At 45.7% G+C, this 72,089-nt stretch overlaps 1 protein-coding gene and 1 pseudogene across 1 annotated transcript; both read left to right on the top strand.

Moving 5' to 3' along the window:
* Positions 1–37,475: 37,475 nt before the first annotated feature.
* On the top strand, positions 37,476–45,330 carry LOC136513766 (uncharacterized; annotated as a pseudogene).
* A 3,536-nt stretch (positions 45,331–48,866) lies between these two features.
* Positions 48,867–50,114, top strand: LOC136512050 (scarecrow-like protein 9). The gene has a single exon (XM_066506055.1). The coding sequence runs from the start codon at positions 48,867–48,869 to the stop codon at positions 50,112–50,114; it is 1,248 nt and encodes a 415-aa protein (XP_066362152.1).
* Positions 50,115–72,089: the final 21,975 nt, after the last annotated feature.

The following is a 72,089-nucleotide window of genomic DNA, read 5'->3' as shown; positions in this document are numbered from 1 at the left end:
CAAGGAGGAGAAGGAAGCCACTGTGGGGAGGACCTCGCCGGAGCCAGGAGCACCACCCCGATCAGCTACAGCGACGTAGCTGCTCGGCACGGCACTGCATCGCCTCATCATGGCCTCGCCTCGCCACCGCACCGCCATCCTACCGCCACGAACCCTGCGGTGAGCCATCTTGCTGAGACCACCTCCCTAGCCAAATGGAACGTGCACCGCCATGATTGAAACCTTGCTGAAGCTTCGAGCTCTGACCTAGCCCAATTGGTTAGCTAGGGAGACCGCCATGGCCATGCTTGCCGAGACCCAGGACGCGCCGTACGCGCTGCCATCAGCCAAAAGGAGGACCCCAGCCATGATGTTGTACATCGGAGCAGGAGCGCACATGCACGGACACGCTCACCATGGCCGAGAGCACAACCATGGCGAGACCACCGCGTCTTCTACGTCGCGGTAAAGGCGACATTGACACCCCGACTAGCTCCGCCATGACGAGAGACACACCGCACTCACCTTAGCCGAGGAAGAAGCCCACCAGAGCCTTGCGTTGCCACACAGCACCTCGTCGAAGCGCCACCGCCTCTGTTTTGCCCCTACCACTGAGGCTGGAGCCACTAGGAGCACCAGGAGCTCCTTCAACATGCCCACCATGGCCGTAGAAGCACCGTGGAGCTCACACGCTCCTCCAACTGGGCTCTCGCTACCACTGCAGCCCTGCCCATGCACACCGATGAACCCACACCGCCAATCACCGTGGCCAGAGCCCTAGGAAGCCCTAGCCATCGTCCCGACCCCACCATCGCAGTCACCATGGCATGGAGAAGCTATTGCCTACCCTAATCGGACGCTAGCGCCACCGTGGGGGCTCGCCGGTGACCTCACCGCCGGTGGGAGCCCCGACAGGGAAGAGAAGGGGTTTTTTCCCTCACCGGCCACACGACCGTGCACTGTGCGTGCTGATCTTTCGGCAAACCTGATGGGAATTCCCTTCATCAACGTCTTCCGCGACGACGCAGCTTCGTTGTGACAACGACTCGCCGTGTACCCATCCAACCAAGGATGAAAGCAAGCCACACCGACCACGTCGACCACGTCCCGAGCAGCTCCGCTGAGCTCCGACCATGACCACGTCGACCATGTCCCGAGCAGCTCTGCCGAGCTCCAACCACGACCACATCAACCACGTCCCGAGCAACTCCACCGAGCTCCGACCACAACCACAACGACCACGTCCCGAGCAGCTCCGCCAAGCTCCGACCACGACCACGTCGTGCATGTGAACCGAACCTTGGGAAGGAGTAAGTGGGCCAAGCCCGGCCCGAATCCGGCCCAATCGGCCTAGCCGAGGCCTGGCCTGTATTGACCATTGGCTGGTCAACGTTGACTTTGATCGAACCACATGTAGTGACCCAAGAGCCCCCGGTCCCACCTGTCGGAACTAATGACGTTGATGATGTCATGCTGATGTTAGCGGGACCCCACCTGTTAGCTCGGAACCGAGATGATAACGCCATGCTGACGTCATGCTGGCGTCAGCATGCCACGTGGACCAGTCACAGTGTGACACGTGTCAGCCCAGGATTAATTCAGCCTTTTCCCATTTTAAGAAATGGTTGAAACTTCGGGAATTCATAACTAATTCATACGAACTCAGAAAAATACAGGACGAGGACCAAAATTCATCTAAAATCGAGCTCTACACAATGAACCCATGTTTGAGTGCATTTGGCTCTTTTGAATTTTCATTGCTTTTTGTGTTATTCTATAGACATCGCTAACGCGACTATAATGCGATCGTTTGCAGACTAGGCTTAGGGTGTACCAGGGCTGAATGGTAGAGTGGCATTATCCTAGGCTAGCAAGCGGACAGAATTAGCCCAGTTGACGATGGTCAGCGAAGAAGGCAGATCTTGTGGTTATGTAAAACCTCTACAGAGTGTATGGTTGATCGATCGATACATATGCCGACTTGTCGGCTATGGACCTTTCCTGGGTCTCGCTTAAACTAGATAGCGAGATGAGTCCTTCTCTTCTCCCCCGTGAGAGAGTGTTGGTCGTAGCCAGGGGCTATGGGCCATGAGATAGTGCCGAGAGGGAGTTGGCCTGTCGACTGAGCAATGGTATGGTAATGATATGGAGATGGTGGTGTATCGATCCTAGGATCGAAACCTGGCTCTGGACGGAAATGGTGTGGAATGTGTGTGGGAATGGTGTTAAAACTTGACTATACTATTATATACTTGATATGCTAATACATAGGAAACCCCAGCCTTATAGGTTCCTTGTGATTATATCCAACTTGCATCCAATTTCCACAAAGCATTGCTCATAGGGTGGGAGTGGCCAGTACAAATCGTACTGATAAACTTTGGCACATAGGTTCTGCTGAGGAGTATAGCTCTGAGGAATTTGACGGTTGAGGGGTTCGTTCCTACGCTCGAGTTTGGCGATCTTATCTTCAAGCTGTTCTGAATGAATGCTACTTTGATTTCCGCCAATGCGGCGATGTAATAATTTATGTAATTCCGCACTATTTATACTCTAATATTACGTTGTTTGGATGTGATATTCGACTGGAATTTGGGTAATATGATCTACAAATAGTCTTATTACACTTCGACTTTGTGGATTTCTCTTTGCGGAAATTAGGTCGTTTATCATTGTGGCGGAGAATGACACACCGGTCCGGCTTTAGATCGAACCCTGCAATCTTAGCACCACAACTCCTCTGGTTATCAACCGAGACATGAATCCGGTTGACCTCGCCAAGAAGGCTAATCCCTACCTATGCAACGAAGAACACAAGCAAGAACAAGAAAGAACGCAACCAAATTGCAGATGAATGATTAATCTCATGAAGTTGGGGTCTCACAAACCGATGAACGGCGAAACTGTTCTTGACAGATTAATCTAAGCAAAATCCCAAACCCTAATGAAGGGGTGACGGCTGTTTATGAAGACTCTAGGGTCATGCAAGACCCCTGGATGTGCCCCTAATGGGCCCAAACACGATACACGGTCCATCAGACCAAAAGACAGTGTCGTAGCGCCCTGGCAGATTCTGGATGCTAACTTATTTTAACGATTCCCATTTATTCTAAAGGGCTTTTGATGTGAGACCACTTGGATTGGCTTCCTTATCAAATTATCTTTCCAACCATATGTGGTTCGTTGAAATCGGAGTCTGGATGCGTCCTGGGTGACCAGTTTAAGGCAGACTGGTCTTGGAGGCCGAGGCAGACTCGAAATCATGTTCGACTGGGTCTCCGGTTTCTGTTGAACGTCCTTGCTGGTCATCAATGCCTCCACCTCTTCCTCTAAGTCCCTCATGACCCTCTCCAATATTCCTAAGCAAGATAATATCATTAGGTAGTATTCTATTCTCAAAAGTATGAAAAGGATCGCTTAAGAACGAGCTCACCTCTAAATTTAGTTGACGCATTCGAGCCCGGGTCATTGGACCTTGCATGACGGTTGGAGGATCAGCGGATACATCCGAAGGAGTGATGTCCTCATCACCCGGTGTGCTGTGGTGGCTTCGGCATCCTTTTGGAGGCTAGGCGGCGGGGCTTGCCAATGGAGCACAGAGGCATTGGTGTTCGTGTCTGTGTCCATTTTGTGCCACGGCAGAGGTGACAGATCTGATCCACAGGTATCCTTTCTCGTCTTTTCCTATTCACTTCACTATTTTGGTTCTTGCTTGAACATGAGGTATACAAGAAACATTCTAGCGTTAGAGACCTAGTTAGGCCAATGATATGATGATGAAAAGAACTAGGAGGTGGCACTGGTTGATTTTCTATTGATGTCTTGGTTTTCTGTATATGTTTAGTTTTGTTACTGTAAATGCCTATGTGCAACTAGGCCTGTTAATTGTCAAGTGCTTGCTTGATTATACCTATCTATCTAGGCAAACAAATAGGCCAAATGCTTCTGCCATCAAAATTGTTGTAATTGTTGTCCTCTTAATCTTTGTTTGTCTCCTAAGCTCTGAGCTCATGTACTGATTGTAAGTGTGATAGACTTGATTTAGCTAGAATTGTAACGGTTACAGCTCCATTAACTTAACTGTTGGACTTTGGTATGAGTTGTGGACTTCACTGTTGGATCTTTATTGGATTATTTTCCTCTTCAGTGATCTCATTACTGAGCAAGCTCTCATCATACTACATGTAGACGAAATGGTGGAGGCCCCCAACAAGAGGAATGCACTGGCCAGCCTCACGGATGATATCGTTGTCGAGATCCTCTACTGCCTCCCCGACCGCTCCTTGTTCTGCTGCAAATGTGTCTGTCACTCCTGGAACCACCTCATCAAGGACTACAACAACCATAAGGTGTTTCCCTGGACTCTGGTAGGCTTCTTCTACGGCATCGACTAGGGCAATCGATGCTACACCAGAGTCACCGGTGAACACCCCTCCTTATCCTTCTTGCCCATCACCTTGGATAATGTAGCTGTCTCAGATATCTACAATAGCCTCATCCTATGCTGGTGTCGAGGGGCTGATAGATCATACTGCTATGTAATCTATAATCCGGCAACCAAGGAGTTCAAGGAACTACTGCCTAGCATCCATTCTGTTGGTGAGGCTCGATTAGGGTTCGATCCGAAGGCCTCCTCGCACTTCCATGTGATTGAATATATACATGAGCAGTTTGATTGGTGCAAGGGTGTGGATATCTACTCATCTAAAACTGCAGCATGGATCCGTAAGAAATCTAAATGGGACAGGAGTGCTTCTGTGACAATTGAGAGATCAGATAGGAGAACATCATAAATTATGTATCTTAACGGTTGTCAACACACATTATGGGGCACTGGTGGGGCTGTCAGTAGATACTTGATGTGGATATGGAGGGAGAGACATGGAAGAAAATTCCTTACCCGCGTGGTTCCGCATTTTCCATCTATCAAGCTCAGGATCACTTGTGTGTATGTATTGTTCGTGTTTGCGATTACCCCAAGCTTAACATCTGGATCCTTGAAGACTATGGTACTACTTGTAAATGAACATTGAAGCAAACTTTCAGCATTCTGGACGTTCTTTTGGAGACTAACATTGATTTTGGTTACTTGGATGTTGATCAGTACTTCACAACAGTTCACCCAGAATAGAATTTGCTTCTCTTTGTTGGGGTTGGGGATGAAAAAGACATCGTCGCATATAACATGGACAACAGACAAGTTCATGTCATCCCTACATGTTATAGTGTGTTTTCCAAATGGGATGTCCTGCCACAAAACATCTGCAGACCTTACTATCTTCCCTATGTTCCTTTGTTCTTGGAGTTGGAGTCATTAGCAAAGGAGCAAACAAAGTTCCATGATGTATCTCTCTGTCATGACATGTTTAAATGGATTAATGTTGTTTGATTGTCTATGCATATGTTTAGTGTTGTAACTGTAAATGCCTGTGTGCAACTAGGCCTATTAATTATGAAGTGTTTGCTCGATTATACCTATCTATCTAGGCAAACAAACAGGTCCATTGCTTCTGCCTTCAAAATTATTGTAATTATCATCCTCTTAATCTTTGTTTGTCTCCTATGGAACAAGCTTTGAGCTCATGTACTGATTGTAAGTGTGATGGATAGACTTGATTTAGCTGGAATTGTAATGGTTACAGCTTCATTAACTGCTACTCTAGATCAAGATAGGATAATAGTAAGGAACAAAGCAAGATTAGTGGCTTAAGCTTACACTCAAGTTGAAGGTCTTGACTTTGGAGAAACATATGCCCCGGTTGCAAGATTGGAAGCAATTAGGATCTTGTTAGCCTATGCTTGTGCCCACAACATCAAGTTGTACCAAATGGATGTGAAGAGTGCATTTCTAAATGGGTACATCAATGAGCTTGTGTATGTTGAGCAACCCCTCGGTTTTGAAGATGAGAAGAAACCCAACCATGTCTACAAGTTGAGAAAGGCTTTGTATGGTTTGAAGCAAGCACCAAGAGCATGGTATGAGAGATTGAGGGATTTTCTACTCTCTAAGGGATTTAAGATGGGAAAGGTTGACGCCACTCTCTTCACCAAGACGCTAGGAAATGACTTGCTTGTGTTGCAAATCTATGTTGATGATATCATATTTGGATCAACCAATCAAGATTTTTATGAGGAGTTTGGAAAAATGATGGCAAGTGAGTTTGATATGTCTATGATTGGAGAGCTTAGTTACTTCCTTGGTCTTTGAATCAAGCAAATAAAGAATGGCACATTTGTGAGTCAAGCAAAGTACATCAAAGACATGCTCAAGAAGTTTGGAATGGATGATGCTAAAGCTATTAGTACACCAATGGGGACAAATTGAAACTTAGATAGTGATACTAGTGGCAACATGGTGGATCAAAAGATGTATCGGTCTATGATTGGAAGCCTACTCTATGTGACCACATCAAGGCCGGATGTGATTTTTAGTGTATGCATGTGTGCTAGATTTCAAGCCTCACCAAGAGAAAGTCATTTGAAGGCAACAAAGAAAATATTGAGGTACTTCAAGCATACACAAAATATTGGATTGTGGTATCCCAAAGGAGCAAGATTTGTGTTGATTGGATATTCGGACTCTGATTATGCAGGATGCAAAGTTGAGAGAAAGAGCACATTGGGCACATGTCAACTATTAGGAAGATCACTTGTGTCTTGGTCATCAAAGAAGAAAAATAGTGTAGCACTTTCAACTGCCAAAGCGGAGTACATTTTGGCCGATAGTTGTGCTCAATTACTTTGGATGAAGGCTACTTTGAGTGACTTTGGAATCAAATTCAAGCAAGTACCATTGCTATATGACAATGAAAGTGCCATGAAGCTCACCAACAATCCAATTCAACATTCAAGAACAAAGCACATAGATGTTCGCCATCATTTCATAAGAGATCACCAACAAAAAAGGGACATTTGCATTGAGAGTGTGGGCACCAATGATCAACTTGCCGATATCTTCACCGAGCCACTTGATGAGAAGAGGTTTCGCAAGCTAAGGAATAAATTGAACATACTTGACTTCTCCAATATGTGTTAATGCACCCCCATTATATGACATGCCTCTCCTTCGAGCAAAGCAAGGTAAAATTGGTTGACATGTCATTCATACATTGCTAAGGACTTGTTTAGTGCATCTAGTCATTCCTATCATGTCTTAGGATCATTCATGGAAATCAGATGAATTTGATGCTTGTATGGTACCACTATTGCTTGTATGCTTAAAATAATCTAGTGGTAGCATATGACATGTTTGTGGGCTTGTGAACCTAGTGTTTAATCTAGAAAATGAGCTATAAGTGTTTAACTCAACATGGTGCATGACAACTCTTATTTGAGGTGTGAAGAAGCTTGCCCTTGGATCAAGCCGAGTTAAATATCTTTTGCTAGTGCTCTAGATTGAACCAAATTGGGAAAATGATCCTCACTTCACATGGTTTCACCCCAACCTATCTAAAAGTTGAGCTCACCTTTTGTGCTAATTGTTGACAAAGGGGGAGAGAATTCACAAAGATAGTAAGATAGGGGGAGCAAACAAATGAAATGACATTGTAAGGGGATCAATTAAAATTTGAAGTACACAAGTAGAGGGAGCAAGCTCATAAACTTGTATGTTGCATTTGTATGTGCATTTACATATGTTTGCTTGCATGGCACAAGTTTTAAATTCCGTATGCTTGCTTGTGTGGTGTATGCTACATTGTAGAAAATGATTGATGAAATGAAAACTAGCATGCATAGGATGATAGTTAGATGTGCCTTGCATGTTTTACAAGTGATACTAGTGCCTTGCTTATAATGTTGATCTCATGAGATATCTAGTGATTGTGTTTTGCAAGTGCTATCTAACTAAACATGGTGCTTAGGATGGTGTTCAAATGGCAACTCGGATTGGTATCACGCTTCAAAGGTCCATTCTTTACACCTTAGCAGTATTTGGTAGCTATTACTCTCCCAAACTTCTAATCCATGCATATGTGCAAGCTTTCAAATCCAAACTCTTAGCACATATGTAGGGGGAGCTAATACTACCAATTTGGGGATGAAACTTGTCCATAACCTTTACACACAGTAATATGCTTGGGCAAGCAACATGAATCCAAAAAATTTTCATTGAATGTCTTTGTAAATAGGTTGTCATCAATTACCAAAAAGGGGGAGATTGAAAGCCCTAGCTTGGTTTTGGATAATTGATGGAACCTAGCACTAACCTTTGTCATGAGCTATGATATGAGCTAGGTTGGTGCAATCGAAGTATGGAGCATGGTGGCACTCAAGAGAAGGTGATGATCACATGAAATGATGAAGATGGCCACATGTGATGATGATCAAGTGCTAAACTTGGAAAAGGAGAAAGAGAAAAACAAAACCCTATGGAGATCAAGGCAAAGGTATAAATAGGGATTTTGTTTTAGTGATCAAGACACTATAGAGAGTGTGATCACATTTAGGATAGATGGCAGTACTATTAAGAGAGGTTCTTAACTAGACAATTCGGTCATCTAGTGCCACTAGGTGTTGGACTTCATGCATTGCATTTAGGCCAAGTGCACTTCAGAGAGCAAGCGAAAATTTTATCAAAAATGATTTGAGAAATGCTAACTTGGCTCTAACATGTTTTGAGAAAACACTTTGAGAGTTAGCATCGCTTGTGGAAAGTTGCTCTAAGTTGTCGTGGAACAAAACACGAAAAAGTTTGCAACTTGGGGAACGGGTTTGGTGCCTAGGTGGCACCGCCACCCCCTGTCCAAAGGCACCGCCACCCCTAGGGCGGTGCCCACCTGGACCTAACAGAGAAGGGCCGCTATGGGGTGGTCACCGGACACGGCAGTGTTCACTGCCATGGGCACGGCGGTGCAACGTCACTTCCTCTCCGGTGCCACCGCCCTATTCCACCTGAGAGCAGCGTCAATTGAGGGCGGCACCACCATGGTCACCACCATGGGTGCGGTGGTGCACCGCCCTATTTATCCAGAGAGGAGGGAAAATGGGGGCTTGGCTGGGGTGGCACCGCCAACCCCTATCTGGTGCCACCATCACCTGTCCGATGACCCAATGGCTAGTCAAAATAGCCATTGAGTCGACCGTTGGAGGGCACCACCACCCCTTATCTGGTGGCACACCGACCTGTCCGGTGCCCTCGCAGAAAGCAGCTTCAAGGGGTAATGGCTTCATTTGCTTGTGTGGCTATAAATAGAGGGTATAGCTGGCCTTGGCCACTCTCTTGGCACCTCTTACACTTGTGCACACCCTTTGGAAGGTGAGCAACACACTCCACTCACTTGTTCACTTGATTTCATCATCTTGAGTGAGACTGTAGAGCCTCTAGTGCATTGCATTGAGTTGCATCATCATGTGGCACTAGTTGGGTGATTTGGGCTGGTTGTGAGCCTGTTACTCTTGGTGTTTGCCGACACCTAGACAGCCCGGTGATTGAAGGATCATTGAGTGGAGTTGGTGATTGTCTCCGGCCTCGATCGCTTGCTTGTGTGGGGTCTTATGCCTTCCCCGGTGGAGCGCCAAAGGAAACTCTAGTACATTGCTCGTGTCATTGAGCTACCTCACTTGTGGGTAGGTTCTTGCAGTGTCCAATCGTGTGGACGAGGTTTGTGCAACACCTCTTAGCTGCTGAACCACCAAGTATTGGTCGACACAATGGGGACTAGCGTGCTAGCAAGCATGTGAACCTCAGGAGAAAAATTGGTTGTCTCTTGCCCTTTGGTATTCTCCCGGTGATTGAATTGGTATTCATTTTGTGATTGGTTCACTCCTCTCCGTGGCAGTATAATCACCCTACTCACTCATTTGCATTCCCACAAACTAGTTGTAGCAAGCTCTTTAGTGTAGCTAGAATTGAGAGCTTGCTTTATAGCTTAAGTTCATCTAGTGGAGCTCTTTAGTGTAGCAAGTGTGAGAGCTCTTAGTGAGTAGTGACTTAGCCAATTGTGTGCCTAGTGATTACAGTAACTAGAATTGTTGGATAGGTGGCTTGCAACCCTTATAGAGCTAAAGCAAGTTTGCATTTCGCTATTTGTCATACTAATCAAATTGCTCTAGTGATCTTGTAGATTTTTAAATAGGCTATTCACCCCCCTCTAGTCATATTAGGACCTTTCACTCCTAGAACTGCCTCATCTAGGACTATAACAACCATAAGGTGCTGCCTCAGACTCTGGCCGGGTTCTTCTATGACATCGACCAAGGCCATCGATGCTACACCAAAGTCACCGGTGAACACTCCTCCTTGTCCTTCTTGCCCTTCACCTTGGCTAATGTAGCTATCTCAGATATCTAGAATGGCCTCCTCATATGCTGGCGCCAAGGGGTTGATGGATCATATTGCTATGTTGTCTGTAATCTAGCAACCAAGAAGTCAAGGAACTACCGCCTAGGATCCATTCTATTGGTGAGGCTCGATTGGGGTTCGATCCGATAGCCTCCTCATACTTCCATGTGATTGAATATATTGAAAAGGAGCAGGATGATGAGTACAAGGGTGTGGACATCTACTTATCTAAAACCGCAGCATGGATCTGTAAGAAATCTAAATGGGGACCAAATACTTGTGTGATAATTGAGAGATCAGAAGAAATAAGATCATCAGAAACTATGTATCTTAACGGTTGTTCGCACATTATGGGGTACTCGGGGGTTTACCCTCAGATACTTGTTGTGGATATCAAGGGAGAGACATGGAGGAAAATTCCTTGCCCACGTGGTTCTTCACCCTCCATCCATCAAGCTCAGGGTCACTTGTGTGTATGTACTATTCATGGTCACAATATGTCCAAACTTTCAATCTGGATCCTTGAAGACTATGATACTAATAAATGGACATTGAAGCATACTGTCAGCATTATGAAGGTATTTGCACAGACTAACATTGAATTTAGTTATTACTCGTACTACGATGTTAATGAGTACTACCCAACGTTTCACCCAGAATGGAATTTGCTTCTCTTTGTTGGGGTTGGGGTGAAAAATGACATCGTCGCATCTAACATGGACAGCAAAAAAGTTCATGTCATCCCTACACGTTACAATCAGTTTTTGAAATGTGGCATCCTGCCACAAATCAACGGTAGACCTTACTATCTTCCCTATGTTCCCTTGTTCTCAGAGTTGGAGTCATTAGCAGAGGAGTAAATAAAGTTCCATGATGTATCTCTCTATCATGACATGTTTAAATAGATCAATGTTGTTTGATTGTCTTAGATGGATGTTGTCATTATTTTGCCACAACTTTAACTATTTGTAATGTAAGATAAGGTCTGTGCAGTGTGTACCATGAATATTATTAATGGTTGTTAAAAGGTATGAGTTGTGGATTTATAAAATATACTCACTGCCAATCTTAGCATAGAGGGGGTAAGCTGACCTTCTTTAGATGCAAGGTAACTCTCCTCATAGAACACAGACAACAAAACACCTTCTCAACAAGTTGCATCTGCTCGTGCAACCTAAGATTCAGCATACCAAACACAATCTCAGCTAAGCTTGCATCCACAGCTGCAGACAACCAAACACCTTTCACAAACCAAGGACATTAGTTCCTATTCTTCATACATCCTCCTAGCTAGTACGAAACAGAGCATTCCAAATCTAACATGTTGATGACCTACTTCAATACAACATAATACGTTATTCCAAATCCAACAACCAACACACAACAAAGAAAAAACATGTTCAACTTCCACTGTAGGTTCTGCATATTGAGTTCCAATGCTTTCCTATCACCTCCACCATTCGAGTGGCCTTCGCTTCCTTCCTCCTCTTTGTCCTCTAAGTCCATTAGCCTGACTTGGATCATGCCTGACTTTTTCAAATCCTCAAGATACTATCGCTGCCATACGTAGTAACCACAGAGTTTTAGATACTGCACAAATTTGTTTAAAAATTTAAACTGAGCATTGTAATAGTTATAGCCGAAGAAGTGACAAATATGAAGCTCACCCCATTCCTCTGGTACTTGAAGTAGACACGGCCAAGGTTTGGGTTTTCTTTCGTAGACCGTCGCTCAATCAATATAGCAAGCTTGCAGTGGGGGCAAATGACCAATGGAAGGCTAGTCTCTTCATCAACAAGATCTGACAACCGATCTGTTGTCTAGGAGCTACTCTGTCCATGCATCCTGTTCGACGTGGTGCTATCGTGAGAGGATTGGATCTAGTGGGGCATGGCACCGATAGAGCTGCACCGAGGGAAGGGGGCAGCGAGAGAGGGAGGGGGCGGCCAGTTTGAAACACAACGGCTACTCCTGCCAATTTATAAAAGAGAGGGGGAGCTGAGATCCTAGACCCAAGTTATAGGAGACAAAACTTTACCTTTTTGAGGAATAATGTACACCGTACACGTGACAACATCCCTCTCCGGGCCTGATTGGTTTGTGGACAAAATTTACCATGACAAGGATTTGGCAATCCAAAATTAGGTAAAAAATTTGCCATGGATTTGGCAAGCCGAATGTGAGAGGTTGGCAAGTTTTGCTAGCAAACCAATCAATAGCCAAAATCATGGCATGCCAATTCTTCGGTTTGGCAAATTTTGGAAGCCAACCATCAGGCCTCCTCACTGCAAGATTCTTGCAAGTTGAACAAAGTTTGACACAGAATCTTTAGATCTCCTATTAGGTTTATTATGAAAATAGTATAATTTAAGATAAATGTAATGATGCTTATTATGCATCATAATCATTAATAATTCTCTATATATATTTGGTCAAAATTTAGAATCTTTTAGGGAAGGGGGACGCTCCTCCCATATAGACCTTGCGCGGTTGCCGAGAGTGAAGTGAATGTGTAGGAAAGCTGGACATAAGAAGTGTTAGAAGAAGAGCTTTTGACCACTATGACATGCTTGAGACTTGAAAGCCTAGTGCGGTTGTGAAGATGACTCACAGCAGTCGAGGGGCAGTCAAGCAGACCAAAGAGTGAAGAGGAGTTGCTTCCCTATTAAGCAATTTCTCTTGATCGGAGGAGCAGAGCCAGTCAGCTAGCTAGAGATGGCTATACAATGGGAGTGAGGCCAGGCTTTGTACACATAGGGACGCTAGGGCTGGAACAGGCTTCTGACGTGACCGCATGACGTTCATCATTACTAGTATTCGAGTACTGAATATTTTAGATGGTTGGACCTTCTATCATCCGGTGGAGTATATAGTGCACTCCAACCCCAGCAGTCGTAGGCTCGCAGCAGTCGAGGGGCAGCAGCAAGCTAGAGATGGCTATTGTACATGGTTTCATAGGTTATGATCGATTGTACTCCTAGGCTGTGGTTGATGTTGCTGCTTCACAAATCCAACTGGGGTACCTTACTACTTCATGCATGAAGACATAGTCGGTGCAAATGCTATTTGTAGCACCGCCGATCAGTCAAGTTCTACTCACATAAAAAATTAATGTTTTTAATGTATGACGTGGGGTCAGGAGTACTTTTGTCAGCTATGAACAAATGCACTCAATTTGCTATGACTCTCAAATGTACAGATGACACTACTGTCCTAGAAGAAGAATGTGCAGCGGGCGGGCTTTCTTAATGCGCAGTAACAAAATTCAATAGCTATGCCTCCTCTGTTCTACATTAGATGGAGGCAAGACTTGTCCAAATAAAATCATCACTGCATAGTTCACTGCATTAGACCGAAGCCACTCATCCTAATGCTACAACTACTGAGACGTGTTCGACGAGATCAAAAGACATCGTACCGAGGCAATAATTCTACTCGTAGCAGTCCGATGAGATCAAATGAACACCATTCGAATTTTCTTGTGTGTGCACTAAAATGTGAAAAGAAAGAAATGTGCAGATCAGAAAGAGAACCAGAAAACTCTACATTTCTCGGTAATCTGAACCGTCTTGTCCACTCGGTCACCCGCCCACTAGGTAATCTGAACCGTGTTGTCATTGCGAGTTCCCACGCCAGTTCACAGAGGGTATTTAAGAACTCCTACTGTAACCCCCGCTCGACTGCCTCCCCCGTCACCTCCGCAATCAACGTAAGTTGATCGCGCTGCTCCACCTCTCCAGCCCTCCGTCTTGCCACCATAGACACACCATAGTTCCATCCATGCACATCTCGTAGCTCCATCCATGCCACCACGCGAGCCCTTGGTTGGCCTCCTCGCGCTCCGCATTGCACGATGTCGACGCTAGCAATCATGGCGGCGAGGTGGCACCCCACATCGTTATTACTGGCGCTCCCTGATGAGCTGGCCATTGAGATCACTGGCCACCTCGCTGCGACCTTGGAGCGGCCCATGGATGACCTCCGTAGCCTACAGGAGACCTACTCATCCATGCACCACATCTGCGGCAACCCCGCCATCGATCGACATGTAGTACTATACTAGTGCAGGCATAGGCTGGGATGGGACAATGTCGGTGACTACTACGCCCTCCTTTCTATCCTGACCCAAATCGGCAACCCGGAGGCTTGCTTCCTCATCGGGATACCATGGTATTCAAGGAAAACCAATGGCCCCGGCCATGCCTCGATGATCTCACCCACGCCACCGGTGGCGGGCACAATTTGGCAGCCTATCTGGTCGCCATATTGCTCTATAGGCACAATGGCTATGCCAGCAACGACGACACTGTGAGGTGGTACATGAGACGGGTCGAGGGCAAGGAAGAATTGCGGGCGGCGGTGGCAGACCAACGAGTAGGTAGCTATGCAACAAGGGGTGTGTGATGTGCTACCGCGATGCGGCCGCCGAGGTGATCTGTGAAACGAGACGGGCCTAGGGCAAGTTGTCATTGCCACCACCAGCACAGGTGTGCGGTGATCTTCCTTGCGCAGGCGGCGCTTGCAGTGATGCAGACAGATGGGAAGTAAGGGCTATGTATTACAACGAGGACTGTAGGCTTCACCGCGAATTTGAGTTGTTCGCATGGGAACTTGGAATAAGAAACTAGTAGTTCACTCTTTACATGCGAGAGTGAATTATTCGCTGAAATTTGGCTTATGCTGATGCTTATACTGATTTGTTGTGAGAGAAAAACACTATGCGTTCGCTGAAAATTACTGTTGAAGTAGTTCAAGCTCCTCAAATATAGTGTATTCTGTAGCTTTTGATTTTCTATTGTTTTGTTTTAATTTTATTTGTTTACATTAGGGATTCAATGAAAGTACTCATACGAAACATGTTTCCCTGTATAGCGTGAGATGTGTCCGGCCCGGTCAGATTTATTATGCTCAGACTTTCTTACGTGTGCAGTAAAATTTGAATAGCTATGTGGCTCCTCCTTTAAGCATTAGATCGACGCGAGACTTGATCGGATGAATTCCATTATGCATGTTTGCCATACTACAGATCAGAAAGAGAACCAAAAAGAAACCTGTAGGCAAAACCAACCAACAGGGGCTAGAAACCGGCTACCAAATGACTAAAGGACCTGATCTACACCATGCTCAACCGAGTTTAACCCACCTAATACAAAGTTGAACAAAAGCAAACACAGACGCGTCCAATATGAGTTGGGAGTTTCTTACGTGTCAGATGCGTCCAAACGAGGAAAAAAATATGGAGGATACTGTCAGACATGAGCAAATGTACAGAGGTTGGACATTCTTATGTGTGCAATAACATTTCAACACCAATGGCTACTTAGCTCTGCATTAGACTGAGGCAAGACATGCTCCTCGCTGCAAGGTTCTTGCATGTTCAACAAAGATTGAAAAAGACTCCGGGTGAGGAAGCAAGCCTTCATGTTGCCGACTTAGGTCTAACTAGTAAGGAGGGCATAGTAGTTGATGGGATCAACCCCCGTCCTCTCGCGTCTAAACCGATCTAGTGCTAGACGCATGGATGAGAAGGTCGCCCGTAGGCTGCAGGGGTCGTCCATGGGCTGATCCGAGGTTGTAGCATGGTGGCCGACGATCTCAATTTGCATGTCGGTAGGGAGCACCATCAGCGACATGATTGTCAGCGTGGATGAAGCTACGGCTTATGGACGGTGGCGAGAAGGAGGGCTGGAGAGGGGGCGTGGCGCGATCGACTTAGGATGATTGAGGAGGAGGTGGGGGAGGCGGATGAACGAGGGTTACAGTAAGAGTTCTTAAATACACTCTGTGAACTATCGTGGGAACTCGTAATGATGACACGGTTCAGATACCAGGTGGATTGAATGTACATTGTTTCCAAACCTAGGAGTTAAAACATGAAATAGGGGATGCCAACCAACCGCGAAGCCTCGAGCGTCGTGTCCTGTGGGAGAGCAACTGCTCGACTCTCCTCTTCAAAATAACTAGTAGGCTATAGAGAGCACCACCAACTAGGGTATTCTCTCATACGTACTCAATTTACCCATCCATCACATCACCTCCTTCGATCCCTACTCATCGGCAGTGACTATAGTGTAGAGTGAGCAATGGGGCACTAGTCATTTGGCAAGTATTCCACTGACTACGAAGACGAGGATGGCGAGGAGGTGAATCAACCGACGCCGAGCCCTGAGCGTGAGGAGTATCCATTGCCGGTGGAGGAGCCCACCGAAGACGACGAGGAGCCCAACGATGATGAGAAGGAGGAGGCGCTGGCGACAGCAGAGGAGGAGGTGCTGGCAGAGGAGGTGGACAACATCACCGAGACCATTTCATCGGGGTTCGCCCCCATGCCACGCTACAAGAAGCGTAGGCTCAACCCTCCATCCCCCAACACGATCATGGAGGACCAGGATGACTCCTTGTCAGAGTAGGATGATGACGAGGAGGGTGGCCACAACGGCGATGCCGGGGGCAGTGGCGTCATTCAGTAGGTGTTAATTAGTACGGTAGCAGTAGGTGTAGTAGGAACTAGTAGTAGTACAATTGCGGGTGCATTGTAGTGCACTTTTGATCTGTTTCAAATGGCCTTATGTACCCAGATAGTAAATATTAGGAATCAATATAATGGTGGTTTTAACTATTTTTAGTGCTTTTTGTGTATTTTGGAATGTGATTTTGATGAAGGCACATAGGTAATGGCTTTCTTTGAACAGTGAACACCGCTGCGATGAAATGATATAACTAATATAAACACTGAACAAACACTGAATAAACAAGCGCACTACCAATTACAGATTGAGATACATCAGCATTATTGACATCTAAATATATACCATAATTAACTAAGTTCAAACCATCGCCTAACTCATCTTGTTGCCCTTCCGCTTCTACACCTTTTTTTGCATGTTCGGTCTATGGCAAAACGAGGGGTGCGGACTATCCTTTGGTTATTTATTTTGCATGTCCAAGATAAAAGAGCTAGCCAGACACCTAATATATGGTATGGCCTCATCTAATACAACATGGCCAGATTGTGCTTTGGTGGCATAAAAGATTATGCACCTATTCCTGGGTCTTGGTTTGTTTTGTAGAGCTAGGCATGGCTTCATGCATAATACTCTACAAGAGGAGAGCAGTGCTACTAGAAAGATAACATAACATCAAACCAGACTTTATATATATGTGCAGTACAACAACGATACGAGTTCAGACTACATAACCATGCCTTCATCGACCATAATAAGAGGAGAAACGTGCCACACTACTCAAAGTCATACAACTACTACATAAACATACTAGTCCTAACTACAAATGTTTACATGACTTGATACTACTAATTAATTTAATGAGTTGTGCCATCCCACAGCTCTAAGCAACAAGGGTACCAATAGGCATGATCAAAATCCAACGCCTGCAAGGTAAACCTGCCTAGGTTGAAATCAGCAAACCTATCTACCACATTGAACCAGAGGATCACTTCACCACTCCCACCGTGGCGCGCCTAGAGCGGATCTGGCGAAGGCGAGCTAGACCATGACGGGGCCACCACTATAGAGCCCTTGGACATGTCCTCGGCGGATGGTGAGCAGGACCACGATGTTGTAGGAGACCCGCTCCTGCCGTGGGGCGCTAAGAGCAGATCCGACGACGGCGAGCTTGACCATGATGGGGCCACCAACGATAGCGAGGTGGACCACACCAGGAGCGGTGGTGGCGAGCGAACCACCAGTGCCGGTGAAATCAACGTCGTTATCGTGGGTGACGGGGAGACCAATGCTAACCTAGGGGACGGCATGCGGGACCATGACGGTGCCTACGATGACAGTGAGGTAGGCTGCACCAGGAGCGGCGGTGGCAAGCGAACCACCGGTGCTGGTGGCATCAACGTCATCGTTGTGGGCAATGGGGAGACCAATGCCAACCTAGGAGACAGCGTGCAGGACTGCGATGGGGCCTGCGACAACGGTGAAGTGGACCGTTGTAACACCCTTGGTGTTACACCCTAAACAAACCACTAAACCATGTCATGAGCATCATGTTTATGTGATAAAGCATGTGATAAAGTGTGTAGATCAATTTCTTGTAATCTAAAATGATTAATAAAAATGTTAAATGAAAGTTGATTCAATATCTCATGTATATCAAGTAGGGTTGGAAACCAATTTTTATTGAGCAAAAATATTATAGAACATGTATGTGACCCTAAATAATGTTTGAAGTATAAACTTTGTAGAGGATAATGCAACTCTTGTCTTAGAAAAATAATATTGCTAGCTAGTATTTCTAATAGCTTAGAAATGGAACTTGAAATCAAATTCATCCTAAGACTTAGCAAATTCTTAAGTCTGAAAACAGTGTGACAATGCAATGTTGGAAAATTAATTCTGGAAAATCTAGCTAAAGGTCAATGCTGTGTTTCTGCTATTTATGGTAGACTGATTTACCCTCTTTAGCATGGTCGAGGTAGTTTAGCTTCAACTGTGTTAGGTTAGTTTGTAGATGTGCTTTAAAATTCATGCACATCATATGCCTGGCCTGTGCGTCCCGTGCACCGTGGTGCCGAGCCCGGTCGGCCTATCTGGCCGTGGGTTCTCTGTGGTCGGCCCCAGTGGGCCGTTGTCATTGCCCTACAACTGTTAGCCATCACGCTGTCGCCCCACCTCACTGCCACGCTACTGCCACCGCTGCCGCCCATCTCGCCTGCACTCGTGTAGGCTTGTCCTGGCAACCACCGCCATCGTGTCTCCATCGCGACCTCACCCTGTAGCTCTACGCCGCTACCTGGACCTATCCGTTGGCGTTGCCACGATCGCGCTCGCGCACATGGAACACTCGCTACCTGGCCTATGGCCGTGCTCGCAGCTATGGTGTTCCCACGTGTGCCCAAGCCGCCGCGACAGCCGTACCCCCCAGCAGCCATCGTCTTTAACTATGTCGCGCCGAGCGCAGGCTGACCTCCCTCCCCTCCTTGTCATTTTTACCCGACGCGATGCTGTTCATTAAATCCATCAGGGAAAGGTCACCATCACTTGATTCATCACGCCCTAGATCTACCATTAACCCCCTTAGCCATCCGACCTGATCCCACCTTGAATCGAGCCAGGCCAAGCTCCAATTTGGCGCTTTTCCCGCCATCATGCCGATAAGGCCGTGTCCGGTCATGGACGAGGGAAGTCCTCCTACCGTCCACCCCGATCCAATTCACCTACACCACTAGCTTTGCCTCACCTCCCTCTCCACCCTGCGCACGTTAGAGGAATCACTACCACCTCCCTATCGCCGCTGACGTGACCATGCCACCGTGGTGCGCCACCGCACGGCTTGGCCGCATGTGGCCACCCCTCCTCCGCCATCCTCCACTCCAACTGTCACCTCGTCCTAGCCCATGGTAGCCTCCTAATGCTCACGCGCTAGCCAGTTAGGTCTACAGCAGCCCTAGCTCACCGCAATGGGTGCGCCACCGCCGTGGATGGTCGCGCATCGCAGCAGCTCGCTCCAACGTGTTCCGCCACCCCGCGTTGCTGCTCGACGTAGGTGGTTGGACCGTAGTCGAAGGTCGGCCCGACTGACGGGCCAGCGTAAGCCCCAGGTGGCTGGCGCAGCCGCGCTGAGCCACCGCCCGCCACGCCACCGTGCGCTGGGTCACCAGGGTGCGAGCGGGGGAAATTCTAGGAGAGCAAGGGTGTTAAGTGAGAGAGACTGTGAGAGGAAGAAATAGTGTTCGGACTCCAATGCGATTCGGGAGGAAGCCGGGAGCTTCGTTGCAAGAGCGCCAACGTGGGGGCGCCTTGCGCATGGGCCACGCCAGTGGGCCGTTGTGCGCGCACGTGATGCATTGCGCTCGCCACGTGTGTGGGCCGACCGAGAGATTTCGTTTTTCTTTTCCTAAGGATTTAGAAATAACTTTTAATTTATTTTTTGGGTTGATATTTGGTAAATCATATAAAATCATGTAGGTTTCCATTTTTTTTAGGTTCCTAAAATTGTGCTCTATCTGTTAGTGTATTTAGTTCATGTTTATATGTGTTGACACTAGGAGCTATTAAATAGTATGAGAATGCCTAATATTTTTAAGTGGATTATTGTAGGAATTTTTGTGGTGAATTGGTGATAGTTTTGATCCTGAAATTTTTACAGCAGTTTCATTGTATTATTATGTATTCACTATAATTTTGTAGCCTTAGAATAGACTAAGCATTAGGGTAGTTAGATGCTCTCTGTTTGAATATACATTAAATCATTAGTAGAAATAAAGATATATCCTTGGTTTGCTAAGCTAAATGTTTGTTAGTTGAACCCAACACCTTGCTTGATGAAAATGATAGTTAGCTTAGTATCTTAGTCATTAGAGCTAGCTTAGTAGCTTAGTATGTGTATTCTTATTTTAAGAGTTGTTGTTGCCTAAATGCTAAGTGTCGCATCATCATCGCATGCATGTAGAGAACGAGTTGGCGGAGATAGTGACCACAGACGATCACGAGTTTGAGGAGATCGTTGAGGAATACAAGGAGGATATTCTCATGAGGGAGGAAGTCTCGGAGCCACCATCGACTGACTCAGCTAACACCGCACCTGCCCAAGGCAAGCCCCAGTGCATAACCCCTTATTTTTTTATAATCATTGTATATATATGTTATGTGCATTTATGTTACAAGAATCTTATGAAAACCACATGCATAAATATATCTGTCCTATGAGTCTTACTAGTGCAGGTTCGAGTAGCTGCTATGCTTAGTTTTTTGGTAGCGTGAGTAACCTGCCGTTATAATTACTCTCATGATAAAAATGATGAAAGGAAAATGGAGACCGAGCAGGGATATGGTATGGGTATTGGTGGGTGTAACGAGTTATGTCCTACGGCCATGGGGCTTAGCTTGGTTACACTGTTTTCCCTATCTATATCGATTGAGGACCGTCCATTACTGTGGATGGTAGTCAGGTCATAGACTTTTTATCCTGAGCACATACATGCTTATGGGAGCAGGAAGGCTCGTTATGCTCTTATCATGGATTCCGACTCTTTCTGAACCGACTGATTGGAGGCGGGGAAAGGTGGAGGTCTAAGCACCATATTAAGACTGGGTCTCAAATGTGCAGGCTTAGAGTCCAAGTTTGTACGGGGACCTGGACCCCATGATATGAGTGAAATAGGTTGATCTTGTTTGTGCTTGGGGTACAAACAGGGCATGTGTTTCGGGGTACCTAGCTGGGATACATTGGTTTGTGAATCGTCGTCTCCATGAGATGGTATGACTTGGCTATGGTCTAGCACCGTAGTAAGAACTGAAATATGAAAGATGGTAAATTGGTTCTAATCGCTCAACCCTTGCTTGAAAGTAGAATAGATGCTTACCTAGAATGGTTAGCTAATGAAGTAATCATGACTGCTAATAAAACATGATCTTAAGAACGTACTATTAGTAATGCTTTTCACAAACAAAGAAAACATCAAACCATATTGCCTATCATACCCTTGGAGTCGGGAAACTATTCCCACTAGTCGGGTAAGTCTTGCAAGTACATTATGTACTCAGGGTTTATTTTACCCTGTTGCAAGTGCAGCTTTAGGAGTAGCTCTTGTGTGGAGGATTCTTTTGGTGGGCACAGATGGATCCTTGTATCGTGTCCGCTAGATGTTTATTTTTATTCCGCTGTTTAATTATTCCACTCTGAACCCTAGTATTGTAATAAATAATTTCCAAGAATTCTTCTTGTATGAAATGGACTAAGTATTGTAAGCCCGTACTCATTATTGGATTCTGGAGGTAAATCATGGATAGATTTGAGTTCTCCCGTGAGGTGTGCTCGACAGAACTGTCTGATGTAGCAAAATTTTGGGGTGCTTAGTATGTAGTGGAAGATGAGCACCTCTAGAAGCGTGTTATTTTGGGTGGTTCTACCACAACCGCACCAGGAGCGGCGGCGGTGAGGGAACCAATGGTCCTAGAGGTATCAACAGTGTCATCATGGGCGATGGGGAGACAAATGGCAACCTAGGATACGACATGCGGGAGCGCGACATGTACTAGCAGTCAAGAAGGGTACGAGTAGGCATCGAAGTGGGGTGTGCCAGTGCATTGGAGGAAGTGTGGACCAGAGCCCAACCATGATTCTCGAGGAGGACCTAGAGCGCTTCATGGGGAAGCCTTCATGGGAACCGATGGAGAGGCGGAGGTGGGGACTTTTTGCGAGGCAGTGCAAGGTGAAGGCTTTTGCGCAATGCAAGGGGGGAGTGAGGTGACCATCACAAAAAACAATAGGAGTGAGGCCAGGCTTTGTACACATAGGGACGCCAGGGCTGGAACAGGCTTCTAATGCGAGCGCACCACATTCAGCATTACTAGTATCCAAGTAGTGAATATTTTAGATGGTCGGACCTTCTGTCATCCGGTGAAGTACAGTGCAGTCCAATCCAAAGAGTCGCATGCTTGCAGTAGCCGATGGGCAGTGGCTAGCTAGGGATGGCTAAATTGTTTCATATGTTCTGATCATCTGCACTCCCTCGGCTGTGTTTGAAGAAGCTGCCGCTGTAGGAATCCAACTATTCCTACCTTACTACTTCATGCATGCGGCCACAAAATGGTGTAGCTCCTGTTTGTAGCATAGCCGATCAAGCAAAAGTTTTACTCATAGCTGAGTACAAGAGTTACATGTCCGGCCCGTTCAAATTTATGCTGCTCGGACTATCAGGCGAGCATACGGTTTACAAGAAACAGGTGCCAAGAGCACGCTTATGGAACCACCTAGAAAAGAATCCGCCACATATCATAATTGGCAGGTATTCCTAGGAAGCCCTTGCATAGCATGATGAAGACCGAGAGGTGGAGGATCCCCTTTGGGGTTAAGTCATGGAGGCGGAGCCCGTAGTAGTAGAGCAACCACCTGAGTAAGGGGTGCGCCGGCAGCTCGAACCCAAGAAGGTGGAAAGGGATGAAAGAGACGACCTCATTTTCCTTCGGCCTCGGCTCCACTTCGCTTCTTGCTGGGACTCTCCACCCGAGCTCCTCGGTGGCCTCCGGGATCACCCCTCTCTCTCGCAACTGGTAGAACTCAGCCCTATCGACAGACGGCCTCGTCCACTCTGCCATGGTCCTGGCAGGAGGCATCGACGGCGTAGTAGGGTGGAAGGCAAAAGCTGTGGGATGGAATTAGGAGCTCTAGAGAGAGAAGGTAGCAGGTATAACCTTCCCCCTCGCCTCTTGTCTCAGCTGCTATAGTTTGGGGGTCGTCGATCACCCCATCACGTCAATGCCACAGGCCTAGAAGCGACGTCCCCTACTGTAATAGGCTACAGACGCCACCCACGTGCGCGCTCCTGCATGGGAATGCAGGAGCACGTCATTCATCAATTACACTATCTGAGTAGTCAAGACTTTAGACGGTCGGACCTTGTATGATCCTATGAAGTATAGATAGTGCGATCTAATCCAAGTAGTCACGATAGTCGAGGGATAGACTGAGAACTTGCTTCAATTTCCCTTGGTTTGTAGAGGCACACATCAGATTATAAAAACCGAATTCTAAATAAAATTATCTTTGATGCATGGTTCTTGCAAGTTCAACAAATATTATCAAATACATAAAAATAAGACAAGTTGGGTTGAACACAGATCAAAGCCACTCATGACAACTACTACTAGTGATACAAATGTTGTGACCGAGTGCACTCCATTGGTAATAGTTTTACTCATAGCTTTGTACTGTATAGTGTCCGACGAGATCAAATGTGTCGCATCTGGACTTTCTTGCAAGTGCAGTAAAATATGAATAGCTATCTGGCTACTCCACTTCGGTGGCTCATTTCTCAACACATATTTCTTGGAAGGCGTGCTCCTCAGAGATCATGGAGATGTGGCCTCGTACCCTCGCCTTACCACCCACTATCGCCCGACATCTACTAGAACTCCATCGGCCGTGCACGTCCCCTGCTATAAAAATAGAGGAAAAATAGGGGAGCCAATGCAGTTGCCTTGTAAAATTGCGAACTCACCTTTCCTGCTCGCCGCCTCCTCCCTAGCACCTTGTTCTTCAAGCTTGAACCATGGCGGTGGAGAAGCATCCAAGGGAGGAGATGATGTTGCGGGACCTGGACATGACTAGGTAGGCTCTCCATGTGGAGAACTAGGAGGCAGAGTGACTATGGTCATGCCTCTCTGCTATGGACACGGCCGTGGCAGAAGCCACAGCGGGTTAAGCGTAGCCGTAGCTTGCTGGTAAGGCATTGTCATTATCGTATCTTCTTATTTTGTGTGGCATTGCATCTTATTAATTGGTAGGGTTTTCTTTATTCTTGCTCTTTCAGCCATCATGGAGTAGCTGAACGCCGTGTCCGTGCTGCTAGCGGAGCCAAACTTCCTTGAGCACGTCCGTGCTCTGCCGGCACGGATCCGGGAGGTAGTGACGCATGGCGTTCACCATGGAGTTGTGTTAGCCCTGGCCATCACCCACCTTTGTTCAGACGCGGACTTGTGTGTAGTGGAGCCATGGTTCCCACCGGAGCTGCCGGTCCAAAGGGCTTCATATGATTTTTTCCTATAGGATTTGGATCATTCCAAATTCCTGTTTCTCCTCCATTCCAAGGTAGTCATAAGTTTTTGAGTTTCTTTTGTCCATTTCTTGGGATTCTATTTTGCAGTGTTGGTGGGCCCCGAATAGATGGGGAGATCTGCCCGCGCGAAAATTTGATTTTCGGTGAAAATTTCGCGCCGCGCCGAGCAGTCCCGCCAACACACACCAAAAATTAGATGTCTCTCTTTTGCCCTCCGCTCGGAAATTAGGTTTACCATGCCATCAATTTTAGACAAGGGCATTTGTGGTACTGTGATGGCCATATAAAAGCGCAAGGAGTCATCGTCTCGGCCTCCATCTCCATCCTCCAGCCACCACCATCTCTCCTCCTGCTCCAAATCCTAGCCACATGGCCTTCCTCTCCACTAAATATAATGAATCATGTGTGACTCAGTTTTGTGGACTCAAATAAATGCCCAAGTTAAATTACTCAGTGCGTAAATATATTTAGGAATGACGAACGACGATTCTAGCGAACGGTTTGTTCTGTTAGATTCAGCATGAAAAGCAACTTGTATAAATAAAATAAAATCCATTAATAAATAGAACGATATATATATACTCACGGGTTTATTGTGATAAACACGTTACAGACGTGAGATAGCGCAGTAGCTTAGCAGTCTTCATTTACTTTTCCTGGCACGGTTTCAGCGTACTCACCTTGCTTTGCAATTATGCACCATCTCGTCTTCCGTCGTGGCTCTGCTCCCTAGCACATCCGTTTGCCTACACCCCTGTCTTCTCTCCCTCACTTGCATCGTGTCCAAAATTTTAATGGGAGCATGTGGATCTGCCATGTACTGCTTTGCTTGAAATTCCCCCAAGAGAGCACGTGGTTCTGCCCCTGCCACGTCGTGTCCTCTCTCTGCCGTGCACCACCGAGTAACCACTACCTCCGTTGTCCCATCGAACTAATAACCTTATTGTGCTACCTCTGCTGCCTACTTCAGCTTGTTGTTATCTATCTCTGTGTCATGCCGTAGCGTGTGGAGCATGTGCAGTCCTTGTTGTGGCTACGCTGCTTCTGCATTAATGAGATTTGGCCGAATCGCGTTGTTTTTCTCCTCTTTGTTCTATTTCTGCTGCCGAACTCCTACCCGCCGTCATCGGCTTTTCCCTCCCCCATCTTGCGCGAGCGCACACAAGCTCTCAACGCCGCCCCTCCTTTCCCCACTACTAACCGCGCTGTCCCGCGCCGCTCCTCCCAACCGCAGCGCCGCCGTGGCCTCGCGCCTGTACCATCGTGCGCCCTCACGCCGCCACCGTGGCCAGTCCCTTTTCCCCTCCTCGCACGCGCGCAAGGCCGTAATGCTACCCTCTCTGCTTCTCCGTAGCTCCACAAAGCGCTCGAGCCGCCATGCCAGCCACCGCGCCCTCGCACTGCAAGCTACCGCTTTCCCCTGCCAGCGCCACAGTCGAGCAGAGCAGCCATCCACCATTGCCGCCCTCATGCTCTTCCTTCCTTCTCCAAATTGGCCACGCTCAACTCATTCCCCTCTAATTGCTTGCACCATGGCTACGCTAGGTCCTTAGCTAGCCTTTGGACGAAGCCTCAGCGAAATACGTCCACTGGTGTAGCCATACGTGGCCTCGCCATCGTCATGGTTGCCATCAGAAATGAAGCTTGGCTCCACCGTGGGCATGTTCTCCTCGTCCATCTCCTCCTTGTTTTTACCTCATCTCGGAGCCACCTTGTTACCTTGCCTCTTCTGCTGCAATAGGCTCTCCGACGGAGCTTCCTACCGCCAGGAACGATGGCACTGCTCCGGTTCACCGCCACCACCATGCCGGTGCACGCAGGCAGCACTCCCCGCAGCGTATCCAACCGAACCAACGCCTCTAGCAGTACCTAGGTGAGACCCTATTGTTTCCCCACCCCTCGGATTAAGCTATACCATGCTCATCTCGTTGGAGCACGTACGCCGCCGCTGGTGAACCGCGCTGACACGGGCAGTCGTGCCCTACCCACCGTCGGGTGTCCTGCCCCCCCTCGGGTCGCTCTCCACGACCACGTTGTCTCCGCATGGGGTCCACGTACCTCCTCACTCGTCCCGCGCCACCGGCAAGCCCTCCTGGCCCAAACCAGTGTCGACAGCCATGACCGGCTGTGCTACTCTGCTATGGTTTTCCAGGAATGTGCGAAAACATGAATTTGACTTGTCTAGGGAGTAAAATGCGAATAGTATGACTCACAGGAATAGTGGCCTCAATGGTTTTGTAATTATGGGATAAAACGATGACTCTTTAGAAAGATTGCCGTGGCCGCTGTGGATCCCTCCTGGGCCGGCCTGCTCACCCGCGCCTGGGCCGGCTTGTTCGGCCGCGCTCGCGCCCGCGCAGCTTGGGCCGAACTCGCCCCGCCTGGGCCATCGCACCTCTACCACACCGCTAGGCCGCACCTAGCCAGTAGGCCACGCACGCCTACGGGCCAAGCCAGGCCACGTAGGCCCTTTCTTGTTATGATGATTTTCGTTTTGTTAATTCAGTGTTCTTCAAAATTTGAGAATAAATCATAGAAAAATCACAAAAATGCCAAACCAATTCTATTAAGTTCCTAAAATCATGATCTATCTAATAGTGTATTTTGTTCACATAGATTCGGTATATTTCTTAGGGTTGCTCTAATTATTTTAACATGCATAATATTGTTAAAAGGTGAACTTGTAGGAAATTTCTATGATAAATTGGTAATAGTGTTGGATCTGAAATTATTACAGTAGGTTTCTAGCAATATTAGCTGCTCACTGTAATTTTTATTGCTCCGGAATAATTAGTTTGCTAGATAGATAATGATGTCCTATTTCAAATAGTGATTAAATCGATAGAATGAAATAAAGAAACAACTTGGGATTGTATAACTAAAATGATTATTGGAAAATAATGTCTTATTCGACAACATGGATATGTAGCCTAAGTACGGTCGTCGTTAGAACTAGCCCGTTAACTTGAGAGGCGTAAATCGTATTTTACGAATCACGGTTGCAGTTGATTAATTACGTCTTTGCATTGCATCGCATTGCATATCATAATAGGGACGTCGATGGATCGCGGAGTCATCGGGAGTTGCTGGAGAAATGGTTCTTTTGGAGATCGAGTCACCATGATGGAATGCTAACTTCTGATTAAATCTTACCCAGGCAAGCCCCGGTGCATAACCTCTATTATTCTGCACTTTAAATTATATTTATGCATTAAGTTTTAAGGAGTTGAATAAAACCCACTTATATATATATATATATATATATATATATATATATATCTTTATCCTATGAGTCTTACTAGTATGACAATATCATGTAGATTGCTATGCTACAGGACTCCGGTAGAAGTCGAGTGATTGTCTGTCACTCGCGAGATATAGGAAATATATTACTATATTATTATCACTTGGAAAATATAAATGGTGGAAAGGAAAAATGGTGACCGGGTAGGGATATAGTTTTGGTATTGGTGGGTGTAAGAGGTTGTGTCGCTGCGGACGCGGGGCATAGCTTGGTTACACTGCTTTCCCTGTCTGTGTCGGTTAAGGACCGACCGTTGCATAAGGCTCTAGGCAAATCACAGACTTATTATCCCGAGCACATACTTGGGTATAGGCGCTTGGAAAACTTGTTGCTCTCTTGTTATGGATCTGGCTCTTTTCCGGACTGACTGTCAGGGTAGTTTTTGGGTTAGGAGGTCCTTGCACCGCACTGAGTCCGAGACTCAGGGGTGGGGGTTTGGAGTCCTAGTTTGGATAGGGACCTAGACACCTAGGACAAGAGGGTGATGGGTTGGTCCTGCTTGTGCATTGGGTACAAGCGGGGCGTGTGTTTTTAGGGTACCCAGCTGGGGGCATTGATTCACGAATCGTCGGGCGATCCAGTACGGCTTGTCTATGGTTTATCATCGTAGTAAGAAAGGAAAGATGAAAGATGGAAAAAGAAAATATGATTGCTTACCACTTGCTTAAAAGTAGCATAGGTGCTTACATAGAATGGTTAGTTAATGAACCAATGTGGCTATTAATAAAAAAATCAAATATAAGGACGCACGCTTAGTAATGCTTCCTGCAAATGCAATAAACCCACAAGCCAGATAGCCTTGCATATCCTTAGAGTCTTTTCTTTCCTCCTGTCGGATAAGTCTTGCTGAGTACAATAGAGTACTCAGGGTTTTATTTCCCCCTATTGCAGGTGACAAGTGGATGCTAGAGCTGACTCTTGTATATGGATTCCTCCTGGTGGGCTCAGAGAGGATTTCCTTTATGTTGCGATCATAGTCTCTATTTATAACTCTTATGAAATGTTTTTATAAATAAAAGTTTTACAATCTATTGCCATAGTTTATATATTAATGCTTCATCATGTCATGAATAGATATTTATTTCCGCTGCAATTCTGATCATCTAATTATATTCCACTGTTAACTTAAATTGTTCATAACTCTGATAATATGATTACTTTCCGCTGTTATAACAATACATATTACTCTTTGATGTTGTATTAAAAGTGATGTAAGAAATGGTTAATAATATTGTAAGCTTTATTATCTCATTTGTGATCCTGATGGAAAAATGTGGATTTTCGGGCTCTCCCTTGGGGTGTGCCCGATGGAACCGAGTAATTTAGTGTTCTCCCTTGGGTACTTAGTGTCTAATGGAAGATGAGTACTCCTGGGAGGTATTTGATTAGGCGGTTCTGCCACACCTTGTAGTTGAGGTGCTTGTTCAACCTTGTATTGAGTTCGGGCAGAAGGGGTTGGGGGTGCAGATAGCAATGCAATACTTTGCTGTCTGGATAGCAATGCAATTTGTACATGCTTCCTGCTTAAATTTATTTCTCCAATTTCAGCGTCTGGCTCGAAGAAACCACAGAGGAGGCTCCGCTAGCAGGACAAAAGGCAGCACTGATATCAGTCCTAGAGGAAGGCAGTCCAAGAGAGTGAAGTCAACACAACCTAGAGAGTTGACTCATGGATCTGAGAAGAACAAGAAAAACAGTGCAAAAGTGAAATGCCACCAGGCTACAGGATCTCGCTCCTATGTTATACAGCTACAATCATTTGTAAGTGATGGTTGTGTTTTATTGTTACTCTAGCCTTTGTATAAACAGAAACTCATGTGCACTGTTAATAGAAGCAATAGTGGCAGAAGCCTAAGGCCCCTTTGGAATTCAGGATCGAAAAAATATAGGAACAAGAAAAATACAGGAATATGATTGGAATACATGTGAAAACATAGGAATAAAAAATAGACGAATTTTGTTAGAAGGGGGTGTTTGATTTTGTACAGGAAAACAAAAGAAACCAATACAATGAGGTTTCACTGGATGTTTTTTTTTGTTTTTCCTATGAAAGTTCAAGGATAGGAAACTTTCCTATGGTTTTCCTTCCCCCATTTCTTCCTATGAACCCAAGGCCTCTACGGTGCTTATTCTATAGGATTTCTGATTCCTACATTTTTTCTTTGGAAATTCTATGAACCAAAGGGGCCCGAAATTTGGCATCATCATTTAATTTTGAAGTTGCAATACCAGTGCATTGTGCTTATGTAATCCATATCTGAAACCTATTGTTTACTGCTTGAATTTCATAATATGTAATCCATATCAGTACATGTGCGTTGTGCTTATGTAGAGGGTATTTGGTTAAGGGCCACCGGCTGCCACGCCACAAATTGTGGCTCGCCACGGGAACCAGAGCAGTTGTTTGGTTGTTGACTTAAATGAGGTTGCCACAGCTTTACTCAGTAGAGAATGAGCCATAAGAGTGTGGCGGATGAAAACCCACCACTGCCACAACTCACCACAGCGTGGCTATGTGTGGCCAAGATCCAACCAACCCCGTAATCCATATCAATATGAAACATGTGTTACTTGTTATGAACTCATCTCTTGGGTTTTCAATTAAAGTCCTCTTCCACTATCTGTAACCTAATGTTTACTGCTTGAATTTCATAGGAAACTATGGAAACTATACGAGCAGAACCTGTTGCTAATGGGCACGAACCAATGACAAGTGATGATGTTGTTCTCATAGTCCTTTGCCTCTCCCATGGCTAGGTCCACTCCTAGGTTAGCGGCAACACCCCTTTTTTGAAGAATGCTGGTATCCTGACAAGCTCCACCAGAACAAAGACAGTGGCGGAGAGAATGCTTCAGGAATAGCTTGTTGCTGAACAAGAAAGTTTCGGTAACCTCGTTGAACAAGTGGATGAACTGAAGAGGAAGACAGAAAATACTAAAAGGGAGTTTGAGGAGTTCAAGATACAACAACAGGAGGAGTACAATAAGCTATGTGAGGATATCATGCGCTTCAGCTCTTCTTCTGGTAACTCTCAGTCGTCAACTCTGTTGGCTTGATGTAGTGAATACTTGTGTGCTGGTTTGATGTGGTGAAACTATCAGCGGGTTCATGCTGATGTGTAAACAATAATTTGTTGTATTTGATTGTCATGGTGAATAATTATGTAGATATCGTTGAATAATTATGTAGTCAATCTGTACAATAGTGATGATCTTGAATTACTTTTATGATGAATTGATTGTTGGGCACGTGGTAGAAGCAGGCCACATGATCAAATAAAAATGCGACATGTGGATGAACCATTGCATGACACGTGAAATAGCCATGGCACGACACGTGGGCTAATAAAGATCTGACACGTGGAAGGAAGCTATCAAGCCATGTGGCCGAATCAAAAAACAAAATGTGGATGAACAGCACCTTGACACGTGGTTGAATACGAGACAGCCATGTGGACCAATAAAAATATGACACATGGTCTAATGAAGAAGTGACACGTGACCCAACCGGAACACGATACGTGTGCAAATAGAAAACTGACATGTGGAACAACAAGGGCCCGACACGTGGTCCATTAAGAACCTGAAACATGCAAGAACCAAAGATGGCCACATTGTCCAATAACAAGGTGACACGTACCCGAACCTTCTCCAATGCAACCGGGTATAGCAGGTACACGTGGAAAGCATCACCAACGGAAGAAACCAACAACATGGATGCCCCCTGCCACGCATGCCAAAGTAGTTCTATGATGATCAGTTTTCATCATAGATCTATCCAATTCTATGACAAATTTCTAGAATCATCGTAGAATTGCAAGAATGATGCGACTTCTATGACGAACCAGTTTTCATCATAAATTCGTCATAGAACTAAAATTATGACGAATTTAGCTCCTTCAGCGATGAAAGCTATTCGTCATAGAAGTGGATATTCCTAGTAGTGGCTCTTCGGCATGAGGGGCTTCAGCAACGACACCAGCATCACCTTCACCAACACCTTTAGCAAAACCAAAATGACTTTACTCTGCCAACTCATTGGCATAAAGGGACTTCGACGACGCCTTTGTCGTCTACACCAAAATTGCCTCCGCCAAACACCTTTGTAGGAGGGCCTTCAGCAGTAGGGGCTTCATCATCATCTTTACCCACTACAATGGCTTCAGAACCTTCGTCAACATCCACGACAACTCACTGTCATCACCGATTTCAAGGGGCTATGTCAATTCCTTTGGCACCAAGGTCTACTACACATTCGTCACCACTTCAACTTGAGGGGCTCATCAACAACTTCGTTATGGACATCTACTTCCACTACTATGACTACACCAAGCGTGACTGAGGATTCAGTCATGAGTACCGGCGAAGAGGGGCTAGGGGAGCATACTAGAGGGCCAGCCACTTCGGAGGGTGAAGATTTTTGTCCGATTCTCATGAGATCAAAGACAAAGGCCTCGGAGATGAAGGCATGTGCGCTGAGAAGATACTAGAGATGAAGACCTAGGAGACAAAGACTTGTGCATCAAGAAGGTCCTAAAGGTCTGCACGCCGAGCAAAATGGACAAACCATGTCATAGAAGCGGTTAGAGGAGCCCAAGCCCAAAGATGAAGACATCAGAAAGATAGGCACTTGGAGCTAGAAGCCTAGGGAATTAGAACATGTATAAGCTAGAGTTCCGTGCATGCTCTTTTCTTCATGCCCTTTTTCTATAGGGTTTTGTGGGATGGAGTTTTTAGTGAGGCGCGCACGTGTAGGTTACAAAGGGCGATCCTCGCAACCAAGGTTCAAGTTGTATCGTGCCTCTTCTTGTATGAGCATCTACTAGGTCATGTAGTACCGGCATAACCTAGTAGCTGAGGAGCTACTGCTGAGGGAGCCCATATGATGTATGGGCCAATTCTCCCCTAGAAGAGGCACAATAGGAGTTATTGTAATAGCTTGTGAATCCTCCCCCACTAAGAGGCCGCATGTAAATTGTCGTGACTATATATGGTGCCAAGAGCATAAGGGCAAGGGGTCTCTCCCTCCTACCCTCATTTGCAAACCCGAAGCCGCCAAGCTCTCTCCCCTCTACTCTCGGTTCCAAATCCAAGTTGCAACATGTACTTCTCCCCAATTTCTGTCTTTTCACTGATTTTTTTTCTTTTTCTGTTTTCCAGCCAATATGAAATTCATGTTTTGCCCCTACCTTATCCTTTTGCCGAGGAGGCATGTTGCTCGGCTCCTTTCTCTTTCTTTGTCGCCAGAACGACCACCACTACTCTCTCTTGTCTCGCCCGGTCCGCCCGCCGTCTTCTGCCGCCGCCCAAGAGCACCTAAAAATAGAGTCCTAAAAAGCTGATTTTGGGACTTTGACAAAAACTATTGGAAGAAAAAATAACCTCTCAATCCATAGTTCTCCAAAAAATAGTTCCAAAATATATTTAAGTGGAGACCAAAGTTTTATTCATCTGAACAGTACCCGGTGAACAGTAACAACAAGAACAGGAGGGTTGAGAACGCGGCAGACTGCCCCAAATCTGGTTCAGTTTGGCTCCGTTTCTGGGATTGTGAAAAGATTAGTAACAACTTTTGGGATCTGTTGGAGGGGAGGTATTTTTAATAATGTCTTAAATCTAGCTTTTGGGAATGGTGCCGTTCCAGCCGGCTGGTTTCCCTCATATTTCACGTTTATCGAACTAGTCAAACAGTGTTTTTCTCTCACACAACCAGCCAGTTTTAACTAAATTTCAGCCAAATTTTAGATCAGCGAACAGGAACGATGTGAGGACCCGTGTCAATCAATGCAAGTATATAGGGCTTGAACCGTGTTGTCAACGGAGCGGTCCGTCCCTCACCGTTGGATCGCCGATTCCAGCCATCCTAGCGTCCGTCACCATGCGGGCCCAAATCAGTCAACAGGCGGCGGTCGCGAAGACCATTTGCTACGCCAGATGACACAAGGGTCCCACTTGTAGCCGGACCACACCTGGCGAGAACTCCTTGTCTGGCTCTGGCAACCGTTTGCCTGCTTTTCTACTCTCTTTTTTAGGGGGTGTTTGGTTCTAAAATTCATGTCACATCGAATATTTAGATATTAATAAAGAGCATCTTCTTGTATGAGCATCTACTAGGTCATGTAGTACCGGCATAACCTAGTAGCTGAGGAGCTACTGCTGGGGGAGCCCATATGATGTATGGGCCAATTCTCCCCTAGAAGAGGCACAATAGGAGTTATTGTAATAGCTTGTGAATCCTCCCCCACTAAGAGGCCGCATGTAAATTGTCGTGACTATATATGGTGCCAAGAGCATAAGGGCAAGGGGTCTCTCCCTCCTACCCTCATTTGCAAACCCGAGCCGCCAAGCTCTCTCCCCTCTACTCTCGGTTCCAAATCCAAGTTGCAACATGTACTTCTCCCCAATTTCTGTCTTTTCACTGATTTTTTTTCTTTTTCTGTTTTCCAGCCAATATGAAATTCATGTTTTGCCCCTACCTTATCCTTTTGCCGAGGAGGCATGTTGCTCGGCTCCTTTCTCTTTCTTTGTCGCCAGAACGACCACCACTACTCTCTCTTGTCTCGCCCGGTCCGCCCGCCGTCTTCTGCCGCCGCCCAAGAGCACCTAAAAATAGAGTCCTAAAAAGCTGATTTTGGGACTTTGACAAAAACTATTGGAAGAAAAAATAACCTCTCAATCCATAGTTCTCCAAAAAATAGTTCCAAAATATATTTAAGTGGAGACCAAAGTTTTATTCATCTGAACAGTACCCGGTGAACAGTAACAACAAGAACAGGAGGGTTGAGAACGCGGCAGACTGCCCCAAATCTGGTTCAGTTTGGCTCCGTTTCTGGGATTGTGAAAAGATTAGTAACAACTTTTGGGATCTGTTGGAGGGGAGGTATTTTTAATAATGTCTTAAATCTAGCTTTTGGGAATGGTGCCGTTCCAGCCGGCTGGTTTCCCTCATATTTCACGTTTATCGAACTAGTCAAACAGTGTTTTTCTCTCACACAACCAGCCAGTTTTAACTAAATTTCAGCCAAATTTTAGATCAGCGAACAGGAACGATGTGAGGACCCGTGTCAATCAATGCAAGTATATAGGGCTTGAACCGTGTTGTCAACGGAGCGGTCCGTCCCTCACCGTTGGATCGCCGATTCCATCCATCCTAGCGTCCGTCACCATGCGGGCCCAAATCAGTCAACAGGCGGCGGTCGCGAAGACCATTTGCTACGCCAGATGACACAAGGGTCCCACTTGTAGCCGGACCACACCTGGCGAGAACTCCTTGTCTGGCTCTGGCAACCGTTTGCCTGCTTTTCTACTCTCTTTTTTAGGGGGTGTTTGGTTCTAAAATTCATGTCACATCGAATATTTAGATATTAATAAAGAGCATCTTCTTGTATGAGCATCTACTAGGTCATGTAGTACCGGCATAACCTAGTAGCTGAGGAGCTACTGCTGGGGGAGCCCATATGATGTATGGGCCAATTCTCCCCTAGAAGAGGCACAATAGGAGTTATTGTAATAGCTTGTGAATCCTCCCCCACTAAGAGGCCGCATGTAAATTGTCGTGACTATATATGGTGCCAAGAGCATAAGGGCAAGGGGTCTCTCCCTCCTACCCTCATTTGCAAACCCGAGCCGCCAAGCTCTCTCCCCTCTACTCTCGGTTCCAAATCCAAGTTGCAACATGTACTTCTCCCCAATTTCTGTCTTTTCACTGATTTTTTTTCTTTTTCTGTTTTCCAGCCAATATGAAATTCATGTTTTGCCCCTACCTTATCCTTTTGCCGAGGAGGCATGTTGCTCGGCTCCTTTCTCTTTCTTTGTCGCCAGAACGACCACCACTACTCTCTCTTGTCTCGCCCGGTCCGCCCGCCGTCTTCTGCCGCCGCCCAAGAGCACCTAAAAATAGAGTCCTAAAAAGCTGATTTTGGGACTTTGACAAAAACTATTGGAAGAAAAAATAACCTCTCAATCCATAGTTCTCCAAAAAATAGTTCCAAAATATATTTAAGTGGAGACCAAAGTTTTATTCATCTGAACAGTACCCGGTGAACAGTAACAACAAGAACAGGAGGGTTGAGAACGCGGCAGACTGCCCCAAATCTGGTTCAGTTTGGCTCCGTTTCTGGGATTGTGAAAAGATTAGTAACAACTTTTGGGATCTGTTGGAGGGGAGGTATTTTTAATAATGTCTTAAATCTAGCTTTTGGGAATGGTGCCGTTCCAGCCGGCTGGTTTCCCTCATATTTCACGTTTATCGAACTAGTCAAACAGTGTTTTTCTCTCACACAACCAGCCAGTTTTAACTAAATTTCAGCCAAATTTTAGATCAGCGAACAGGAACGATGTGAGGACCCGTGTCAATCAATGCAAGTATATAGGGCTTGAACCGTGTTGTCAACGGAGCGGTCCGTCCCTCACCGTTGGATCGCCGATTCCATCCATCCTAGCGTCCGTCACCATGCGGGCCCAAATCAGTCAACAGGCGGCGGTCGCGAAGACCATTTGCTACGCCAGATGACACAAGGGTCCCACTTGTAGCCGGACCACACCTGGCGAGAACTCCTTGTCTGGCTCTGGCAACCGTTTGCCTGCTTTTCTACTCTCTTTTTTAGGGGGTGTTTGGTTCTAAAATTCATGTCACATCGAATATTTAGATATTAATAAAGAGCATTAAATATAGATTAATTATAAAATTAATTACATAGATGAAGGCTAATTTGCGAGACGAATTTTTTAAGCCTAATTAATCCGTCATTAGCACATGTTTACTGTAGCACCACGTTGTCAAATTATGGACTAATTAGGCTAAAAAGATTCGTCTCACAAATTAGTCGCAAGTTGTGCAATTAGTTTCGTAATTAATCTATATTTAATACTCCATACATATATCAAACATTCGATGTGATAGAAATTTTAGGAGGTACTGCAGAAACCAAACAGACTCTTAGACTGTCTGCAATACGTGAAGATCTAAAATCAGCTTCTAATAGAGTTATCTATACAGAATATTTATTTTGGGTTATCTGAGAGCCACAACCTAAATACGAGTATTTTTTTTTTGAAACTCATTTGAAAAAAAAAGATTTTTTTTAAGTTTTATTGTCGAAGAAGACGATATTAAACTATTTCACTATAACGCTACCGTATGAATAGGTCTCGGATTGTAGGCTCGCTGGAGACAGGCTAAACGCGCACCCACCAACTCATACGACGCCGCGCACATTGCAAAACCCTCTTTGCCCTCTCACGCGGCGTATTTACATATTTACTGACATTTTTCACTGACACATGACATGTTTATACCATTCACGTCGCAACGATGGTAAATATGTAAATAATCCCTCTCACGCCGCTTCTCTTCCTCTCCCTCTAGCGATCGAGGGAATCCAATGGCGCAAGCGGCGAGGCCACCGGCGTCGGCGTAGCACCCACCGAACCCTAGCCTAGCCGGCACCTCCCGGCCGGCGCCGGCCGCTCGCCGCCCCGACACGCCGCGGAGGGCCGCGCAGGTGATCGGCTAGCTCTTTCCCCACCCCGCGTGAGGGCACCGCTTTTCACCAAATCTTCCTGGCAACCGCGGTTGCTGTCTATTATGGGTTTTGTTGTGGTGGAGCGAAATGGGGGTTTTCTTGAGATGATTTTGGGGTTTCTGTGCTCCGGCCTCCTTGCGGGTTTTGTGGCGCCTGCTCGTGCGGGTTTAGTATCATGAGGAATTTTTTTTAACAAAAAAGCAGAGCATCATGTTTGATGCGCGCATGCACTTACTGCTCCGGGCGGGTTTTGTGGCGCCTGCTCGTGCGGGTTTAGTATTATGAGGAATTTTTTATATAAAAAAAAAGAAGAAGAAGCAGAGCATCTTGTTGTTCGTCATGGCCCCGGCCAATACTTTGCGCAGTATGCTGTGTACTAATAATAGCTACCAAGTGGGGGTTTGCTGCAAATGGCTCACCAAGTTTCTGTTGGGTCTTGATCTTTCCTATCTGTAGTTTCTGTGGATTGTTTTCGTTGCTGTGAAATTTACTGATGCGAGATAATTTGTTCCATTAGGTAGACAACGTCTCTGGTGTGATTCTGTTCTCACGTTTATGTTATGATTTCGTATATTACTATTGTCTTGATGAGGCCTCCTGCAGAGCGCCTCTGTCTCACCCTCTGTCATGATTTTTAGCATGTACTTAACTGATGAAATTAAATGTTGTGCTACTTTCACCTCGTAAAAATTAGATTTGACTCGCTTACACAAATGTTTGGTGTCAATATTTGTGTTTATCTTCTATCATGCTTTGGAACACATACACCCTATCCTGTATCTGAGATGGTCTTTCATTTGCTTCGCTCTACTACTCAGGACACGCCACCTTGTGCAACATGTGGTGATGGTTCAGGAAATTTTACCCGTTGTCAGTGCAAGCAGTACACAAGGTGTTCGCAGGTCCCTTTCTTTTCTTCTTACTGAATTTCGTGATTGTATTCTGCACAAGCGATTTAATTATTTCATTGGTGCTTGTTTGCGGTTTGGTTGCCAAATTCCTCGAAGATATCCTGTTGATCAGTTGTGATTTGTGTTTATGCTTGTATATAAGTGCAAAGACGACTATTATATGGTTTTCTAAATGTCTGCCATTTTCTTTTGGTGCGAAAGTCTGAAAAGATTTGTGGATGTAGCTCCAAAACTCTGCATGTACCTGATTCCTTCTTATGTTGGAAGATAGAATATTGACATGTGAAATATTAGCTTCCGGCTTTGTGCACATCTTTCTTTTATGTAGGCTCTAGGCAGATCATTCAAATAATTCTGTGGCCTGAATTATGTTAAATTTTCATGCATTTCTTGTACATTGGCAGATCTTGAATTCTGTTATCTTATTTATAGCTGTATCGATATGAGAACGGTGATTTCTTTTTTCTGTTTTGCTTCATTCCAGACAGGAAGAAATTCATCATACTAATGAGTAAACTTCCAGAGCCAAGGGAATTCTAAGACCAGACTCTTCTGATAAGCTGAAGACTCCTAGATATTCTGGTGGTACATATTCAAAACCCGATCCACGAGTGAAGCTGATTCCTGCAGAAGCCATTACTTATGTACAACATCGGAAACCATATGGTAGAACTGTTGGCTCAGCTGGGTCACAAAAAAGACAATGCAGACGAAGTGTAACACCACCGCCAAGTTCACGTAAAGTATCTCTTGTGGGATCGACGCCACTCACTCAAAAGCCTATGCCATCTGGTTCATCCAAGAACTCGTGTTTATTGTCTCCTAAAAGACTTGGGCGAACTGAAAATGGACACCCATCTGCTGGGAAGAAGCCTGCATCACCAGATCACAAATCTTCACAACCTTCAAGTGCTAATTTGAATACTGATGCTACTCCTAGAAATATTGACAGCATGGACAGTACAAAGGCACTTGCCGGGAGTTATGATTCGAGTATTTTTCATTCTCAAGACCAGAGTAGTCGAAAACTGCCTGCTAATTTACCAAAAGAGGCAGTGGTAAATCCTGTGTCTCCTAGTCCCAAGCAAGTGCGTGTTCCACATCCAAGGATCCTCTCGGTACAAAGGCAGGACCTTCTTCTAAGAGTGTAGGCACACCTGATAGTGGAAGCATCAATTTAACTGCAAGTACTGCAGGTCCTGTCTTGCAAGCATCAATTGTGGAGCCTGCTTTGTTAAGCCCAACATCTGTGCTTAGTCAAAAGCCCATGGAGGTGTATCCGGATACAAGAGCTGCAGCTCCAATCAGGCAAGAACCAAGTGTGAAGCCTGTATTGCTGACCCCAATACCTGCTCACAGTGAAACTTCCACCGATGTATATTGTAATAGTAGATCAAGCCCTAATCCCAGCACAAATTTGTTGAACAAAAAAAGCAACCTGGCCACGCTGCAGCGCAAAGACATTTCTCCAATACATAGGCCACAGTCTGTGGCTTCTACAGAGCATACTGCTTTGTCAAAAGAAAGAAACATGGTGGACAAAAACATTTCTCCGACGCACAGCCTGCAGTACATGACTCATGCACAACTTACTTCACTGTCAAAAGAGATTTCAGCGTCCTCAACTAGTTGTGACAGATCTTCAGGTATACTAAAGATCCTAATTTGTTATTGGGCGTAACTCTTGTGAAGATATGCACTCTCACCTATAGTTTTCACTTGCACATTTGAATCTGCTATATTTTTTAGGTTCATTTCATCCTTTTTTTTGTAGAATACGCAGGAGAGCACAAGATGCATTATCAATCAGAGGCCCGTTGGATGTAAGGAATTGGCTTATTGTGCAATTCTTTCTTGCTTTGTGTATGCATATATGTATGGGGAGCCACAATTATTCTATGGATGGTTATACATGTTTGATCTGTCCCTTCACCTGAGAATAGGCAAATTTCGTTTCTCTACTGCACTGTTACTTGTTGCAGTCCCTGAGTATATCTTGCAGCCAGCCAGTCATTCAGTAATAATATTTAACCCACAGACAATTTGATATTCCAATGGCATAAACTCTTATACTTTTTAATAAGAATATTATCACTGAGTGAGTGAGGGTAACACGTGACTGTATATTGTTTGGAGCTGTCTCTTGATTTTACAGTGATTGTTTGGAGCTATCTCATGACTGTAACAGGTGGAGAAGCTAATTCCTAGAACATTAATTGTCTACACCATGCTTCCTTCGGTTCAAAATAGATGTTGTTTAGGCTTTTTTGCTATTTTCAAAATACATATGGCTCTACAACTTCTATGTAACTTTAGTATACTTTCTCCTACTTTGCCCCTCCTTGATTTCATCATTAATTAACTACTTTTCCCATGTATCCCAAGCATGCATCAAAATTAATAGGCACACTTTAGGAAGGATTAAATGAGGGTATAAAGTTGGGCAGCCTTAGGCTACTACCGACAGGCCCTAACTCTAAAATGACATCTATTTTGAACAAGAGGGAGATGTAATTATCTATGACCTGAACATTGAAGCAATGCGATTATGTTTTCTTCTTTAATATGGAAGTGTCAATCTTTTTGCTCTAATAGTGATATGTTATGAAATCTGTAATATTATGCTATTTTACTATCTGCATACTTTTCTTTCAGTCAAATACTAATATTAGGATTCCATGTTTCATTTAGGGGCAAATTTCATGTGACTGGAGAGTTGACACATACTTGTGATGGACTTGAAGCCCATTGCCCAGATGTGATGGACTGCAGAGCTTATGAAGCTTCAAAGCAAATGCCTGAAATTTTAAATTTAGAGGCTGTACCTCTTTCCCAGCTGTGGCCGAAAAAGTTCAAGATGAAACCCCCGGACGATCAGGATATTAGACTATGGTTTATAAGCAGTCACCAAAGGTATATATGCCCTACTAAGTGTAGTTTCTACTTGCAAGGAACGCCAGGAACAGTTCTGGTTAAGTAACTTTCAAGTTGCATATATGCCAGTTACACTTGTGTCGGTGATTAAGTTTCTTAAGGCTTGTGATCACATCTATAATAAATGGTAAAACGTTTACTCTGGTCTTAAAAATCATGCAAGTGTCTGTATTTAAAAAATCAAAACCCTTGGTATTTAGGAGTCTCTCTGGACCTGTGCACATGTCATGCATGTATCTTCTCTCTGATTAGCTTAACAATCATTTATTACAGGCCACATAGGAGTTTTAATCATCTTGTTGACAAACTTTCCTCACATATTGGCCTGTTGACCAGCATTGGTGATGCTGAATTGGCGATATTTTCATCCAAGTTGCTTGCACCAGACTATCAGAGTATGTATGCATGTTCGTTTTTGAAGAGAATGTCTGCATGTTCTTGCAAACCTCTGTTTCCATTACTCATCCTTTTACTGTTCTAACAAGAATGAGTGTTTTTGCAAATCTGTTATTGTCTTTTCCCAAGCTTCTTTCTTTCTTTTTTTGCTAATACTTGGTGGATTTGTTTCTATCACTTGACTTGCACAGTACATGGAGTTTGCATGGACCTGTTTAAAATATTAAAGAGTTTTTATTATATCTTTGGAAAACTAGTGTGCAGGTATAAATTTGTCATCTGACTTCTAAACAATTATTACCATAATAGGGAAGAACGATGAATTGTATTTTTGGGGTGGGAAACATCTGAGGAAGAAGTGGCGTAAACCCAACAATCATATACAAAATGTGAACAGAAATTCCAGTCCACCAAATGAAATTTCTTGTGACAGATCTGATGAGATAGGCATGAAATTGGATGCAATAAAAGGCAAGGAGAGAGAGAATGCCATGTCTGATATTGGTGTGACATTAGATGCACGAGAAGGTGAAGAAATAGACAATACAATGCACGTCGCAAAAGACAGCGCTATAGTGAGGGACAATTATGAGGGGATTGCAGAGGCATTGGATTTAACAGGAGGCAAGGAGACTGATAGGGACAATGACTGTGTGGCAGTGCTCAGAACTCCTGATTCAAACCCTGCATCCAGTTGCACAGCTCCTGGTGCTTCACTTCTTAACAGATGCTGCAGTCATGACTCTGCAAGCAAGAACAATTTTAGTTTAGAAGGTTACACTATTCAACTGATTGCTCTAAGTCTTGTTTTGATCAATCCTCAGTTTCTTATTAAGCTTCTTACTTTCCATTTTTTTTACAGATTCTGCATGTCAACCTGCTGACAGATCTTCGGCTAGCTCAGAGCTTATGCTGGACATTCCCCCTGGGTTTTCTCTAGATGTGCCCCCTGGCTTCACAAAAGCCCATCACCGTCGGCTTCAGATCAAAGATACTCCAGTGTCTTATGCCGATGCTGTTACCAGTCTAGTTTTGGACTGTCCTCCAGGATTTCCGATTGATATTCCTCCTGGCTTTACTGAAGTTCACCGCCAGCTCCCTGCAATTTCTTCTGCTGGGCCAGAAGCTGGTGTTTCTATCCATGGCATTTAAACGAAGCCTCTCATTAGGTTCTCTCTAAATGTTCCAAGGTCTGTTAAAATGGAAGTTCCTCCTGGATTTACTGTGCATGCGGTGAAAAAAGAGCCTTGGTTGCCTGTTGATAAGACCACAGAGAAGCAAACTCCATCTCGTTTGACATCTGGTGCATCTCCACTGGCAAAAGGTGCAACAGCCGATGAAATGAAAATCACGTGTGATGAGGTACAAAGTTGCCCCCATCCCTCTCCCCCACCCCCCCCCTATTTGTTAACTAAAAATGTTGTGTTTTGAGCAGTAATTCAGCATCTCGGGTTGGCAACTGTCCACTTACATCATGTTAAGATTTACGAAAAGCAGGGCACATAGAACTTTATTGACCGTTTGAATGACTAAATTCCATCCATCGGTTTACAACATAGCTGATAGGATTTCTCGAAGGGCATGCGATGTAGGATGTTGATGATGGTACATGAACCTTCTTGTACACGTGGGAAAGCCATGTTGTCTATTTGCATCCTAATCTGCACATCTGTGCATGCGAAATTCATGCATCTGCATGCTTTTTTCAGGCACTCGCACTTTTTATTTGGCATCGGAGGGGTACTTAAAAAGATTCGTCGTTTTGAATGTACAGGTAGAAATGGAATAAGATGAAATTTCAGAGGAGCGAGAGTTTCCAAAGATCAGGTGGCTTTCACACCTGTATCGCGGGCCTTCGGACGACAGCACTGAAGTTTGCGGACCAGTATCGGCACACTTGGCTGACAAGTTTCATGATACAGGCGCACATGAGAAGCAGACGCATCCAAGAAAGAGAGGCCGGCAAGAATCACCAGAGCGTTCTGCTGTAGACGGTGGCGGGTTAAAGGGCCTCTAGTCCAACTGGTTAGAGCGTCCCGGCGGCACTTCTCAGGTCCTGGGTTCGACTCCCCGTGGGAGTGAATTTCAGGCTGGGGTTAAAAAATCTCCTTGTCTGTCCCACGCCAAAGCACGGGTCTAAGGACCGGCCCGTTCTCACAGGGCGACGGTGCCGCTGTGTAAGGGTGGGGCAGAGGTTCGGGGGTTTTCTGGGCCTGCGTGAGAATGTCTTCTTCTTAATGCAATGCCTGGGGGTAGTCATACCCTCGCAGGTCCAGTTTTGTAGACGGTGGCAGAGCATGGGGACCAATTCCAAACTAACTAAACTAAATGGCACAGATTTGTGCATGTTTGTGATCCATGACCGTACTCAAACGGCTGTTGGCTGGTGCAAAATAACGAGTGACAAGAAACAGAGTTGTATGAGCTCTAGCTAGCTACTACTATTCTGTGTTGTGCGCAGTGTGCATGACGTTGTCCTTGAAAAAGCCTGCCAAAAGATGGAAGAATGCAAAAGATTATTATGGTGTGGGTGAGAGAACAGGTAATGCATGTAGCCATGCAGAATTACAGGTGTCCTTGTTAATGCCGCATGCATATACCATTTTAATGCCATGCAGAATTACAGGAAAGCCCAGTTTGGCTGCAGATAGGGAAACGGTAACGAGAGATGATTCTCACCACAGCATAACCGAAAAACCTGTTAAGATAAAATGGATTCTCCACGTTGTACTCCTTGAGCAGGTATGTATACCTGCATACCTGTTGAAGATTGACGAGGAGGAATATGGAGGCCATGGAGCTCTACTTCAGGAGGTGCTTTTCGCTTCTTTCACCCTTTTCCTGGTAACTATTCTATTCTCTCTCTTTTTTGAGCCAGTAACTATTCTTTCTTTTTTTTGCAAATTACACAAGTACAGACGTAGACGCTCAACATGCACGCATACTCATCCCTATGAATACACGTACGCAAACCCTACCCCTATGAGCCAGTATCTATTTTGCTTCAAAAGCAAAGGATCAATCTCGATTTAGTCATTGACATGTTGTTTCCATTTTTGTTGCTTGCAGCTTTCGTGGACGCTAGTATACAGTTTGGCTCACTTTTGAGAAGCTCCTTCGTGCACATACCATGCGACCTTTGTTCACCGTGTCAACTAGAAGAGACTCACCAGGACAGTGTAGATTAAGGAGCATTTTAGAACGAACGTTGTATCAAAAACGGTTCTGAGTTGTAATGTTATTTCCCAAACCCACTGTAATTTTGGCACTATGGCCAATGGGATTAGTTCAGTGCCAAGTAGAACACTGCGTATGGAATCCTCAATCAGAGGGCAAAAATGTTGATCACTGAGTTTGCAGTCAAACAACATTCACTTGCATCAAGCTGTGAATTCGATGTGCAACTTTTAACACATGAGTTGTTCTGGGTTTTGTTACAGGCGATTTTATGCAAAAGCAAACTGTAAGGCAGCTTTATTTTATCAGATTAATCATATCATCCTATATGTATCATTGTGCCTTTTCCATTGGAGTTATCGATACGAGGGCATTTTGCCTTTGCATATGTTCCAATCTGTTTGGTCAGAAGCATCATTCCATAAACCCAATGCCAGAGCTCTGTTCTAGTATGTCCTGGTGCATGATTATTACTATCAGAAATATGGTTATTAAGAGCTGCTAAAAATAACCTTCCATGGAAAAGTTTGCACCAGATGATATGATATGAAGACGGAGGTAGTATGCCTGGCTACCAGATCTGCCAGCACCAAATGAACATGCTTTGGCTTTGCCAGGATAGAGCACTAGGTTTGAACAGCCTTGCCGCATGAGAAATATTACTGATTTACAAATTTAATTAGACAATTATGTCATTTTCAACAACATATATGTATGCATCCGCATTTGTTTCCCCGGTGCATAAATCGGGTGAGCGACGGGTGCACGGAAGTCCGCGTGCGCTCCCCTCCCCGATGCGTGCCACGTGGAGTCCGACCCAGATGCCGCAAAAGCAGAGCTCGGTATCGCAAGTCGTGTTGGGGCCGGCGATTTGCAAAAATGGGACTCGAAACATCGGTCGTTTGCAGATTTGACACTGGACCCACATTCATAGACACATATGGACCCACCCTCGCTTCCCTGGCTGTCGTACGGCACCATGGGCCCGTCGTCGCCGTGCGATGTTGTCGGACTCCACACGCCGCACATTGGGCACGGGAGCGCACGCGGGATTTGGTGCGCCCGTCGCTCACCCAATTTATTTCCCATATCCAGACGTTTTTAGACTCCATAACTTTACATAAACTCCTTTTAACTTAAACGGTCTTATTGTTAACTTAAATGGTCTTATTCTTCATTCTTTACAAGAAAAGGATGGAAAACATAAGATTTTTTTTATTGGTTCATCCATACCAACCTGGATTCGTTTGTTTCTGTCACTCTCCATTTGACACCATTAGCTGTACCTGCATCTTGTACGTAGTGTCATCGACTATCCATCTGCCAGTCCATTATTACTTTATTACTCTAGTTTTCATCGTCAGAGAAGAAAAAAGGTTCATTTCTTGGTGGCTTATGCCTGCTAACGTAATATGGTGCGACTGCATCTACTTTATCAAATATATATTTGCTGCTGAGTACCTTATAGTTTGCTACAGATGGGACACCTGTGGGAAAAATGTTCAAACTTGGAGACGCATAAAAAAAGGATATGCATCGTCTCTGCTATCCAAGAAATACAATCAACTGCCAAAAATTAAAATAGTGCAGACAAGAAAGTAGGATGATATCATTCTGAAGTATTGCATTGGGCCATATGCATTATCTGATATTTCTCTTGTAGTTCTTCATACAAGTTTGCCATATGGGTGAACAAAAACTTCATGTGTATGGTATCATTCTCATTTGGGTGAACAATTATGACTTCATTTATATGGTCAAGAAGTTTTGTAAAAGCAATAGTACGCCTATTGTTAGGATATAAATCCATCATATTATTCACGTTAACCTAGCTTCATGCTAGTTAGCTGGGCAGATAGATGATATTGTCAAAATCCTTCATGAGAATGGAAGTACGGAACCCTAACCAGCTGATCAAGTGGTCTTGCTCTTTGCTCCCAATTTTGGCCTGTTATCGATCTTCCATGGGCGGTGTTTCTTGAGAAGAAACTTAGAGAGGGTCAGAAGACAGTCTGGACCATTTTCTGTCTCCATCCTGAATGTCGACATCCCCATGGGCGGTGTTGCCTAAGAAGAAACTTAGAGCAATAATAACAAAAGGGCAAGTTGGGAGGCGATAACTTTGCATGCTTGGTTTACATTGATGCAAGTCTCACTGTTCAGTATAATAATAATAACATCACAGGGCACCTCAAGCCTTGTATGGTCAAGATATATATATATTTTTTAATCTCTATATAAGGCTGCTTGCATTGCCTGGAGAGAAAGACATGCCCTGTTCTTCATGCCACACCCTGCTGAAGGACTTGGACATAGGTGACATTGCTATTAATAAAGGTATGTGAAGTACAGTTTCAATGCTTTCTCTTCATGTCCAAGCTAGATTAGGCATTATGCATGCATCCTGCAGCTCAGACAAGAGATAAAAAAAAATTAGGAGCATCCATTTTGCTGCAAGAAATGTTGTAAATCAGTCTTTCATGTGTGCCACTGATGCCAACAAGAAGATTCTTAATAGGCTACGCTAACAGTTTCTTTCTTTTCTGACATCATCAACCCATCACAGTGTGCATGGGTCGCATATCCATTTGTTGACGCTTGTACCACTAATGTGACACCTAACCACCCCCACCTAGCTAAAAACATGCTTTGTTAGTGGCAGTAGAATCTAGCTGATGTAAATAACCTATTACATAAAATAAATATTTATTAACAAAACTTTGAATATTAGGTGCATGAATTATAATGGATTAATCCAGCATACGAGTAAGATAGACCTAATTTTTGTTATCTTTGCAGAAAATTCATTCTAATACAAACTAGTTTTCCTCTCAGAGACAAGCTGAACATTTTTGTTCTATTAAAGGGCTAATCCTCCCAGTGTGGTTAATACTCGATGGTGATTGAGTCTCCCTTTGATGATCTGTACACCATTACAATGCCTGGACAACGGCAAGATGGCTCTTCTTCCTCTTCTCAGCAACAACTCACACTGTATGACCACAGACTATGTGATCACCAGTTCTTCTCCCAATCAACCAATGAAAACATGCAATTCTCCCGTGTAGTCACCATCCCTGGAATGTACAATGTCAGTAGCAACCTCGGACAGAACCATCAGATTGCTGCAGGGGTTAATCCAGACTACCAAAGGATCAGATCAAGCAATGCTCTTCACCACATATGCCAGATGCTGATGGAGGATGTCGATGAGAGGGTCGGCTCGCATGAAGGGGAGGCCGCCCTTCAGGCTGCTGAGAAGGCCTTCTATGATATTCTCGAGCAGGTATACCCACCTTCACTCGACTGGTCACCGCTACATAACAGCAGCGAAGCAGGAGGACCTGATGAAGGTAGTAGCAATTATCACAAAAGGCCTCGCAAAACCAGTTTCACTAGTGACATTTCCAGTCACATCATGTTGCAGCCCTTGCCAACCCCTTTGAGTCCATATAGCTACGGCAGGAGTCTTTTCCTGCCATATCAGCCCTTGGTAAGCACTGGGAGGGCCTCAAGATTTGGTTTCTCTGCCTTGCAAATTAGAAGAGAAGCCGAGGATGGAAAGGGGTTTGATAAGATGGTGATCTGTTTGGACAATGACAAGCTTTCGATCTGCAGACTGACCACTGCTAAGGCAAAAAAAGAAGTCGGGAAGAGCAAATATGCAATCTTTCAGATCACAGACCACAGGAACAATCCATATATCCAGGACTTGGATACCAGGGAAGGGAGAAGTAAAAACTATACCGTCACTTGCGAAATAAGCCGAAACGAAAAGTTCGACAGCATTCTGCTATGCCATGGTTTCACTGAAACAGCAAGGCTGAGAGACATGGCTCCAAAGAAAGCAAGTGAAAATTCACCAAAGGGTCAAAGCAAAGCACCTGCTCAACAGAAGTTGCGGGGTACTAGGCAGCTCAAGAAAGAGGTGGTCGACCTAAGGACCCTCCTCATCCACTGTGCACAAGCTGTGGCAGCTGACGACCGTTTGTTGGCTGGTGAGCTCATCAAGAAGATAAGGCAGCACTCCTCGAGAGATGGAGAGTGGTGCCAGAGACTGGCATTTTACTTCGTGAATGGCCTTGAGGCACGCCTGGCTGGGACGGGGAGTCAGTTGTTCCACAAGATGCGGGCGAAGCAAGTAAGCTACGAAGACATGTTGAAGGTCTACAACTTCTATCTTGCAGTCTGCCCTTTCCACAGGGCATCACAAACCTTCGCCAACCAAACTATCTCGGAAGCTTCAGTGGGGCAATCCAAGGTGCACATCGTCGATTTTGGTGTCTGCTCTGCTTTTCAATGGCCATCACTGATTCAGCGTTTCGGTGAGCAAGGAATGCCTCCAAGGCTTCGGATCACAGATATAATTGAAGTTCCTCGGCCAGGTTTCAACCCCTTGGAGAGCATTGAGTGGGCAGGGAAGCTGTTGGCTGACTATGCAAACATGTACAAGGTGCCCTTTCAGTATCAGGGCATTTACTCACGATATGAAGATATTCAGATCGAAGATCTCAACATTGAGGAGGATGAAATACTTATAATCCACTGCATGTACCGGATGAAGAACCTCGGCGATGAGACAGTTGCCATGGATAGCGCAAGGGATAGGGTACTGAAGATCATGAGGAGGATGAACCCAAAGGTGTTTATTGTTGGCATTCTGAATGGATCATACAGTTCCCCCTTCTTCCTGACACGTTTCAAAGAGCTTCTGTTCCATTACTCCTCGATGTTTGACATGCTTGATATGAACGCTCCACGAGATAATGAAGAAAGAAAGGTGTTGGAGGGTGGAATGCTTGGGCGGGATATGTTAAACATCATAGCATGTGAGGGTGCTGACAGGATTGAGAGGCCAGAAACTTACCAGCAGTGGCAAGCAAGATGCCTCAAGGCTGGGTTCGAGCAGCTTCCTCTCGATCCTGCCATCATGAAGTCAGTGTTATGGATGAAGAAAGAATTTTACCATGAGGACTTTGTTGCTGATGAAGACAGCGGCTGGCTGCTACAAGGGTGGAAAGGGAGAGTACTGTATGCACTGTCCAAATGGAAGGTTAATGGATCATGTGCTGATCAGTAAGATTCAGATAGTTGGTGGTATGCACCATCTGTACCTTGATACTCCAAATATAGATTTTTTTTCCTTCGGTTTTTAACTGGCATATGACGAAAGAAAATGGCTGCGATCCTTTGTTTCTGTCATTCTTTATCTTCATATGTTCTATAAGCGGATTGTTCTTTATAAGTTCTAAGTGCCTATTTTTCTTTTCTATAAACACATACTTCAGATTCATAGAGAAATAAGTCTAAAAACCACATCAAAGAACCATATTACATTTTTTGTTCAAGAATACGCAAGAAAGCTATGTAGCTTTGTATCAAGAAGTAGAAAATAGAGTTCAGTTTACAAAGGGGTCAAAGACGCACGCACACGCATGCGTCATGGGCATAGAAAGAAACAGAGCACGCTAACTGACCAATTGTACAGCAAACGGAATTATGGAAGCAACCAAAGATTGAACACACGCTAGGCTAGGTAACAAAAGTAACTAACAATGCTACTCCAGGAAGTACTAGACTAGATTCCTATTGTCGAAGGGACTCCAACGTTCGGATGGAGGCGGAGGGCGCGTCCCCTAGGAGGCCCCCATCCTGACGGCCGAATACCCGCCGCCGGCACAGCAAGCATCGTCAGCCACGCCCGCGGCTCATTCATGGGCTACCGGTCCCTGGCAAGGATGTGGTAGCCGAACCTGACCGCGTGCAGCGTGTGCCAGTCCACCTGCGGCTCGGTCCGCACTCCGGCGCCCGCAAGCGCATCTCTACGACACCTTCGGTAGATCGTCAAGCGGCTCCGACGGGGCACGGCCTGCACCTTCGGTAGATCGTCGGCCACCTCCCCACTTTTCAATAGACCTTCACGGAAGTGCTTCAACTATCTTCACTCCACACACAGGGTGGCAAGGCTGCCTCCATGATGTCTGTGCTGCGGGGGGTTCTGATACCTCGCGACTGCAAGCGGCAGCGGAGGGTGTCTACTACCAACTCCAGCACACCTGGTGGCACATGTGGATGGCCACGACGGCTTCTCCGGGTCCGTACCTCAGCACCCAGCCACCCCCACCGCTACTACCAAAAGCATTTTTAGGGACGGCCGGTAACTTTTTGTAGGGGCAGTTTGTCCAGCCGCCCCTACACAAAGATCTCTATAAATCATGTATTTGTAAGAGCGGTTCTCAGGTCGTTCCTAAAAATCGATTTGCAGGGACGGCTCGTATTACCAGCCGGACGGCTTGTATTACCAGCCGCCCCTACAAATCGATTTGTAAGGGCGGCTGTAGTACCAGTCGCCCCTACAAACAGGTATTTGTAGGGGCGGTTCAATCTAGAATCGCCCTTACAGTACTTTTTCTCTAAAAAAATTCAAATTTATAATTCAAAATCGCGTTGCCGAACGCCCCGCGACCAATATTCCGAACCGCGTTCGCGTTGCCGAACACCCCGCGACCAGCGTTCCGAACCGCGTTCGCGTTGCCGAACGCCCCGCGACCGCGACTACAAGCACAAGAGTATTCTATAAACTACAATTACAAGTCCAATTCACAAGAATATATACAATCCATCATTAAATATATAAATTCCATACACATTGTTATCAACATCCTAGAGCTAGACTTTCAGTCTCACGAAGGTGTTGGTACTGAGGATTTGTACCAAACTCAGACTCTCGGTCATGGTAGGCGCCTCTGACGTGTACAATCTGGTCCAATATGAAGTTGCAAAGGTCGCCGACGAGCTCTAAGAGTTGGTCATCTTTGTATGGGTCTCTTTTCATTTCTTTCTCTTATCTCCACTACAAGAGAACAAGTTTTGGTTTAGTATTTCATACCATTTACGAAATTTTTATACTACGGGTAAAGAGGTTCAAACTTACCCTTAAGGGGTGTCTTCTGTAGGCACCGGTGTTACTCATTATAGAACATATATAGTATCCACAATGTATACTCCCATACTTCTGCTTGGGGCACTGTGTGTTTTGCATATGAAAATGTTAAGCAATGCTTTTGACAGCCATGTAATGGAGTACTGAAGAAGTAAGTTACACTTACCGCACATAGTATTTTTATAGCCAACTTTTCTTTCCTTGCTGGATCATGCCTTCCATGATGATTAGTGACATAGAACCTAAATGCCCTGTTCGAATTATTTTAGCAAATACAACTTGTTAGTATCCAAAAGTGAATGTTACAAGTATGTATACAAACATATAAGCTAATGAGGATTGTCGATATGTATACGTCTTGAGAATCGATATGAAGTCTTTGTATGTCACCGTGTCCTTATCTAATGAATCAAAGACACATGCCATGCTCCTCCCAACATCGACGGCTATACAAATCCAGTGGTTGCTGTATGGATTTAATCATAGAACTAGATAAGCTCTTTTGCATCGAATAAAATATATCGAACAAAGCTTTAAGTATAGAGTTGAGCTTACTCGAAGTTGTATGGTAGCCATATAGTAGAGTGTTGTTGGAGATTTTTGAAAGCCAGGGCAATGTATGCCGCAACCTTAAGGGACTCTTCCCTTAGTTTCGTCGTACGGATGTGCTCTTTCTCCCGAAGAGTCTTTGCAGCAGCTAGCTCTTTGGCATCCAGTGTCCATTGTTTAGGGTAATTGAAATATGTTTGGGCTATAGCTTGAGGATCCACATACCCGGCTTTCACACTTGGCATTTGTTTGACAATGTGCACTTACATTCTACAAATCATGGCGTGGGTTAGTTACAACAAAATTCAAAGATTACATTCATATCATATCGGGAGGACAAGGACTTACAGGCACCACGTGCGAATTAGATTCATCTCTATTTCTCCCAGGTGAAAGCATGTTTGCATGTCATTGAAGTCAAAGACAATTTTTCCGGCTGGGCTTCCAAATGTGCCAGTGGAGAAGCATGCTTGTATGATATATATGCTCGTTGGGAGAACACGCAAGTACCAATCATGGAACCTTCTTATTCTAAGTGGTAGGCACTGGATGTCCCGGTTTGGTAGGAAGGGCTTGCCTCTTTCATATGTTTTTGGGCAATCCTTTGACCATTCGATGGCATCAACATTTGGATACTGCTTTGCAATTTGGTGGAGTTTGCTAGTGACGGCCTCCTCAGAACCCCGTGATGGGACTTTCTTAACTTGGTTCTCAGGCTTAAACTGGTCATGGGAATACCACTTGGACACCGACGAGACGTCTTTGATCGGAACATAAACTGGCCTTATGGTGATTGGATGCTTCTTTCGAAGTTCCCATTCAGGCACGTCCTCATCTTCTTGTGCTGCAGCTTCTTCAGGAGGCACTCGTTGTTCATGTATCGGCTGTGCTTGTTGAGAAGATTGTGGTATCCCATGATGCACTTGCTCGGTACGAGCTGGAGAAGGTTGTGGCATCTCATCAGGCACATGCTCGCTAGGAGGCGGGGAAGAATGTGGCATCTCAGGAATATGAGGGTCACGAGACAGTGAAAATATCTCCCCAACCTCAACAACTCGCTCCATTTCTCTCCGCCATAATGGTAGCTAAGTGTTCATCAATGTACGGTTGCATCAGTTGTGTACTCTACAAGACACTGTAATGTGCCTGACTCACCTCTTTGTAATCATGGTCGATGAACACTTTTCTACCACTGGTGCCCTTCCCGGCCAGCCTTCCCTTGTGACGAGAATTGGGTTTACCAATCCCTTTCTGTACTTTTAGGTACTCTTGACAGCACTCGACGACTTCTTCAGTACTGTAACCCTCTATCATGGAGCCCTCTGGGTATGCCCGATTATGCACGTATCGACTTAGAACCGATATGAACCGCTCGTAGGACCACATTTCATGCAAGTAGCAAGGGCACAACGCCTGTATCTAATGAATCATGAGATGTGGCACTATATCAAAAAAAGCAGGAGGTAAACACATCTCCAGTTGGTTTTGTGTCTCCACCACAAATTCATGTAGGTCACTCAGCTCTTGCTTGCTAATCGTCTTCTATGAGATCTTCAAAAAGAAGTAGCACATGCGGGTGATGGTCATTTTCAAGAACTCTAGCTTTATAGCCCTGATTGCAATAGGTAGAAACACTGTCAGCATCACATGGCAATCGTGAGCCTTGCAGTGTGTTATTGACAAGTCCTTCATCGACACTAGCTTCTTAATATTTGCTGAAAACCCAGTCGGGACTTTGATCCCCCTTAGGAAAGTGCATATAGGTCTCTTCTCGTCTGGTGTTAGGTTGAAGCATGCTGCGGGCAGAGTGTATTTTCCATTAGCCTCAGGTACCGGGTGAAGCTGTGGCATCATGTTTAGTTGCACCATGTCTTTCTGTGCTTTTAGACCATCCTTTGACTTGCCTGTGTCCATCAAGGTAGCAATGAGACTCTCAAAGACATTCTTCTGCACGTGCATAGCATCAATGACATGGGAGGCCTCCAAGTCTGGCCAATAAGGCAGATACTAAAAGAAGATCGATTGTTTCTTGAAAGGTACGTCTTCGACAGGAGGTGTGCTTCTATCTCTGTTCGTCCCATCCGGATTCTTCTTTCCATAGATGACGCGTATGTTTTTCACCATTTTGTACACGTGTTCTCTGTTATGACGTCTCTCCGGAGGGGGTTCAATCTCCGGGGCGTTGTCATAAAATCTAAAGAACAATTTGCTATGGTACTTGTGACTTGTCTTTAAGAAGCGTCGGTTCCTTAGGTAAACTATCTTCTTGGATGCATCTAGGTACACCCATGCAGTACCATCCAAGCAAACCAAGCATCCCATCTTTCCTTTGATCTGTCCAGACAAAGCAAACAACGTGGGATAATCATTGGTAGTAACAAATATTATTGCTCTACATATGAAGTCTTCCTTTCGGAACGCATCGTACATCTGCTCCCCATGCCTCCATAGCCTCTCCATTTCTTGCATCAAAGGCTTGAGGAACACGTCTATATCAATGCCTAGTTGTTTAGAGCCAGAAATAAGAATAGTGAGGAGAAGGTACTTCCTCTTCTGACACAACCATGTTGGGATGTTGTACATGGTCAAGATCACTAGCCATGTGCTATGGTCGTTCATCCTCTCATTGAAGGGATTCATTCCATCGGTGCTCAAGCCAAACCGTACATTCCTTGGGTCATCGCTGAATTCTTTGTGCTTCTCATTAAACCTTTGCCACTGACTACAATCAGCCGGGTGTGCAATCTTATCATCATCCACCTTGCGCTCATCATCCCACCATGTCATGAGTGTGGCTTCTTTAGGGTTTAGGAAGATACGTCTCAAGCGGTCGGTCACTGGCAGGTACCACATTACTAAGGCAGGAATTCTTCTCTGCTTTGCATCGTTGCCTAATGGAGTGTCCTCTGAGGGCTGAGATTCTTGTACCACCTTTTTTGTACCCTTCTTATTCCTCTTTTTCCTCGTGGAGGGTTCGTCCCCACCGTAAAGGTCATTGTTCTTGTACCGGCTGGTCCCACACCGGGGACATTTATCCAGTGACTTGAACGTTTCGCCACGAAAAAGTATACAGTGGTTGGGGCATGCATGGATTTTTTCAACCCCCATTGTCAATGGACTTATGACCTTCTTCGCTTGGTATGTGTTGGCGGGAACTAAGTTTGGTTGTGGCAGCACCCATGACAGGAGATGCAATAGATCATTGAAACTACAGTCTGACCAGCCATACTTAGCCTTTAGGATGAGCAGCTCAAGCACAAAACGTAGCAATGTCCAATGTGTCGGACAACCCTTTTCAACACCATACACAGTCTCCTTCGATGCTTTTGTCACCCTTTTCAAATTTTCTAGACCTTTCGGGCTATTTAGTAAAATCTCTGGTCTAAGGGCTCGAATCATATCCTCCAAATCATCTTCATCCCCGACACGTGCTCCACCATCATTATTGGCACCATCTTCGTCGTTAACATCCCAACCACCAGCATCACCACCTTGTTCATTACCAAACTCGAAATCCATTCGTGCATCAAGCTCTACTAAATATTGGGACAGGGATTCTATGGTTTCGTCGTCGTATTCCTCCTCATCCTCGTCGTTAACAATAACCATTTCACCATGATGAATCTACACTATGTAGTCCTGAATAAATCCTCGCATAATCAAATGTGATCTGATGATAGTCACATCTGTCCATGCCATACGGTTCTTGCAATCTTTATAGGGGCAAATAATTGTATTCTTATTATCTTTCAATGTCGTTGCATGCTTCTTTGCGGCTTCAATAAATTTATCCACCTCTTCACAAAAACCTGCCTTGAACCTTAATGAACCATACATCCAAGAGTTCATGTACTCTATCTTTTACAACAACAACAAAACAAACATTAAAGGACTACTTATTCAGATATATATAAAAATGAATCAAATTAATAATTACTTGAGAATAATTGTATATACTTCAGATATATATGAATATAAATCTAATATAATTACATGAATCATACAAACACACCATGGTAGAGGAAAATTAATTAATGGCCCATTTATCCATAAATAATTAAAATACATATTTATTGATTACAATAAATAATTTAAAAGACAACAATTAGCAACAATTATACTTTACCCAATATCTTTCATACAAACCCTAGTCCAATTCCATCAAACATAAATTAACAAAAACGAAATTAATATAAAAAACCAAACCCTAGATCTAGATCCTCATGCACATGAAACCTCCATAAAACTAACTAATTGTTCACTAAAATCAAAAAACATGGACCAAATAAGGTACTGATCTTGTTCTCCTCCCTAATTTACCCTAGTACATTTAAAACTTGGCTCTAATTTGCTTCATAAGTAGCTCAAGCACCATAGAAGAGAGAGAAAAACAAAACTCTAATTACTCACTAACCAACCATTAAAACTTCAAAAAAAAGTGTGGAATAGTATTTTCTTACCTTCTACAACCTCTCTACCAAAGGATTTGAGACCAAAACCTTTCCTCTTAGTAGAGCAATTTTTGGAAGGTGCCCAAAGCCTCCCCACCTTTCTTTCACGGGTTGGAGTGAGTGATCCGAGGAGGAAGAAGTGCTGCAGTTGTTTTATATGTGGGTCATTTGTAGGGGCGGCTGGTGATTGAGCCGCCCCTACAAATAGAAATTCCAGGGGCGGCTGGTGATTGAGTCGCCCCTACAAATCAGACCCCATTTATAGGAGCGGCTCGTATCACCAGCCGCCCCTATTGTTCCATTTATAGGGGCGGCTGGTGTCTGAGCACCCGAGCACGCCACTGTAGGGGTGGCTCCATCACCAGCCGCCCCTACAAAAAAATTGACCCATTGCTAAAAATCATTTTTATGTAGTGCACGTCAGTATGGCAGAGTCAGATGGAGCTCTACCGACTGTCGTTGAGCCTGTCGGCCCAAGGCGTAGGAGGTACCGGAGATTGCCGGGGGGTAGACACTAATGACTCCTCCAGCTACACTACAGCCGACCACGGCGAGCCATACAACGGGACGCGCCTTCCTGGGCTCGACCAGTTGACGCTGGCCACGTCACCTCACAATAGGCCCCATGGTCATGACGCCACTGACGATCCGATGTTGGAGGAGTTCATAGCCTCACTCACCGCCAGTTGGGCGCTTGGTCACCTGGCTTCAACTCCGGCGGCCACCTAGCTGGAGGACTGAGCCAAGGCGATGGTCACCCGTCTCTGCACCTGCGGGCAGCGGATGCTGTCCGAGCATGCTGACTTGGAGCTGCGGACACCACCTCCACGCCCTACTCAAATGGCCAGCGGATTCACCCCCAGTGTCGCCTCAGCAAGAGCATACACAGGTCATGCCCCTTAGGCGTTGATGCATCCACGGAGGATGGAGAGGGCTACCCGCTAGGCTTCGGTCCAGTCCACCTTATGGCGGATGTTCCCAATACAACATCGGGGGTTACCCAAATCACGCACAACGACAACTCCACCAAGCACTGTCTAGAGAACTTCACCAAGAAAGTTGTGCGTAAGAGGGCCTTCCCACTGATTCATGAGCCACAAAAGCAGCCGCCTGCAAAGACGGTGCTGCCGCTATGGAGCAATCGTCTAGTGGCTCAAAGCCTCTTTCAGGTGCTTGCTTCCAAGCGAGGTGAGATCCTAATCATGCAGCGTTCGACTTTGGTCATGGGTCTATCAATGCCAAGCGCATCGACGATGAAGGCCTATGATGCGCTCTTCCAGGACGCCAGAAGGAGTCACATCGGCAGCAGCGAAAGCGCAAGCCCCCTTCTTAGGCTATGTTGCTGCCCTTATCTTGGTTGTCTACTATTTGTGTAATATCGATATATGAATCTGTATGCTAGTTTGGTCTAGCTGCGACTGTAGTACTGTAGACCGTCTAGGGCGCTCGCCAGAAGCGCGTTATCTCTATTTAACTTTTCTACCTTAATATAAAGATGTGCAAACCTTTTACGTATTCGAGAACAATTAATGCTACTCCAGGCAAGGGCAACCAGACGAACAACCTGTGTTGCTGTAGCTTCTCGATGTTTGAAAATGAAGAGAATTCCTCTCCTTCCAAATGCATCAAGCGATCAGAGTGAAAAGTCGATGCCACAACGATGTTCTAGTAAAGAACCATTAGTATCCTCTTAAAAGTACTCGTAACCAGCATTTAAAAAAGGCGAGTCCAAAGTGTATATTGTTTACCTTTTCATGATTTTATTTTACCATGTGAAATTAGTGTGGACCACACGAATATGATGGTGTTAAAAAATATTCTTTGAACTTTAATTTCTAATAATTACATTTTCTGAGCTATAAAAATATTTTATAGTGTATCTCTCTATGATCACAGTCACACTATGGGGGCACCTGTCGATAGAATATCATCGGCAGTCCACCGAGGGGTATCCCGTGATGGTAGATTTGTCGGTGGGGGTGCACGTGATTAGGAACCAGATGGTGACACAAGGCGCAGAGACAACGATTTAGACAGGTTCGGGCCGTCTAATCGACGTAATACCCTACGTCCTATGTCTTTGGTGTATTGTATTGATCTATATGTAGATAGATCTTGACGGATCGTGTCTGCTAGGGGACCCCTGTCTCTCCTTATATAGTCTAAAGGGATAGGGTTACAAGTAAAGTATCCTATTTGGTACTATACAATGTCTTACATGAGGTATCACGTGGGGCTAGTGTCATTGGGGGGTATCACGTGAGGAGGGTGGCGCCTCTGATGGTGTGTGTCCTCTCGCTGTATGGGATGATGCCTGGCGCGCAGCTCATTAGGACAATGCTCGACTAGGGGTTGCTCTACGACAGCGAGGTAATGCAGCGCATCAAGGAGGCCACAGGGGAGGCCAATGCCATGTTCTTGATCTTAGGGCATCCCGTGATGCGCCCAGATGTGGGCTTCATCGAGCTACCAGTGGGGTTAGTCTTCCAAGACTCCATCGTGCCACTGCTAGAGCACGCGGCCATGAGGGCGGCGAACCGTGCCACGGATGAGCAGCAGTAGAAGGAGGAGGACGAGGATAAGAAATGGCAGTCGAAGCAGCGAGCGAAGCTGCAGCGAGGGAAGCGGTGTCAAGGCTCCTCAGAAGAAGAGGAGGAAGAAGAATAGGAGGAGGAAGATGACAGCTCCATGTCGCCCATCCCGTGGGATGATCTGGCTGCTAGGGATGAGAACCCACCTTTGCCGTGGGCGGGGCCCTTCCCGTGGCATGTTGCGAGGCAGGAGGGGGAGGATGCACCCCTAGAGCCGATGGAAACAAACCACCCCACTGCATTCAGACCTTCGACGGCGGCCCTAGAGCCAGCAAAAAAGGTTGCCCTGCTCTGTCTGAGCCCTCGGTGATGCCTCTAGAGTCGGCGGGAGGTGGCCGTTTTGATTCGTTCGAGCCCTCCAAGCCGAGGGAGGGCTCGAAGTGGCAATGTGCCGATGAGGAGCAGCTGGGGTCGGGCAAGCCGGCCCCAAAATGTCCTCATATGAAGGCGTCAAGGTGAGTCAAGAGTTTTTGTCATCCTTTTGTCCTAACAATTTTTTGCCATGAACTGACCACCATGTCCCTTGTAGCATCGGAGGACATGGGACTCTCATGCGGCTTGCTCCAAAAAAATATCCTCCTTCGATAAACGCGCAAGGAGCTAGCTGTTACCGCGCTGGTGGAGGGCGTGAGTGGTGTCGGGATGGCCACGGCGTCGACCAGGGAGGCGTTGCCAATGGCTATGTCCATAGGAGAGCATGCAAAGGAGGGTGCATCCGAGGCACCCATGACAGGCACGGCACGGCTAGTCATGTCCTTGACATCGCAGGCAGAGGAGGCACGGCCAGAGCCGCTGTTCGTGCGGGTGGCTGTGTCTATGGTGGGGTGGACAGAAGGGGGCACACCCGAGGCATCCTTCATGGATGTGGCGACTGGGTAGGCCTCCGTGTCCGTGTCACCCGCCCCCTCTGTCGCTAGAGGAGCCACTCTAAAGGAGCTACCGCCGCTAGAGAGGTTGTACAGTAACTGTTACTAAGCCTCAATAAATGGCGAAGAAGTCGGCGATTTATTCGGCGAGTGATAACCAATGGTAGCGATAAATTAGCTATGTGGGATGCGGTTGCGTGAAAGCCCATGTTATAGCCCAACAAGCCACGTCGGAGAATTCGGAGGGGCGCAAATCGTGGGAACGGTTTCCCAAAAAGCCTCTAATGCAAAAGGGTGGGGAAAGTGCTTTATAATTGTGCCGCCGCATCCCTCGTTCATACCTTTGACACTTCGCTATTCTATCTTCATCCTTAGCCCTCACATTTCTAGATTCACATCCATGCATGCTCCCGATGCTAGTCCCCATCTAGATCTAAGAGATGGCACCGAAGAGGAGAGCTGTGAACCCAAAGAAGGCGAGCCCAAAGAAGGCAGGAGCGGGAGCCAGTCACGACAAAGAGTGGGTGCCGTCACGCATGGGGGAAGCGGAGGTCGAGAGATTGGTGGAGGCAGGCGTGCTTCCTGGCCGCGTCACCGCCAGATGGTGGCCAGTCAATGGTGAGCCCTTCCCGATGCCTAACACTGATGAAGCTATAGTCTTCGAGGATTATTTCTGGCGTGGGTTGGGGTTCCCTGTTCATCCTTTCTTGCGGGATCTGCTGGAGTTCTGGGCGATTAGTCTATGCAATCTCCACCCCAACACCATATTACACATCTTGATCTTTATCCATTTCTGTGAGACATTTCTAGGGGTTCTGCCACACTTCAACCTCTTCAGACACCTATTTTGGTTGAAGAAGAAGGGCGGCGGTGGATCCAAGGTGGTCGATGGCGTATATCTACAGCTCCGGGATGGAATGGCTAGCGAGTACATTAATGTACTGCTGAACAAACCGACCATTTATAAGAGCATAAGTACAAAAACAATCGCCGAAATGATCAAATTCTCGCACTTGAGCCCATATAAACCCGGTAGTCAACTGAAACCATGAAGGATTTTAAACCAACTTGCATACAACCAAGATCACAGTAATTCAACATAACATATCATACGTTACAATATTTCATAGATGGTTTGCAATTAGGTTACAACACCTCAGAGTCATCGTTATTACAAAACAAGTCTTGTAAAGTATGCAAAAGCAAATAGTTTAACTTACACACCCAAGTTCAAATACAAATACCAGTTTGCTGATCACAACCTGCAAAAGCATTCGGATAAGAGAAACAGAGATCATGCCCGTGATCTAGTCTTTGTCACCCGCTGGGTGGAGACAATACTTACAGAAGCCCTGATATAGAAGGTCATCTGCTACAAGAGGGAATAAACCCTGAGTACGAGAATGTACTCAGCTAGACTTACCCATCGAAAACCAAAACAAATGACACCACAGATCATGCATAGCTTAATTTAGTGGATCTGGCTGACACTTTCTCTTTGCGGAAAAGCATAAGTAATAATGATCAACTCTTAACCTAAACTAGCAGTGACTTTCAGCCATTAACCTGTCATCTATATTAGCACATGTACTAAGCAATCATTTGATTAAGATGCAAACATTAATAACCATAGCAGGTACAAATCATGGCAACATTATCATCATCATCCATTTAACCATATCGTTAAATTAATTGAATCTACGTTGCCGCTGCTCAGTCAAGTTCTCACTATCCGAGAGAGACGACGATTCGAATCGATTCCTATCCAGCTGGAGGGGTATTCCTAACACAAACTTTGCTTCCCCCATCAGGGTCGCAAACAAGTCACCTTTGGTACAATTCAGGAGTCGTGAGTCTGATCAGTGCTGCAAAATCAGAGAACCACTCTGCCATGAGTGCTCGGTGACTTAACCCGCCCTTAGGCTTATGCCAATGGCTCTCCACACATCCTTACTTCCATCCAGATTGTGACCCTTGCTCGCGTCCCTGGCCTAAATCGAACTACTAGGCTTCGCGGTCGAAACGAGTTATCTAGCCAACTAAATGTTAGGCTACATTCAACATGACATAAGGACGTACAGCGTATCGGTCCTTAAATGACACAGACGGAGTCACTATGTCCAAACCTACACAAGACTCCGCCCGGTCTTAATTCATTATTAACATGGTTCTTTTCCACAATAGCAAATATAGCCAACCGTGATCCACCTCATCCTAAAGCTCGCAGGTGATAGGAAATCGCCTGACTTCTACCACACTAAGCATGGCTAAGCATTTAACCTGTTCCTGAACTTAAATCAGATTCAAGTGCGATATCTAGACAAGGATGGATATATAATGCAATAATTGGTTCCAACCAATTCCTATACTTAATGCATCATCAACGAATAAAAGATAGTCAAGATATTTGTAAAAATATGGGAGACTTAATATGCTCCGGGGCTTGCCTTTCAGGAAAGAGGACGGTTGGTGGTCAGGGCACTCGGGCAACTCCTCCTCGGTGGCTGCTTCGTCGATTGCCTGAACCTCGGGCTCCTCCTCCTGGCTCGCTCCCTCGAACTCCAGAAGCGTCACTACCTCCGGCACACCTATTGCATGTATGCGCAAGATAAATATCATGGATGCACATGAACGAAGTTAGGAATGTTCGGGGAGTGCACATGCTTACTGTAGTCTGCATTTTCCGACTTAAGCTCTATTCATATCACTTTAACTTACCAAGTTTATACAACCTAATGTACAATTGCTCAGCTTCAGTTAAGGACCTAACACCTGCACCTAAGAATGTTCTCAAGTTAGGCTAGCACCTAAACAATCAACAAGAACATCGCAACTAAGCACACACACAAACATTCGAAATTTAGCGAAACAGGAACTTATATATCGGTATAGTAAACTTATCATAACCGGAGATCCACAAATCGAAATGACAGGCAACAAGAAAATTTGGAAAGCTTATAAAATTGCCTACAATTCATTTTCAAACCTCAAGGCATGATTCTAACCTTTATCAGGTCGAATTTACAGAACTACATAATCAGATCCAAACAAGACAGAGAGTAAGCAAAACTATGATCTAACTTTGAACGACTGTAGCTCCTAAACTACTAGGCCAATTGCCACCAAATTTTTATAGGAGCTAGGTACATAAGTTATCTACAACTTTTGTATTTACCACATTCCTAGCAAACCAAAATATCATGGGAAACTTTGTAAAGTCCCAAGGACTGTCCAGAAAGACATAATGCAAGGAATTATTTATTAACTTTTGTTGCAAACAAATAATTGGACAAAACCAACTTTACTCACTTATCACACATGTCACAAGAACACTAGAAAGTAAAGTGTTCACCACCAATTCATTTCTTTTAATGCCTTTCTTAATTTATTTAATTAATTAGGAGAAATGGTAAACATATATTAAAACTACACCATTTAATCTACCAAAATTATAGTAGGTACTACATGCTCCAAGTAGACTACTATAACAATTTCATATCATTTGCGCAAGTATAACATCCTACACAAAAATAACAAGACATAAAGGCTTAAAATGACATAATTAGGAAACCCTAGTGAAAAGTGTCAAGCAATAGATTTTATATTTTTCCTAGCATCCTTAAGGTACTAGGACATCCCCCACAAAATTTCATGGTTATTGGATTCATAGATAAATTACAAAAATTCACACAAGGATCATTCAATGATAAAAGGAAAACCTATAACTCAAAAACCATACATGCAATGACTCTCACATTTTTACCAGAGCTTCTACTAACCAAGAAGAGCTCACCAACAAAATTTCATAATTTTTGGAGCACAGGAACTCAAGATATAATTTAAACAAGTTTGCATGCATTTAAAAACACATTTCAAGTTTCTATTTAATTCATCCAAAAATTCCACTACAAGTGTTCATGTTATATTTTTCCTAAATACTACACTTCACTATGATCCTAACAAAATTGGAACCACCCAATTTAGATTTATAAAACTGGAGATACAATTTTTACAAACAGCATCAAATCTGGAATAAATGAGCTAGCTTTTGAATACATAGTCACTATCAGGCGGGGTCCACATGTCATTGAGACAAAAACAGAGCACGACGGTTCGCTCGACGGGGACCGGCGGAGCTCACTGACGGCGGTGTCTCTGGCGACGACGACGGCACCAACGTGACCACCTCGACCTCCCGCGTCGATTGGTACCCTAACCTCACTCTCTACCGACCCCTAAGCACCCCGCCCACGGAGCTCTGCGGCGCGCGGCCACGTTCTGGCCTAACCGGACTGGCGGGGATGGTGACATCATCACTCAAGCATCAGTGAGTGACGGAGAAGACAAGACGGAAGCTAGGGAAGGAAAAGGAGAGCAGTGTAGTGCTGGCCACGATGAGCGCCACTCCGGTGAGGTTCGGATGGCGGCGGAAAGCGAAATGTGGCCACTACCTCGGTTCACCGGCCCAACGGCGTGATGGACGAGCTAGGGGAGGTGACAACAGAGTTGTGGGCTAACTGGAGATGGTGATTACGTGGTGGCGAGTGAGATAGGTGACAGCGCTTGCTCGGCATCGATGGCGGAGCCGGCGCGCTGCTGCTACTGCTGCTGTGAGCGGAGGGGGCGAAGGAGAGTGAATGAGAGCGCTGGGAGGGCAGAGGGACATAGCTTCAAGCGGAGGACACCAGGCAGTAGCGCCAAGCTAGCCACGGTGCATGGCAGCCACGCAGCGGCAGAGTTCTGCTACCGGTCGGCACTGTAGCAGGTCAGAAATTCTGATTCAGTTACCAAATGTGCCGACTGACAGCGCCATTTCCCCGAACCACAACTTCCAAACCGTGAAGATCTAGGCTACGGTGCAATTGACAAAGTGGGAGATCTACACGAGGGCTACAACTTTGCCGATTGGAGCTTGAGCTGATTTGGCTTGGTTAGGGAGCTACAAGGCTCACAAGTTGGGTATAGAAAACTGAAACTCGATTTTATGACTTAGAATATTTCCGAGTCTCAAATTGAACCCCAAAACTGACTTATGGGTCCCTTTAGAGCATGTTATGCACATTTTCATGAATTGGCTCCTAAACAAAGTTTGTTCCTTATAAAATGTTCTTCTACAACTTTGCTTTAGGTTGCTCAGACATGCAAACACTCCAAGCTATACTTTTTAAACAGTCAAACTCAGGAGCTCTAGGGGTCCACAATAGTCAAACCATGACTTGGAAACCTAATTAGGCAAAATGATCAACATGAACATTGTTCCTAATGACATTCTAAGCATAACTAAGTTGCTTAAGCTAGAAGCTAGAGTTGCCGGCAATGCACCAGAGTCTGGGGCGGTGAAGCTGGTGGTGCCCGAGGGACAAATAGTGCTTCCTAAGGCATCACAAGGCATGGTCAGAGCCGCTGTATAGCCATGGAGCCCCTCAGTGGTGCCTCGAGCTATAGCAGAAGAGGATGAGGTGGAGGAGATCGAGTGCGCTGAACCTCGACCCCAAGCTATCCGAATCCTCCGCAAGCGTGGTGACGAAGTGGTGGTTATCGAGGAGGAAGATACCACCAGGGAGATGAGGAGATTGAAGACCGCCCTCACCGGAGTGATGAAACAAATCGAGGTTAGTACTGCATTAGGAGTGGTCATCTTTGACATTGATGATCGAAGTTCATCATTATAATTGTGTATTTGCAGGGGATAACTCGGACTGTCGAGCAGCGGCATCAGTTGATAAAGAGGATGGAACCCCTCGCCGAAGAGAACAAAAAACTCAGAGAGGCGATGAACCTGATGGAGAGAAACATCCGGAGAGCCCAGTGTGAGCGAGACCTTGCTGAGTCCAATGCGTGAGATCTAGAACACCAGAAGGGGTCCTAGCCGAGCAGCTGGCAACTACGTTCGAGCAGCTACGGTGCAAGTCTGAGGAGCTGGCGAGTGCCTCCATGCAACTGGAACGGACTTCTGAGCAGCACAGAAGCGTATCTGAGCAGAAATCAGGTACGGTATATCGGTGAATGTGCTTTGTATTGTTGAATAGCCATATTTTTTGCAATGACTGTTGTGCTTGTAGAGCAAAACATGGAGCTCACCCAGTTGTGCCAAGCCCTCAAACAACTCTAAGAGGAAAAGGCGAAGGAGACAGGGCGGGCAGATAAACTGGCCGAGGAGTTGAAGGTAAGTATTCCCTGGTCGGAGTTAATGTTGAAGTAGTTTCCTTTCTTGATGAAACTATGTAATGCTTGCAGACTACCATCAAAGGGTCAAAGCGCAATTCAATGTGTTGGAGTAGGACGCCCGAACATAGAGGGACAAGTTTGATGCCATAGTTGCCAGACTCAAACTAGTGCTCGACTGCGTCGACCTAGAGGCGGCTCTTCAAACCGACGGCAGGCCGCCGCACCCGAACATCATCATCGAAAGGTGCAAGACTATGTGGGAGAGCTTCAAGAACTTCAATCGTGATGCCGTTGTTACTGGCATTACTCATGCCCTTGCGGTGGTTCGGTCCCACTATCCATCCATTGACCTTTAGGCGATAGGGGGCAGATTTGCCAAAGGGCTGAGCAAGGCAGAGACCCAACAGCTGGAGGATGAGGTGGAGGATGTGGCGAGAAAGTTGGCCAGTGACATCGACCTGTTTGGTGAGACGAGCGGTGATGGCGAAGCTCGGTGATATGCTCAGAGATTATCATCTGTAACTTATGGACAATGTAGTTAGAATGCATGATAGTGCAAAAAACACTTATGTATGTGAAAAATGTTACAAGGCACATGTGTATGCAGTTTGAGGTTGATGTTCGGTGAAAAAATCTTCATAGTTTTAACCAAAACACAATTATATGTAGTACAAGTAGCGTCCAAGCAGTTGATTTGCTACTGAACCCCATGGCCTTGGCTAGCCCATAGTCCATTACATCGAGCGCAGAGCCCATGCACGTGTAGGAGGAATAGGCGTGACCAAGGAACCGTAGCCGACCATCCACAACATAGAGCGCGGAGCCCATGGCACGTGTAGGGAGGGATTAGAGACTGGGTCTTCTCCATAGAGAAAAGAGCGGGACGTGTGCTGCTCGGCGGTTACCGAAATAACTTGGAGATATAGGTAGTATAAGCGGCGGCTGAGTAATTAGTTCTGTGCTGAGCTCTCGGCCTTGGCTAGCACATAGTCCATAACATCAAGCGCGAAGCCCGTGGACATGTAGGAGGAATAGGCGTGACCAAGGAACCACAGCCGACCACCCATAACATAGAGCGTGGAGCCCATGGCACGTGTAGGGAGAGATCGGGGACTGGGTCTTCTCGGAAGAGAACAAAAAAGAAAGTATGCTGCTCACTGATCGGTGAAATACCTTGGAGATTTGGAGTAAAGTGCTCGGCGATTTGGAGAAATCATTCGGCGATTTTGGCGAAAACGTGTTCGGCGATAACGTTGGAGATTTGGAGAAACGTGGTCGGCGCAGTTATGACGATTTTGAATTGGAGTTCGCTATGGAGTAGCATAGAGCTCAGCGACTGTAAGTGGGGGTTAAACCACAATGGAGAAAAAGTGGAGACAAGTTATAGAGACCAAAACTTTATTCAATATAAAGTGGAGAGTATATATCTAGAGCATTTCAAGGATAGAAACGTATAAGGTGCCCGATGTGCCATGAATTGGGAACATCAATTCCATCTAAGTCACATAGGCGATAGGACCCTGGTCGGGTGACCTCTTTGATGATGTAAGGCCCTTCCCAAGGGGAGGAGAGCTTGTGCATCCCTTTGATTTTTTGTTTTCTATGGAGAATGAGGTCGCCGACAGCAAATGAACGCCCTTTAATGTTGTGGTTGTAGTACCTTCGCAAGCCTTCCAGATATTGGCATGTGTGGACGCAGGTGATTAGGTATTCTTTCTCGGCCCTATCGATGTCCTCTGTCCGAACAGCTGTGGCCTGCTCTTCATCATAATTTTCCACCCTAAGTGCTTGGAAGGCAACATCCGCTGGTAGTATGGCTTCTAAGCCATAGACCAAGAAGTATGGAGACACACCGGTGCTACGACTAGCTTGAGTATGCAGTCCCTAGACTATAGTTGGTAGCTCCTTGAGCCATCTACCTGGGTGCTTTTCTTTTTTCTGATATAGTCTCTTTTTGAGGGCATCAAGGATCATGCCATTCGCCCGTTCGACCTGGCCGTTGGCTCTAGGATGAGCAACAGAGACGTATTTGACAGAGATGCAATAGTCTTCGTAGAAGTCCCAAAAGTGATGGCCAGTAAATGTAGTTCCGAGATCGGTGATGATGCTGTTCGGGAGACCAAATGTGTGGATGATGTCTTCGAAGAGCTGGACTGCTTTCTTTGCAGTAGCCGAGACGAGCGGTTTATACTCAATCCACTTGGAGAACTTATTAATGGCGACGTATACATACTAGAAACCACCTGGCGCTGGCTTAAAAGGGCCAATCATGTCTAGTCCCCCACGAGCAAAGGGCTAGGAAGCTAGAATGGTCTGCAGTTCTTGTGTCGGCATGTGTATTTGCTTGGTGAAAAATTAGCATCCTTCACAATGTTGGACGAGGTCTTCTGCATCAGAGATGGCCGTGGGCCAGTAAAAACTAGCTCAAAAAGCTTTGCCGACCAGTGTTCTCAAAGCCACGTGGTTGCCGCAGGAGCTAGAGTGAATTTCGAGAAGTAACTTCACTCCATCTTCTTGGATAATGCATTTTTATAGAATCCCTTCCTTGGCACTTTTCCTCATCAAGTTGACATCTACCAGCACGTAATGTTTGCTTTGACGGATTAGGCATTCGGTTTCAGTCTTATCGGCGGGTACTTCGGTGCTAGTAAGGTACTTGATGAATTGTTCCTGCTAATCGACTGGCGGCGAAGGTATCGCTAGTACCAGCTGCTAGGCGGGGGGAACTTCATGAACTTCCTTATCTTCTTTAATGGATGGCGCTAGGGGATCTTGAATGAAGACCCCTAGTGGAATCGCGCCGCGAGAAGAGCCCAACTTAGATAAATGGTCGACGAGCTGATTCTGGTCGCGTACCACATGGTGGTACACGATGTCATAGAATTTTCCTTCAAGCTTCCTGATTTTGGCGCAATATGCATCCATCTTCTCGCTGGAGCAAGACTTGTCTTTGTTAAGCTGGATGATGACCAGCGTGGAGTCCCCGTATACCATGAGGCGTTTGACGCCGAGCTCAACGGCTATACGGAGTCCGTAGAGACATGCTTCATATTCAGCAGCATTGTTGGAGGTCGGAAAGTGTATCTGGAGAACATATCAGAGCTTATCCTTGGTCGGCATAATGAATAGAATGCCCACACTAGCACTGTTGATGTTAAGGGCATCGTAGAAGTACATCACCCAGTGCTCGAGGTAGGTGGCGGTGATGGGCTCTTGGATCTTGGTCCACTCAGTGATGAAATCAGCAAGCGCCTGAGACTTGATTGTAGGCCTACTTCTAAATTCAATGAAGTAAGTGCCAAGCTCAATAGCCCACTTGATGATATGACCGTTGGCCTCTTTGTTGCGGAGGATGTCCCCCAGAGGGAATTTGGTGACCACGACGATCTTGTAATACTTGAAGTAGTGGCGGAGCTTATGCGATGTGATCAGGATGGCGTACAATAGCTTCTGAACCTGAGGATAATGAGTCTTGGGCCCATTAAGAACCTCACTAATGAAATATACTAGATGTTGCACCTTATAAGTGTGCCTAGCTTCCTAACGTTCGACCACAATTGTTGTGCTGACGACACGAGAAGTAGCGGCGATATAGATCAGGAGAGTTTCATTTGGCTATGGCACCATCATGGTCAGAGGCGTTGTTAGGAACAACTTAAGCTACTCAAAAGCTGTGTCTGCCTCTTCCGAGCAGGAAAAGCGCTCGGAGGCCTTGAGGAGTTTGAAGAAAAGTAGCCCTTTTTTGCCGAGGTGTGATATGAAGCGGCTTAAGGCAGCCATGCAGCCTGTAAGCTTCTATATATCCTTGATGCATGTTGGTCGTTTCATGTTGGTGATGGCAGAGACCTTGTCAGGATTGGGTTCGATGCCACGAGCACTGATGATGTAGCCCAACGTATACCAGATGGAACTCCAAAGATGCACTTTGAAGGGTTCAACTTCCATCGGTACTTTTTTAGGTTGGCGAATGTTTCTTCAAGGTCGGCAATGAGATTGTCAGCGGTTCTAGACTAGATGACCACATCGTCGATGTAAGCTTCGATGTTGCGGCCAATCTGTTGATCGAGGCACATCTGGATGGCCCTTTGATAGGTTGCCCCGGTGTTCTTGAGTCCGAATGACATGGTGGTGTAGCAGTATGCACCGAAGGGCATGATGAACGACGTCTTGATCTAGTCTTCTTCCTTGAGAGAGATCTGGTGATAGCTGGAGTAACAGTCAAGGAAGGAGAGCAATTCGCAGACGGCGGTGGAGTCTACAACCTCGTCTATCCGAGACAAATCGAAGGGGTCCTTAGGGCAGTGTTTGTTAAGATTAGTGTAATCAACGCACATTCTCCATTCTTTATATTTTTTCAAACGAGAACAGGGTTTGCTAACCACTCAAGATGATACACTTCTTTTATAAATCCAGTAGCTAAGAGCCATTTTATTTCTATCCTAATAGCATCCTTCTTGTCTGGTGTGAATCGGCGGAGTTTCTGCTTGATCGGTTTGGCGGTTGGCGAGACATTCAAGGAGTGCTTGATCTTCTCCCATGGTACCCCCGGCATGTCTGCAGGTTTCCAAGGAAACACGTTGATGTTGGCATATAGGAAGGAGATGAGCATGCTTTCCTATTTGGGGTCAAGGTGAGCCCCAATCTTCATGGTCTTGGAGGGGTCGTCGAGGCCGAGGCCAACCTCCTTTATTTCCTTGGACTTGGCGGAGGCACAGGGAGGCTCTAGCTCTAGGATCTCCATGTCATCGGCGGACAACATCTTGCCTTCGGTGACCACGCTGGCTATCTAGATGGAGAGGTCGGTGGCTTCGGCGAGGGTGAGACTCTCTGTCTCACAGGCGTAGGCGATGGAAAGGTTGGCCCACAGGTCCAGAACTCCTACAGGCGAAGGCATCTTCAGCACTAGATACGTGTAGTGTGGTACAGCCATGAACTTGGCCAGAGCTGGCCAACCAAGAATGGCATGGTAGGCGGTGTTGAAATCGACGACGTAGAAGTTGATGTGCTCGACGCGGTAGTTGCTTGCCGTGTCGAACTGTACTGGTAGGGTGATCTCTCCAAGCGGTTTGGAGGCCCTACCAGGTACCACACCCCAAAAGGAGTCAGAGGGTGTGAGATCTGCTAATCCGAGGCCCAGCTCCTTTAGGGCTCCAGTGAAGAGGAGATTCAGAGCGCTCCCACTGTCGACGAGCACTTTTCTTAAGAGCACCTTGTGGATGGTTGCGTCGAGGACGAGGGGGAAATGCCCTGTGTAGGGAATGTCCGCTCACTGGTTGGCCCTGCTGAAGGTGATGGGGACTTCAAACCATAGGCGATAGCTGGGGTTGGCGACAGTGCCCTCCATAGTGACGTTGAGCCCCCGCTATGCGGCGAGCTTCCGCTCTCTTCTGCTCTCGGTGGAGGCAAGGCCCCCGAAGATGGTGGCGACCACCTTGTCATGGCCCTAGAAGGCATTGTCATTGCCCCTAGGTGATCGGTGACCTCCAG

Source organism: Miscanthus floridulus, chromosome 16 (assembly GCF_019320115.1).
Source record: "Miscanthus floridulus cultivar M001 chromosome 16, ASM1932011v1, whole genome shotgun sequence".
Classification (NCBI taxonomy): Eukaryota; Viridiplantae; Streptophyta; class Magnoliopsida; order Poales; family Poaceae; genus Miscanthus; species Miscanthus floridulus.
The sequence above is the reverse complement of the archived record's forward strand: the minus strand, read 5'-3'. Positions and strand labels throughout refer to the sequence as shown.

Excerpts from the sequence above, each read along its gene's own strand:
- LOC136512050 (XM_066506055.1), top strand. The coding sequence starts at position 48,867 with ATGGCTCCAAAGAAAGCAAGTGAAAATTCACCAAAGGGTCAAAGCAAA.